Genomic DNA, 72,089 nt, shown 5'->3' with positions numbered 1-72,089 from the left:
TGGCCGATACTTTGTTCTTATTTTTTTGCTGCACTATCAAATATTTCTAGGCTAATATGTTGAGTAGAAATGAGGTGTGTTATTGCATTTGAATTTACTACTAATTATAGAATTAACAATGAGGTAATAAATTCACCTTAATGGTCATTGAGGGTGACTTGAATGGGTTTGCTCCATATTTGAATTTGTTTAAAAAAAATTGGCCGATTCCTTCTTAATTTTGCATGGTATGATATGGTTTAAATCTTGCATTTTAATTGTTTAAGATTTTAAACCTCCATTATATATATATTTTAATGAATTAACAAACCAATTTAGTTTAGAATCTTGCTTAGAAACTTGCATGGCATTCATGACCTCAAATTTAAATATTCAAATTCTATGATTAATTTCTTGAATATATTATACTTAGATTAATTCATCCTCCCTTGTTTACACATTTTACTTTAAGCTTTAATTAAATATTAACCTAAATAACTTATTTACCAACTTAGCTCTAATTAACTAAATAAATTCTAAAACATTCTATTTCTTTAAATTAAATTATTCCTTGCCTTAAATTAAATTTTGGAATATTTTCTTATTAGTAATCTTATCTCAAATCTCCAAACTCTGGTCCGACCTCGTGTATTTATCCTGAAAAGATAAAACTAAACATCTACTTTTAAAATAAATAAAACACTTCATATATTCATAAAAATTCATTTTTAATTTAAATAATAGAAATTATGCATGACTTATACGTAATCTAATTTTTTGGGTTCTACAACTCTATCCCCCTTAAAGGAATTTTGTCCCCGAAATTAAAACTTACCGAATAACTCGGGATATCGACTCTTCATCTCTGGCTCAGATTCCCACGTAGCTTCCTTCTCTGAATGATTAAGCCATTTGACTTTCACTAGCTTGACCATTTTGTTCCGAAGCTTTTTCTCCTGTCTGTCAAAGATTTGCACCGGTCTTTCCTCGCAAGACAAGTTCGGAGTGAGCTGCAACGGTTCAAAGTTCAAGACATGCGATGGATTCGCCATATACTTCCTCAACATAGAGACGTGGAACACGTTGTGTACTCCGGCCAGATTCGGCGGAAGAGCAACGTGATAAGCTAATGTCCCAACTCTGTCGAGGATCTCAAATGGTCCGATGAATCTCGGACTGAGCTTTCCTTTCTTTCCGAACCGCATGACACCTTTCATCAGTGTTATCTTCACAAAAACATGGTCACCAACAGCAAACTCCAGATCTCTCCTCCTCTGATCTGCACAACTCTTCTGTCTACTCTGAGCAGCCCTCATCCTATCACGGATCTTGACTACTATATCAGCAGCCTGCTGCACAATCTCCGGGCCCAATTCTGATCTCTCCCCTACTTCATCCCAATGAATAGGCGATCTACACTTACGACCGTACAGTGCTTCATATGGAGCCATACCTATAGACGACTGAAAATTGTTGTTATAGGTAAACTCCACCAATGGCAACTTTGATTCCCAACTCTCGGAGAAATCTAGGACACATGCACGAAGAAGATCCTCCAAAATCTGGATAATTCTCTCGGACTGACCATCTGTCTCTGGGTGGAAAGCTGTGCTAAACAACAACTTTGTACCCATAGCTAAATGTAGACTCTTCCAAAATGAGGAAGTGAATCTAGGATCTCGGTCAGACACTATAGAAACGAGAATGGCCTGAAGTCTAACGATCTCCCGGATATATAACTCTGCATACTGGATCATAGAGAAAGTCGTCTTAATAGGCAAGAAATTAGCTGATTTCGTAAGACGATCAACTATCACCCATATAGCGTTTGACCCTTTGACTGACTTCGGCAATCCGACAACGAAGTCCATGGTAACATTCTCCCACTTCCACTCGGGAATAGGAAGAGGCTTGAGCATACCTGCTGGTCTCTGATGTTCCGATTTCACTAGCTGACATGTCAGAAACTCGGATACAAATCGTCTGATATCCCTTTTCATTTCTGGACACCAATATAATAACTGCAGGTCTTTGTACATTTTCGTAATCCCAGGATGAATAGAGTACGACGACATATGGGCCTCAGATAAGATATCCTCTCGAATAGAATCGCCGCTAGGAACCCACATTCTGTCTCGATATCTCACAGTACCGTCTCTAACTGTATACAAGATACTGCCCTTGGCCTCATCTCTCTGCCTCCACTTTGCCAACTGCTCGTCTGCCAACTGTCCAATGCGAATACGGTCTAGAAGAGAAGACTGAATCGTCAAAGTAGATAGACGAGGAACTCTACTTCGAGGATATGTCTCTAGATCAAACCTCTGCATCTCAAACTAAAGAGGTCTCGAAACCACCAAATGAGCCATCACTGCGACTTTCCTGCTCAACGCATCCGCAACTACACTAGCTTTGCCAGGATGATAGCTAATGTCACAGTCACAATCCTTCACTAGCTCCAACCAACGCCTCTGCCGCATATTCAACTCTTTCTGTGTAAAGAAGTATTTGAGACTTTTGTGGTCGGTAAAGATCTGGCACTTCTCTCCGTACAAATAATGCCTCCAAATTTTCAATGCAAATACTACGGCTGTCAACTCTAGATCATGGGTAGGATAATTCTTCTCATGAATCTTCAACTGACGAGAAGCATATGCTATCACCTTCCCATGCTGCATCAATACTGCGCCTAACCCGAGTTTCGGAGCATCGGTATACAGGACAAAATCTCCGAGCCCTGAAGGCATGGCCAACACGGGTGCTGAAATAAGAGCTTGCTTCAATGTATCGAAGCGCTTCTGACATTCCTCGCTCCACACATACTTAACATTCTTCTTCGTCAATGATGTGAGTGGAACTGCGATGGAGGAGAATCCCTGAATAAACTTCCGATAGTATCCTGCTAGCCCAAGGAAACTATGGATCTCTGATGCATTTTGCGGCACAACCCAATCTCTGACTATTGCAACTTTCGCCGGGTCTACCTCAATACCGCTGCTAGAAATGACGTGGCCTAAGAATGCCACCTTCTCTAACTAGAACTCGCACTTACTGAACTTCGCGAATAACTTGTGCTTTTGCAAGGTCTACAGTACTGCGATTAGATGTCTGCTGTGATCCTCTTGATTCTTTGAGTAGATGAGAATATCGTCTATGGATACTATCACGAACTGATCAAGATACGGCTGAAATACGCGATTCATGAGATCCATGAAAATCGCTGGCGCATTCGTCAAACCGAACGGCATCACAAGAAACTCGAAGTGGCCATACCGAGTCTTAAAAGCAGTCTTGAGAACATCGGGGTCTTTCACCCGTAACTGATGATACCCAGAACGCAGATAAATCTTAGAGAATACGGAAGCTCCCTGAAACTGATCAAATAAATCTTCAATCCTCGGAATTGGGTATTTTTTCTTCACTGTAACTCTGTTTAACTCCCGGTAATCAATGCAGAGCCTCATCGAACCATCTTTCTTCTTCACAAATAAGACTGGCGCGTCCCATGGCGAAAAACTCGGGCGAATAAATTCCTTGTCAAGAAGTTCCTGAATCTGTTTCTTGAGTTCTGCCATCTCCGTCGGTGCCAATCGGTACGATGTTTTGGAGATCGGCGTAGTATCGGGCATAAGCTCAATAGAAAATTCCACTTCTCGCACCGGTGGTAAACCAGTGACTTCATCAGGAAAAACGTCTAGAAAGTCCCGGACAATAGTAACATCGGATGCTGACTGTTTGGGTGTCTCGGGGACATATACAAGAATAGCTAAAAATGCTCGGCACCCTCGATGCATGAGTTTCCTAGCCTGGACATAAGGTATTATACGCGGTAAATTAAAATAACTGTCTGGTTCAAATAAGAATTTTTCCATCCCACGCGGTCAAACTAGAACATATCTCCGCTGGAAATCAATCAAAACTCTGTTCCTCAATAGCCAGTCCATCCCCAGAATGATATCAAATTCTAGCATCGGCAGAACGATAAGATCTGCATACACAAGATTACCATGAAGTTCAAGGTCTATATCTCGGATCACATTAGTAGCTGTCATCTCCTCTCCAGAAGGCAATGTTACTGAATACGCTATGTCTAGCCCAATTGTCTTGATCTTGAGAGAATTTGCAAAGGTTTCTGAAATGAATGAATGAGTAGCCCCTAAATCTATCAAAGCTTTCGTAGCTGAACCGGCTATAAAGATTCTCCCTGAAAGATTGGAATATCATGCTAAACCCAATAGTTTTACCAGATCTAAGCTTTTAGACATGCAAAGGTCAAAGTTTTTCTAACCTAAATTCCCGAAAATAACCCTTATTAGAACATGAAATCCTTCAACCAATTCTAAGTTAAAAAAAATCTTAACTCAAACTCTTAAAACATTAAATTTCAATTACAAACTTAAAGCTTTAGGATACCTGTCATGAGCATCGTCTCTCGGTTAGTCTCCGCTGCATGGAGAGCAAAAACTCTGCCTTGGGTAGGCAGATTCTTTTGAGGGCAAGTCTTCAATATGTGGTCAGTACTACCACATTTGTAACACTTTCTCGAACCATACATACAAGTCCCAGCATGACGACGTGAGCACTTGGCACAGACTGGATACTCCACTGTCCTCGGGACAGTCCGTCCCTGCTGCTGCTGCTGTCCTTTGTTCCTAGGTGGACCGTGGAAATGTCTCTTATTCTGGTGCTGTTGCGGAGGAGGACGGTGTGGTGCCTGAAATGGTCGTTTATGGCGATCGCGCTCAATATCATTTTGGTCTTGCTCTGCCGCTAAAGCTCTGGAAATAGCAACATCATAGGTAGTAGGGCCAGCCACCCTAACATCACAGCGTAAGATAGGCCGCAGATCATTCAGAAAATTCCTCAATTTGGCTCCAGCATCATTAGCAATTAGGGGTACAAAATGACATCCCCTCTCGAACTTACGGATGAACTCTGTAACAGTCAAGTCTTCATATCTCAGGATCATGAACTCCGTGGTCAACCTGGAACGCACCTCTTCAGTAAAATATTTAGAATAGAATACCTCTGTGAAACGCGTCCAGATCAAAGAAGCCAAATCCAAACCTATATATGCTTCTTCCCACCACAGGCGAGCATCTCCTCCAAACAGATAAGTCGCACAACAAACCCTATCTCCATCTTCGAGCCCCATGAACTCGAAAATAACCTCAAGGGACTTAATACAGCCCTCGGCAGCCATAGGATCTGACGTCCCTAAGAACTCCATCGGTTGCATCTTCATGAACCGCTCATAGATAGCCTCCGGCCCCGTCTGTATCTCCAACTGCATTGTTCCCCGCAAACTGTTCGAAGAACTGAGTCATCCCAGCTAGCATCTGGGCATTCATGTCCGGTGGAGGGGGTGGTGGTAAATCTCTCTCCTCGTTCTCATGACGATGCTCATCACCTCCCGTGCGATCAATAATGCGTCTAGGAGGCATGCTATTCCATAACCCATACGTAACCAACATGCACAATTCCACTATTTTCTTTAAATTTAAATACCGCATAATCGTAATCTTGACATAAAATATTTCATGCAATCATGATGTAAAAATATTTCATACTTTAAACGAAATGCGTAATCGTAAAACTTACAGACCGAAGACGTTACTTCATGAGCTTCTCAAAAGCAGTAGTAGTACAACCCTTTACAAGATCATAGGCTCTGATTCTACTTTTAAAGCCCCGTATTTCGTCATATTTTAGCGGAATTATTAAAATTTTTCTAAATAAATAATTATCTTGCTTCATTTATAAAATAAACATGTAAATAATTTTAACTTTAAAATAACAGTGGAAGTCAACATTGTATTTCCAACAACATCTTAAAATAATCCAACATAATAAAATTTAGTTTGAACGCTAAAAGGTGCATAAACTAAAACATGAGGTCCTCGGGTTTATTTCTGCTGCCCCAAAATAGCTCACTGGTCTCCGCCCGCAGTCTCAACCTCATCAATGCCTACAACAATCAAGTCTAGTGAGTCTAAAGACTCAACATGTATATATAGTGAATAACAAGTAAATATATCATAAAATCGCATGCAACGTAAAAATATGATATCGTAAAGCGTACAGTGAAAGACGTATCATGATTAATTATAACTACGTGCATATATGAAAATCATACATAAAATCTTTGCTCAATAGAGCTCAGTCATATCATATCATAATTTTCTGGTAGAGAAAATGTCTCTAAGCAAGTGGCCCATAACATAACGTGAGCGCCTGATCAGACTAAACCACAGTATACTGGGCGGTAGAGATCACTACAGCCCTTGGACTGGATATCCGTATCCATACAAAATCGTAAACCGGTCGTAAGTCACCGGGTGGAGAGGTCCTCGGTTGCGCCTACCGACTTCAAAACCCATAAACGTAAGGTGGCCACAAGACATATCGCATATATCTCAAAAATAAACATTTCATATTTTTGTGCACGTAATATAACTATAACCTTGTTTTTATCGGATGAGTTGGATCGCTCCCAGGCTTGCTGGAACCTAATTCTAATATGTGACACATGCAATTAATCTTAACTTGACAAAATTTTAACAATCGAACCAAAAAAAGAGACGGTTAGGACCAACAACTTAATTTTTCAATCATGGCTTCGTACCAAACCGAACCAACATTAAACCGACGTTTAACCATGACTAAAAATACTCCTAACATACTGAAAAATAACCATGAGGATAGCTGTACACGAAAATAGGTGAATGGAATCCAAAAACATAAAACACTCTTTCGAGAGTCATTTTGGCACATTGCACCATAAATTCTCGTACGACCTCTAAACTCAACCAAATCACGGACGGCCAAAAACAAGAATTTCCTAACTTATTGAGGTACTGTCCAGTCCAAGGCCATGGGCTAAAAGCCCACCAAGAACTCAAACCACCTCCTGAACCGCAACTCAAATCTGCTGTCAAGAACAGAAATGGCAGCAGCAACTATTGTGCTTGTTTTGATCAATTTATGAAACTAATGGCCATTGGGGCTTGAACCCCCAACCAGAGACTCTAACCAACATCCTAAGGCATGGCTTGGACCATGGCTAAGGGCTAAAAGCCAACCACAACCCACGCAAACACCTAGGACAATCACAGCTCCAAACCGAGAACACCACTTTCTGTGTAGTGTGATGTATTGACTTGTTTTACTGTCTTGGGTTGTTCCACTGGCCATTTGATCGACCATGACTCATTCTATACATGATGCAGTGTTGTATGAACCATGATTATGGGCTAGGAGTCAACCAAATTCCACACAAACACTAAAAACCCAAAACTCACTCACCCAGAAAAATGAAAAACCGAAATGCACTTGTTTTGTTGTTGTGAAATTCTGATGGATCCGTGATCCAAGCTTGGAAAGGACACCTTGGTCACGTCCTAGACATGTTAAGGTAGGGTTCTAACCATGGCTACAGTCCCTAGGACAGCCAGGATTCGAACACACCCTTAAACAACTCAATGACAGAACCTTGACACAAAAACTGTACTCATGGAAATGTTGCTGTCAATTATTTATCCTGAGTGTATTGACCTAAATAAACAAACCAAAAACACCCTAACACACTCTAAAACATTCCTAGAAGCAGCCATGAGTGCCTGGAACCGAACAACATCCTGAAATCAACAAAAACTCAGCAACCGTGAAGCTCAAGCCAAGGCCGAGAAAAATCTGTGCAACCTTTTAGATTTTTGAAATAAAATTTCTTTTTTTACCACATGAACCATGAACATATTGAAAGGGGATCAAATAAGGTGTTCAAATGCGCAACGGAATTTTCAAAATTTGTTTTTCAACAAGAAATTCGAACACCTCATGCCTAGAATGTGTACCAAATACAAAAACACAAAATATGACATTCAGAGTGTGTTTAAAAAATTACCTATCAATCACAAGGATTGATGTTTTGGCTCCAACTAAGATGTAAATAACTTAGCTCTTGATGGTAGACAATCTACAAGCTTCACCTTGCTTTTGGACTCCTTTCTTCAAAATTAGGTCCACCACTAACAAGGTAGATCCACTCTAATTTTGCACTAGAAAAATTAGAGCATTTTTCTTTGAGAAGTGTGTGCTTTCATCAACATTTTAAGAAGCAAAAATGGTGGAGAATTCTAGTACATAGAGTCTCAATGTTGTCCCGGGTCATAAGAACTAATGATGTACAACCATAAACTAGGACGTTTCCACTCGATAAGTGAGAACCACTTGGAAAGTTCTTTATGGAGGGTTGTTCAGTACACTCTACAAAGAGCACCTATCTGCATGCTTGGACATCACAATGTCCCCTACCAATGAAACATGGTACTCACATCGCAGATGCTAGTCTCGAACTCGAGCGGCCTATATCCTTCTTAGCGGCGGCTGAATCGACTAGGAACTGCTTAGAATATAGAGTATTCCAAATATGAGTTTCATGATACTCATCATATGAGCCATCTTATATTCTTTCTACTATTTGTATATTCAAGGACTTTATCTATGCAACTAGCATGGGTATACAGATAAAGATGTGCCAAAAAAATAATTTCAAATATTATTAAAATAAAGATTGTTTATACATAGAGTTTCATTGTGAACCCTCGACCAACACTTGGCTCGATGGGCACCTACTCTAACACATATAATGTTTAAAATATTTATAGGAACTGATTGAAGAGCAAAAGAACAATATATGCATGCCTGGAATTTGTTTTGACACAAACAAATCAATACTACGAATACGAGCGGCGGAGTCGGAGTGGAATTTATCTCTTTGTTTTCTGATGCTATTTTTGATTTTTAGCTGCTGTTCTCTTCTGTAAATTTCGAAATTTTGGATGAAGGGCTGCTAGGTAATGAGGATAAAGGTTACAAGGGGTGATAAAGGAGTCTTGAAGTGCATTTAGTTGGAGGTTACAAGTCAAGAAGTTGAATGGATTTGAAATGCTTTTGATTTCCTTGCTGGCCAATACTTTGTTCTTATTTTTTTTGCTGCACTATCAACTATTTCTAGGCTAATATGTTGAGTAGAAATGAGGTGTGTTATTGCATTTGAATTTACTACAAATTAGAGAATTAACAATGAGGGAATAAATTCACCTTAATGGTCATTGAGGGTGACTTGAATGGGTTTACTCCATATTTGAATTTGTTTAAAAAAAATTGGCCGATTCCTTCTTAATTTTTCATGGTATGATATGGTTTAAATCTTGCATTTTAATTGTTTAAGATTTTAAACCTCCATTATATATATTTTAATGCATTAACAAATCAATTTAGTTTAGAATCTTGCTTAGAATCTTGCATGGTATTCATGACCTCAAATTTAAATATTAAAATGCTATGTTTAATTTCTTGAATATATTATACTTAGATTAATCCATCCTCCCTTGTTTACACATTTTACTTTAAGCTTTAATTAAATATTAACCTAAAGAACTTATTTACCAACTTAGCTCTAATTAACTAAATAAATTCTAAAACATTATATTTCTTTAATTTAAATTATTCCTTGCCTTAAATTAAATTTAGGAATATTTTCTTATTATTAATTTTATCTCAAATCTCCAAACTCCGTTCCGACCTCGCGTATTTATCCTGAAAAGATAAAATTAAACATCTACTTTTAAAATAAATAAAACACTTCATGTATTCATAAAAATTCATTTTTAATTTAAATAATAGAAATTATGCATGACTTATACGTAATCTGATTTTTCTGATTCTACAATATGTTTTAGGATGATATCAGCTGAGATCTCATTCCCTGCTTCTTTTAAATGTTTGTATAGATTTTTGAAAATCACCAGCTGCTTTCTTATCGCCTTAATCCGTCTTTTGGAAACTTTAAAATATGTAGAAGACATTTTCTTTGGTTTCAAACTTCGTTTTAATTCTTGTGTGGTTTTCTTGTTCCCATTTACTCTGTATTTATAGGTGTATTTGAATCCAATTCTTTTTGTTAGTGGGAAAATTACATGCCTACTTGCTTTTGTAGGGGAATCTTTATCTTTTGTTATATCCAAGGAAAAGTGATTGTGGTCACATGTCCACTTATTTTTGTCAGGGAATCTTAAACTTTTGATGTACCGGAGGAAAACGTGATTGTGGTCCCTCACCACTTGGTCTTGTTTCTGCAAGATGCTTCTTGCCTGACCGAGGTCCTAAGCCCTTGCAATATTCAAGCTCTTTTTGATTTGGGAATTTTAGACAGATATGTTTTAACCATCTTCCCACATGAGCCATGTTACAGAATTTCCGACGAGTTTATTTGCTCCTCGGAAGCTTGCTATTCCACAAAAGATTTATTTTCTTTTCAAATAAATCTTCTATAAAACTTTTTGTTTTTCATGTCATGATATTTAACATGAATGATCCATTTACCGAATTATGATAAAATTTAAATGGAAACTTGACTTTGTTCATCTCGGTTAGACATAACCATAGACCTCATGCTCTTCTAGTGGAATGTCATCTTCAGTTATTAAAGCTAAGGGGTGTTTCTTCTGTCGGAGGATCCTTGATAAATTTTTGGAAATATGTATTTGGCTTCCTGAACTTGATAAAATGAAAGGCTTCGTGAGAGTCTTTTCCTGCTAGTTCTGGTGCTGCACTGAAAAATTATAGCTCCAGAATGTCTCATATGGACAAAGAGTCGTTATTTGCCCATGTTTCACGAACCGGTTCTTGAATCCATTTAGGTAGTTCTGAAATTTCTGGGAGGCTGGGTGATGTAGTGTAAACCTAGGAAACAGACCCGAATTCAAACCACGCTTTTAATTCCTTTGGATATGAATTTGGTTTCATCCATACCCTAGGATATTTTCTTGAAACATGAGCCCTCATTGTGGCAAGGTTAATACCTACTCTAGTTTTTAATTTCTCCCAAATTTGTTGATAAACCTTAAATGGAGAAATTGTAGCTTCATTAGTATCAACCTTAGATTTACCATTGTCTGTATTAGGATTAAGGTTGATCTTTCCCTCTTCAATCCCCGATATGAAGGGTTGACTTGAAAACTCGAGTTATGAATCTAGAGTTTCAATTTTTGTTTCAGCCGATTCATCTAGAGATGATCCTGGGGTATTTGAATCCCCTGCTCCAGGTATAGAGTCATGTACTCGAAAACTCTCCATTTGGGAACCCAGTGGCTTCTCAATGCCTTGGAGGATAGGCATTTGCATTACAGACCATAGATGAGTATAAACCTGTAAACATCATGTAATTCGATCAGAGACAATTCTCTTATCGGCTTGTTGTAACCTACCCGCAATTTCTCCATTTAGGGCAAGCTTGTTGAACTCGTTTTGAAGCATTTCAAGGTGTTCCCTTAAATGACTCTGCATTTTTTATGATGACATCAATATCACCCCGGTCCATCTCTTGTTAAATAATTTGCAAGAATATTTTCATGAGATTTTATGATCACAATATCAAAAATATAATTTTGACATAGAGTTTTCCATCTTACTAATATAGCATTCTCAGGTTTAGATTCTATCTATTTCTTAAGAAAGATCTTACTTGTGTATTATCAACTTTCAAAGTAAATTTCTTTTCTATTAAAAATAATGATCATTTTTCAAAATCTCTTTTTACTGCATAAAATTCCATTTCGTTGATATATCATCTTATGACTTCTGCATCTGAGAAAAGTCCACTACAATATCTGCATGGCTGTTCTCCTTCTGGTGTGAGCTTAGTTAATACTTCAGCCCACCAATGATCACTTACATCTGTATATAATAACAGATCATCTTCATCCTAAGGATTGACCATTTTTGGAAGATTTTTACAAATCTTTTTGAGTTGACTAAGCCCTTGTGTGCGTTCTTCCGTCCATATAAATTTCGTATCTTTTTTCAGTAATGTACCAAATACTTTGCTGCGTTTTGCTAGGTTTTTAATGAACATCCCACAAAAATTAACAACTTCTAGGAAAAAACTTTGAAGTTGTTTATTTTATTTTAGCCCGTTTGGAAAATTTTGCACTTTTTCTATTATATGATTCTACAAAATTATTCCAGATTCATCGATTTTTATTTCAAGGAACTCAATCTTTGTTGTGGCAATAACTGCTTTCTTTTCAGATAAAACCAGTCTTTATTCCTTACAAACTTTAGAGAATATCTCTAAATACTTGATATGTTCCTCCATATTTTAGACGCTATTAAAACATCATCAATATAGACAATCATTAATTTGAAATAATCCTTAAATGGATTATCCATTTTTCTTTGAAATATTTGAGGTGAATTAGTCAATACAATTGGTAACATTTCCCAAATATAGTGTCCTTGTGGTGTGGAGAAAGCTATGAATTTCTTGTTTTTTTCTTGCATCCGAATCTGATAAAATCCAAACTTACAATCAAATTTAGAGAATATCTTTGCATTTCTTATGCAGCCAATTATATGTTCTCTACTTGGTATAAAATACCCGTCAAACTCCAGAATCTTATTAATTTCTTGGTAATCAATAACTAATCTGAGTTTGTTTCTTTTTATCTCACTATAATTTCTTAAAAGAAATCCTGGACTACTGTATGGTGAAATTTTCACTTTGATCAAACAAAGGTCTAGATGTTACTTGACTATAATCTGCATATCCCTTTGATCAATTATGTTCACTGGGTTAGACTTGCATCGGACAAATTCATACTCTTTTCCTTCCTTGATTTTAAGGCAGGCTTTGAGTTTTTATTCCACCATGCCAAGGGATATTCATTGTAATTTTCTTTGATCCTCTTTTTGACAATTTCTAATGAAACTTCTAATTCAAACTCTACCTCATTCTATTGTAGAGCTATCTTGAGGAATTCTATTTAGGTTGGAGTTCCCTATCTGCTCTTAATTTGAGTATTGTTTCTCCCAATCGTCTAGAATCCTTTATTTTTGGGTTTAGAAGTTTTCTTTCATCACCACGCTTGCTGCAAAACTGAATTGACAATTTTCTGTATAATGCCTCTCTTAGTCTCTGGAATATAACTTTGTGATCATATTGAGTTGTGAACACTAATCTTCTAGTCTCGTTTATTTTGTGTAGGACTTAAACATTTGTGGGAAATTATTTCCTAACAGAATGTGAGCTCCTGTATTATGAAAATAAATCGGTGCTTTTTTTACCTTTTACCAGGGTGTTTGTCCCGCACTTCTGATTAATATTTCTGTTATCTTAATCTCTTTACATAAGATTAAGATTCTTTTAGAGAAATCCCTTCCAGCAATTTTAGTTAATTCTTCTTCTAAATTATTTGAAATAACTCCTCTTTTTGTTGTACAGATTCCAGAGCCTGAATCAATATAAGCAGCAAAGTATTCTGCTTTATATTGTTCGTATAACATCCCTATTGAAATTTATATCAAGAATGAGCTTCTGGTCATTGGATTTTCCACATCCTTTCCTCAGCCATAAACTACATTCCATGTTCTTGACGTTTCCAAGGTTTATGTTCTTCGAGAAACTCTACCACAAGAACCAATCGATCTGGTTCTTTTTCTGGAATTCCTTTAATATGAACTTCCAATTCTCCGATGTTAATCATTCCTTGGTAAGTTTCTATATAGATTGTTCTAAATAGTATATGGTATTACATGAAATTTGATTCCTTTGTTTTGTAATATCAAATACTATTTCTACTTCCTTCCACCCTTCTGGATATCTAAGCTTTTCTATTGTTGAAAAGCTTTTTAGTGTCTATTGGGTATTTTGAACAGGTGTTTTTACCCCATGTATCTCGTAATTCTATCTCCTGGAAATATAGTCTTCTTGATTCCAATATAACACTTTGATTCCTCTGTAGAATCGGTTTCTCTTGTATTTGAATATATGTTTCCTGTATTAAAGGAAACTCAACTCTTTATGGAAAAATTGCCTGAGCAAATTTTCCAAATATCTTAGATATTTCAATGAATTCATTTCTAATAAAAAATTCCGAATGATGTGTATTAGATTGAGCATATGAAATATGTTAGGTAATAGAATATGGTCTATTACATTCTTTCATCGGTATTTTTTCTTTGAAGTTTTGATGCAACGTCAAAGCTTAACTGAAATCTCGATCTGCTAGGTTGTAGGCAATTTTTGGATATATTACTTGTAATGCCCGAGATTTTTATTTGTTAATCTGCAAAATGATTTGTTGTGAATTGATATGATTAGGAAAGGATTAATCGGGACACGATTTGGTTCGGCATGAGAAGATGTAAGTGCGAGGATAGTACCTATCGCGCACATGCGCGACATGATGCGCGCACATGCACGAAATGGACAGAAGACCTCGCGCATATGGGCAAAGTAAGGGCGCGCATATGCACGAGCTGTGTGAGAAGACAAATGCAATTCTAGAAGACCTCGCGCATATGCGCGAGCTACCGAGAAACTAAATGCGGAGAATATATATTGGATTCATATTCGAGACTTAGCAGCAAAAATCGAAATTCATAGGAAAGATTTGATTCTTGATACTAGAATTGAACTTGTGAGAAATCCGCCCGTTAGATTTTGAATCCGACTTCAGTACTGAGTTCTTATCGACGCAGGCCACAACTGGACGTAAGTTTTATTACATTTTGATATGATTTGAAAATATGGTATTGAGGTAATTATGATTTGATTGATATATAGTGTTCTTGAGATACTAGACATTGTAGAACTGAAGTCAGATCGAAAAACAGATTGATTATGAAATTGTTATGGTTTTTCAGATTATATAGATTGAAATTGGACAGATTTGGATTATTAATTTATTACAGATTGTATCGGATATTAGTTATGGATTGTAATTGATATCTGTTGATATTGTATTGATGAGGATACCGGGATTGTTCCGTTATGCCATTGATTTTGAGTTAGATTCAGATTGATCAGATTTGGTGTTGATTTGAGCAGTATATTGATATTGTACTTCTTGATATTGTCATTGCCCGATTGAATATTGACAGACTTCGAATTCCAGACTTGAACGTTGTCAGAACTGTAACTAAAGAAAGGTATAAGTCAATATGGTACCGGGAGAACGACTCGAGTATGATATACTTGAGTTTCCCTAAATGACATACTTATTGTTATTGTGTGCATTGATTTGAGTTGATATTCTTGTTCTATTTATTTATAGAAAGCATGTATTAGATGAGTATTAGACGAGAGATCTTGTGACATAGGTGCTAGATAGTGATGGAATCGTCACTGGCACATTGCACATTGTCACAGGATAGTGAATTGGCGAAAGTGCCAAAGTCTGTGACAGATAGGTCAAGACCCCGGATGTTTGGTTATATCGATGTTGAATAGAATTGGAGTTTCTTCTATTACTGATATTCGATATGGAATACCAAAGTCTGGAAACTGGGATCCCTAGACAAGGATTGAGTCTTGTCTGAGACGTGGAGTAACGAATCTGATCGACGATTTTATATTGGTTATGTTTCAGATTTTGATACATGTTACTGATATCTGTTACATGCTTTTACATTGTTTACATGCTATTACATGTATTCTCACCGGAGTTATCCGGCTGTTGTCGTGTTTGTATGTGTGTATGGCAACAGGTGGGATAGGATCGGGGTCGAGGAGATGAAGAGAGAGATCGTGATTAGAGTGGAGACTACGGACCTTGATTAGAGATAGGGTTTGGACACTTGATATTTAGTTGTTAAACCTTAGTTTGAATGATGATATATAGTACAAGACTTGTACTTTAATACTGACATGTATATTAGAATATATTCCATTACGTTCCGCATTTAATACTGTATTTAAAAAAAATTAGACCATGTTTATTATAATTGATTAAATTGTCCCAATGATGATTAAGAACATGATTATGGGTCCCCACATTACTTCTATAATCTTCCCCGCACAAAGATTTCCTGAGATTGTTCCTAGTACTGAATCTCGAAGGTTACCCATTCATTTATTACATATAGCGATATCAATAAGTGAATCTATCCCTTCTTTAAAATTAGCCTTTATCATAATCTGGATTTATTCGATATGAATTCATGACTGTAACGTCGAAAAGTCAACCCACGTAGACAACATGTATTCAAATGTTCTAAATTAATTAATTGTTTTATTAATTGATTTTAAATGCTTACTTGATGTATATGATATGATTGAATATCTAATTGAATGATTAAGAAATTAAATTGCATGATTTCATGATAATTGAAGATTTTTTCCGAATATTCGATATAGTCTGGGGAAAGAGACTGGGGATGACCAAGATAAAATATTTATTTCATTTAATATTTTCAAAACTTATTAATATGATTAAATTTTTCTAAAAATAGTAGAAAAAATTATTTTACAAGACGAACATGATTTTATTCGGGAAGCCTGTTTTGGGCAAACGAAGGGATTTTAAATTACAAAAATTATAATTTTTTAAAATTAATTTTTATAAACTTTTATTTTCAATTAAATACGTGTTATTGAGCCTAATTTACCTAAGATTAGTAGGCCCAGTTGCTCCTAAACCTAAAGGCCCAAAACCTAAGCTCATTAACATGCAAATTTTAGATATATAAAATAAAAACCTAGGGTCTTTCTTGAGGAATATCGGCCGAAAATTTCACACACAATACACACCATATTTTCGAAAATTTTAGGAGGAAAAACAAGGAGTCTTCGTCGCTCGTTCGTCGCCCTTCGCAACCCACGCCGACGATCGTATATTCGAGCTATCTAAAACACAAAGGCACACTTCTAAACCTCTTTGACACACCATTCAAATCATATTATGCTTGTTTTAATTTTTTTTGCATGAAAAATATTGAATCATGAACCGTTTAACGATAGAACAAATATTTTCAATGTTTTGATGATTTTACTCTTGTTTGGAAAACGTTATGATTCCTAAGGACACCTTGCCAATAAGAGGTGTATAAGGGATGTAAAAAGATTCGTCAAGGGACGATATGTGTACTGGAACCAATCTTGGCAAGGGAGGCAACCAACCTAGGGTTTTCTAGGGCTTCTCGTTGGGGGGGGGGGGGGGGGGGAAGGCTACGGCTTGAAGGAACTCGCGTGCGGCTCGGCCAGGGCTTGGTCAGGGGCCTCAAGTGCAAGGACACGCGTAGGTGCGGTTGCTGAAGGATAGATGGCCAGGGGTCAGGACAGGGCCTGGTGCAGCCAGGGTTCATGGTGGCTCGATAGATAGGGGCCGCGACTTTAGGGAATAAGGAGATAGGGCTCCGGGTCGTGCGCAGGGACTTCTCGCACGGGCTGGTGCGTGGTCCAGGTGGAGTCCAGGAGGTTTAGGGTCAGCTCTGGTCAAGGGTGGCTCCGTCATGGCTCGAGGGAATTGGGTCGTGCCTTGGTGAAGGGCTTAGGGTTCCAAATTTTGGGTTTATATTGGTAGGGGCTTGAACCGTGGGTCCACGGGGGTGGCTCATGGCTCACGGAGGTATTTTATTTCTTATCATGATTAAGGTTTGCTGAGTCAATAGATTCACTAGAAGTGATCGATGCAGGTGAGCATGATTTTGATAAAGAACTTGATGGTTGAACTAGCTGGACTTATGGTGAATATAACCCGAGGACTTTTGCTAGTTTTCCACATTATGTTTATGATATAACATTACTTTAAAGGTTTTATGACTTATGATGCTTTTGAGACATTTTGAGAGAATAGCATATTAATGCTTTATTTTGAAAAACGCTCAATTTAGGTTTGGTGGACGTTTACGATTTTATTTTTTGAATGGTGTTTTTTTTATCTTCAAATATTTAGCTGGTTGGTTTATTTTTAAATGGTGAAAAATAATTATATATGTGTTCTCGGCCGAATGCAAAGACGAAACCTTAGGAAAGAAGGAAAAAGAATTTTAGTACATTTTAAAGAAAAACGAGTAGTAGACGTTTCAAGACTCTATAAGTGAATCTTTGTGTCCCATTCTTTGGGCAATACTTTCATTTCCTTCAAAGAAAGTTCACGGTTTGAATATTTTTTTTCAAGTGAAGCAAGTTCAATTACAATACAGATAAATCGTTCATCAAACTCATTTAAAGTCTCTTCGGACTTAATTTTTTTAAATGTCATGGACAGCTTGTTTTCTTCGTTTAATCGTTTCCCTAGTAAATTTGGGTTAAAATTTCCCAGTTGTTTTGGTGGTAGAGCAAATCCTAATCTTGCTTAACATGTTTTTGTAAAGCGTCTTGTAAAGGATATCTTTGGCCACATTTTCCATATCGGTTTTTTTATCGTCAGTATTCCACTTTGACACATGTTTTTCAACTATTTGAAGTGAACCCTCTGATTTGGGTATATATGTCTTGGCTTTAAGAATCTTCATTGGGTTGTCGATAAGGAGATACCACATGTCATCATCTTGCATGGTTAGATGTGCATGCATGTGTATTTTTAAATCATCGCAATCTTCATTTGAGAACATAAAGATCTCGTTAAAAGATTCCATTTAGATATATGAATATCAGACACTAAAACAAAAACGCTAAAAGACAACGGATTTTATCCGTTATCGTAGGTCATTTAAAAATGTTGTTATTGACAGTGTTATTGAAAGTGCGTTAAACCGTTGTCGTGGCTATCATATTGCGACGGTTTTTAAAAAATCGTCTAGCAACGGTTTAAGATAAATCTTCACAAAAATTGCGACGATTTTTGACTAAGCCATTGCTAATTAGAGATGGTAGCGTCGCTAATTTTTTCAGTAAAATAAAAAAAAATTACTTTTATAATTTAATAAATCTACAAAAAAAAACTTACAATCTGACTAAGCTAACAATATTAATGATCTTAACTAACATTTAGAAATTTACCAATAATTGAAGCGAAAAAAACATACCTTAAATCGAAGCTAAAATCGTCTAAGAGAGAAAAATTTATTGTAGATGTGAAGCTTGTGGAGGAAATTGGATCGAAAACGCGAATTTTTATAGAAAATTTGCGACAGTTTTTTGGTAAAACTGTCGCTAATTTTTGTTTAAATCTTCGCTATTTTAAAATTGCGATGGTTTTATTAATATTCTCTAAAATCGTTGCTAATGTTTAAACCATCGCTATTTTAAAAATTGCGACGATTTTAATAAAATTGTCGCTTATTATTCTCTAAAATCGTCGCTAATTAACAATGGTTCGCTAAAACCATTGTCGTTTCTCCAAAAAAATAAGCTAATCAACAACGGTTAGCTAAAACAGTTGTGGTTTGTCCAAAAAACACGCTATTCCATAACGGTTTTCTAAAACCGTTGTCGTTTTTCTAAAAAACACGCTAATCCACAATGGTTTTAATAAAAACCGTTGTCGTTTGTTCAAAAAACACGCTAATCCACCATGGTTTTTGTTAAAACCGTTGTTAAAACTAAAAACACAACGGTTTTCCAATAAAACTGTTGTCTTTTGAGTGTTGATGAAAAAATATTTTCTTGTAGTAAGAGTTAAAATAAAAATTATCTGATTTCACTTTATAGGAATCAGAACATAATATTATAAGGGGTTGAACAAACTCTTTTAAATTTTTCTTCTGAAATTGAGATGACATTAATAGTTGTTAGGTGTTATTGTTATATATATATATATATATATATATATATATATATATAGACACACACACACACAATGCATTAGCGTTTAACAAAATGTTTAAAAGTAAATCAAAGAAGATAATTTTACCGTCCCTAAAATTTGAACGTCCATGCAAACCACTTGGACGCAATTATTAAATTCCTTGTGTATTTCAATTAACTGTTTTAATTTCATTAATTAATTATGATGTTCATATAATAATGTTTAAAATATATTTTTCTACATGGTTGCATTAAAATGTATTTTTAAAGGTTATTCGAGTTACGATCGAGAAACGGAGACCGATGGCTGAAAAATAGAAAATGTTTTTATTAAATAATTATTTTTGATTATTTAAATTAAGGGTGAAGCTTTTTCTATTTTTTGAAAATAAGGAGTTTTGAGGTGATTTTATACGCCGGTCGTAATTTTTATCGGTGTTGGATTTTCAACAAAAATACGAACGTGTTGGCAACCCAGCTAATAAATTCACAAACTCTTCTACGCCAAATAAATTTTAAAATTTCAATTAGGCTTAATGGGCCTATTATACCCTACTAATGGGCCCTAAACTTGAACAAACAATTTAATAAGTATAATTGAGCTAAACCTCACCCCATAATCCCAAAAACACACGCCCACCTCCATTATTCAAATAAAACTCTCCCCTTCACATAAAATACACGGCACACACACAAGCTTAAAGGAAGGAATATTCGAAAGTTGCAAAGTTATTCAAGCCAAGGTCGTTCGTCGCCGTTTTTCGCAATCGTCAACGTTTAATCGTGCGTTAGTAACGCAAAAGCACGCCATATTATTTCCTTCAAACATCTATCACATCATAGTAATTTTAAGCATATTTTGAATGAAAACATGACACACAAGTTGTTATTTTCGTAGCTATGCACATGCATGTGATTAACTTGTGATTTTTGCTTCCAAATTCATGTTTTTATGTTGTTTAAGGGGCTGCCATGGATAGAGTATTAATATGGAATGGTTTATAGTCAAAACATGATAAATTAATATAGGAAATAAGCTGGAAACCGTCGGCCAAAAGAAAAGAGAGAAACATGAGTTTGGGGATTGGTTTGTGCATGATGCTATGGGGCTCGTTGGTTTTGCATGGGGTCATGGGGCTGGCCAGGGCTGGTTGTGGGATCGTCCAGGGTCAGGTTCGAAGCCTAGTTAGGTCCTAGGGTGGCTAGGGTTCAAGCTTGGGGCTGGGGAAGAGTCCACGTGAAGTGGGACTCTCCCCCATGTGTTGTACGCTGTTGGGCTTCGGGAGAGGGGTGCAACGGGGCTAAAGGCGAGTCAGGGTAGGTCCATCAGGGTCCAAGGGTCATGGGTAGGGGTCGGCCTAGGGGTTGGTGCGGCTGACTAGCTGCTGGCTCGAGCAAAACAAAGGGACCGCATGGCAGCAAGGTGGAACACGCACAACTTCTGTTTGTTTCAGGGGTTCGCAGCCTGGGTTCCAGGGGTCTGGGCGTGGTCCAGGAATGACTAGGGTCAGGTGGGCTCGGTGGTTAAGGGCTGGAAGAGTCCTAGGCTAGATAGGAGTCTTAAAACTAAAAGGAGACTCATGCGCACACGCACACACACACTTGCAATCGGGTCTACTGTCCATCAAGGTTGGAGCGAGCTAGGGCTAGGTTCTATGGCTCAGGGTTGGCCAGGAGGGTGCCTAGGTGGGTTGGATAAGGTTTGGATCGAGGTGGCTCGGGCGCGGCTCGAGTAAATTTGGAGATGGCTCGGCGTGTTCGAGTGAGGGTCATTATTTCGAAAGTTAAAAGGAAAATTGGAACATGGGTCCACGTGAAACGTCTCGTGTTCTTTTGTTTAAAATGTACTAGAATTTTTTTTTTTTAATTCGGTCCACCCATGAAAATATTTTAATAAAATATTTTGCCCATGATCTAGAACATTCGCTAGCTAGCATTTTAAAATCCAGTGGATAGACATAAAAATAAAATCATCGCATGAGTCACCAAACCTAAAACGCAATAATCGTGGAACATATCCCCCTCTCCAAAACCACTCTAAAGCATAAGTAAATGGTCTTAAAAATCTTTTAACGTAAAAACGTAATCAAAATCATGAGTGCGGAAATAGTAGAAGCGCTGGTCCTCGAGTTGTGTGCACCTTCAGTCCAGTCATCTCATATGTAAAGTCCTCCCTCAACCTCACCTGCATCCATCACACCTAGTGAGTCTAAAGACTCAACACACCAAATCTTTATAACCAGTAATACGTAATACAGTCAACATATAACGGTGAAAAATACTAGTACTTAAATTATCGTTTTCATGAAGATGCATAAACATACACCTTTTCGTAAACATTTTCATGATGCATAAAACTTTAAACATAAACATTTTCGTGACATGCATAAATAAACTTTAATCCTTTTCCTTTGTCCTCAACATGACATAAAACCTTTAACATGATCATAAACATTTTTCCTTTTTCCTTTGTTGAATTCAGATCGTTAATTGTGACTTTACTCAACATGACATGACATGACATGCCATGAACCTCAAAAGTCGATGGTACCATCTACATGAAACCACAGTACTGGGCGGCGGGGACATCAACGACACAGGATCGTCAACTGAGCCTTGGCCTATCCTCAATCTTAACCTCATATCCTCAAATCCTCATAGTCACAATTACTTCACTTTTATCAATGTTTTCATGTTATCATCACCTTATAAAATCATACGTAAATATATTTTCTTTTGAAACCAAGCATGCACCATGTATTTTAAATGTCAACTTAAATCATAAAATTTCATGGACATTTAAAATAAATCATAAATAAATCATGCACATTTCATAAACATGTAAAAATGATCATAATATCATAAAACAGCATTTAGGGCACTGCCATGACATTTACTAATTTTTAGGTGTAAAAAGACCGTTTTACCCCTGGACGTGACATTTTACGTTTTCGACTTTTTTCTTGATTTCATGACTCTAACATATCCCAAATAATTATTTAAGCTTACATGAATTTTCTCATATTTTATTTGGCTTAAAACTTAGACTTTTTCAATTATCTTTTCTTGATTATTTTAACGGTGCTTTAATCCCGAAAAAATACCAAACTTTAATATAAAATTCCTAAATTCTAAATTTAGTCTTTTTATATTATTTTAGCCCTTATGGACCACGACTCGACCCCTGTGAGTCGTTTCCCAAATATTCTTTATTTTAAAACTCGTTTTGACACCTAAACTTCGACCCCGAGCCATCTCTTAATTTTACCGAGTTACCCTCGGACCATAACGAACCAGAACTTGACCAACATCCTAAACTTACCTACTGGACCCTCAAACCATTAAAAACCCTCACCCAAAGCCGAAAAACGAGGCCCTCAAGTCACTGCATATGCTGGCCGAGAACACACTTTGCATGAACTCCATGTTCATGATCGTGTGAGCCCAGCCAGTGCTTTACCGCTCGAACCCAACCCATGAACCCTTACTTGGGACCCTAGTGAACCCTCCTAGCCCAGCCCGTGCCCCATGCATCGAGCCTCCATCGCCTGGAAGTGGCACAAACCCTGCACAAATCTGTGCAGGGTTCTCGGGTGGAGTTCTACCTGTGCTAAGACTCTTCCCGAGCCCTCGGTTCGAGTCCTAGCATGGCTAGGACTCTCACCCTGACTCATGACACCCCTGGCTGTGTCCTAGCCCAAGCCAAGTCCAAGCCTCACCCTAAAACCGTGCAACCCAAACATGAAAGCCATGACAGCAGCCTTCAGCTTTTGTTTCCTTATTCCCTTTTGATTTCTGTCGATGGTGGGTGGTTGTGTGTGGCTTTGTTTTCCTTGAAACCTTTACCTAAACATCATATGGCATCATGGCAGTCCCTAAACACAATCAAGACATGGTTTTGTACGCAAAAATCATTAGTTCATAGCATGTTCATGAGAGAAACGAATTTCTGAAAATAAAATTCAAGATCTTTGTACACACAGAGTTTGAATCGATATTATGATGTAATGGATGAGCAAAGGAAGATATAGGCGTGCCTTTGCGTCGTAAACGCACGAAATACCGATGGCGACGAAGAACGGAGAGAACCGAGTCTTGCTTCCCTTAAAACTTTGAAGGAAAAATCAGTTTCCCACGGCCGAGACCTGCTGCTGCGCCGAGGGAGAGTTTTTGTTTTGCACAAAAAGGGTGGCGTGAGTTTTTGAGAGTCTAGCTTAGGGTTTAATTGTCTTTATATGCTAATCCATTTTATTTAATAGGCTTAAGACCTATTAACTGCTAATTAAGCCCACTAGTGCAAGTTAGGCTTTAAAAAAACTTAAAAAAATGTTTTCATAAAAATAATTAGTGAATTAAATAGCCGGACTGCTTAAAAGATCGAATTTTAGTTAAAATCCAACTCCGATAAAAATAAATCCCGGCGTGTAAATTCGCCTCAAAATTCCTTGATTTCAAAAATAAGAAAAATCATCACCCTTATTTTAAATAATTAAAAACAATTATTTAATAACCTTAAAAATTACATTTTAATGCAACAATGTAGAAAATATATTTTAAACATGCAATTATGCACAACATAATTAATTAATGCAATTTAAACATTTAATTAAATACAAGAGAATTTAAAATTTGCATGCATGTGGTTCGCGTGGACCTTTAAATTTTCGGGACGTTACAATCTTCCCCCCTTAAATTGAATTTCGTCCTCGAAATTCGCTTATCCTTAATAACCCAAAGTTTAGACTTAGTTCTAGAATCCCAAAAATCCACGCTTCCGCTGCGCTATTCTGATAAAACTTAAATTCTAGAAGGTCCTTACGTCTGCTTGATCCCAAATATTTTTTACCTTCTAAATCCTTATTTACAAATGGCAACTAAAAAGACCCATAATTACTTAATGATATACTATTATAACCTCGAATTTCTATTTTTCTTAAAATTCCCTGTTAGGATCGAGAAAGAGTTAAGAGGGGGGGGGGGGGGGGTGAATGAACTCTTTCACATTTTCTTGTTTAAAATGTATTTTCAACCGTTTTTAGGCGATTCGAAATACTTCCTTCTCAAACGGTCGAAAGAGGTGAACCACTAAAGTGTGCGGAAGACGGTTCACTTCCTTTCGACAGATATTTCTTAAAGATTTGACAATCTAAACAACAAGGATACAAATAACAGATAACAGTTTGCACAAGATAAGAGACACAGTATTTTTATGGATGTTCGGAGATTGAATACTCCTATGTCACCCCTTCTTCCTTTGGTAGGAAGGATTCCACTAAAAGACTTTGACTTTACAAATCGTTTGTAACAGCCCAATCCAATCAGGACTTATTCCATTGCCTGTATTGGAACTCCTAGTGATCACTTTACACTTCTGGATTTAAGAACTCTCAGTTCACCAGACTTCCAAACTTTAATCAAATAACCGCAGGTTATTGATAGAACAGTAGTTTGTTTTGGTAGCACGAAAAGATCCTTAAATGATCAAATATGTGACTGTGGAGCTGCGTGCAGAAGAGCGATAATGAAAATGTGAACTGTGGAAGCGCTCAAAGATCTCTATGAAGGCAAGCTGAGAAACTTTTTCAATCAGTGTTAGAGTTGTGTAGCTTGCTTGCTAATAGCTTGCATTCCTCCCAGATGATATAGCCGAACGATGTAACGGTCAAAAAGTACAGTTATCGTAAACCTGAGCTTCTGAATCAGATGAGTCACTTTCTCATTTATGAGCAATAAATGGTCGCATTTAAACTTCCTTTTGCTTATCATAAATTTGAAGCTCTTTACTTGAGGTTTACTCCTTTGGGCGACTGTGCATACAGCAATAGGTTATGAAGACTGTCTCTGAACGTCCTTTCTAGGAAAGAGATATAAATGCACATCTTCCTTGGAATTGATGTGAGATCGTTGACTTCGAGAATTTGAATGCATTCAACCGGTCAGAGAATGTTGGAAAGCAATAAGTAAATCTCTTAAATGAAACGGCTGAAATCTAAAGAATAAGCGGTTGAGAATCAGCGGTGGTTGAGAATCAGCGGTTGAGAATTTCCAACCGCGGTTGATTTCTAATTTGTCATACACCAAAATTCCTGAAATTTCATTTCTTAACATTCCCATTAATAAAAGATGGATAACCAAACTTATCGTATATTATTTTCCTTATTTTATACCCAAAATGTTCATCGATTTATCATATTTCAATCTTAAAATCCCAAACGCATCCGTTGACGTTTAGATTTTCAAGCCTGATATTGATTTATTCTTAAAAACCCTTGATTAATATTCCTTATAACATTATAACCCAAGATGTCCTACGGTTCTAAATATTCTTAAAAGTCTAAATCCTCAAAATTCTTATCATTTAGACCATTTAATTATTGCTTAATGCTAAACTAGTTCCCAAATTCCTTAATATTTACGAAATTAATTCTTAATTTCCTCAAAAATTATCTTAATTGGTCCTTAATTTCAAAAATCCTACAATTAACCCATCAATTCTCGGTATTCTTAATTTTCTTCCACCGTTTTCCCATGACATAATTTCAATAAAGTTAAACTTATTTACCCAAAAATAAATTTCTATAACCAATCTTACTTTTCATCAACTTAAAGTCCCAATTTATCTATTTCCTTATTCCCAAAGTCGTCGTAATCCTCGAATAATTATTCCTTACGACAAATTCCCAAAAATTAATTCGACTAGTAACCATGAATCATAAATATTTTCTTAGAAAATCTACGTATCCCAAAAGCGTTCATAATATTCACGATTAACTTATAGCCCAAAAAGGTAGAACGTCAATGCTAAAACCCAAATATCAACATAGTCCAATTCCACCACAAAGCCAACATGCGTTAAAATCAAATATTTTTCATTTCATATCGTAACTCGTATAAAAATCATGAAGCATATAATCTTTTAGCATAACAAAGTCATGCAACCATGCAGGGTAAAAATCATTTGCCATGCAACCTTAAACATAACGTCAATCAACTTCAAAATGTGTATGCACATGTAGCTTAAACATTTAGATCATGTAAACATGTAGGTAACATCACATAAATCATATAAAGTATTTAGACTTACAAGTTTGAGCCTTGACGACTGATCTTCCCGGCGCTGATGGTGGCACAACCCTTTACAGAACCATTGGCTCTGATACCAACTGAAACGTCTCGTGTTCTTTTGTTTAAAATGTATTAGAATTTTTTTTTTATTTTAATTTGGTCCACCCATGAAAATATTTTAATAAAATATTTTTCCCATGATCTAGAACATTCGCTAGCTAGAATTTTAAAATCCAGTGGATAGACATAAAAATAAAATCATCGCATGAGTCACCAAACCTAAAACGCAATAATCGTGGAACATATCCCCCTCTCCAAAACCACTCTAAAGCATAAGTAAATGGTCTTAAAAATCTTTTAACGTAAAAACGTAATCAAAATCATGAGTGCGGAAATAGTAGAAGCGCTGGTCCTCGAGTTGTGTGCACCTTCAGTCCAGTCATCTCATACGTCAAGTCCTCCCTCAACCTCACCTGCATCCATCACACCTAGTGAGTCTAAAGACTCAACACACCAAATCTTTATAACGAGTAATACGTAATACAGTCAACATATAACGGTGAAAAATACTAGTACTTAAATTATCGTTTTCATGAAGATGCATAAACATACACCTTTTCGTAAACATTTTCATGATGCATAAAACTTTAAACATAAACATTTTCGTGACATGCATAAATAAACTTTAATCATTTTCCTTTTTCCTCAACATGACATAAAACCTTTAACATGATCATAAACATTTTTCCTTTTTCCTTTGTTGAATTCAGATCGTTAATTGTGACTTTCCTCAACATGACATGACATGACATGCCATGAACCTCAAAAGTCGATGGTACCATCTACATGAAACCACAGTACTGGGCGGCGGGGACATCAGCGACACAGGATCGTCAACTGAGCCTTGGCCTATCCTCAATCTTAACCTCATATCCTCAAATCCTCATAGTCACAATTACTTCACTTTCATCAATGTTTTCATGTTTTCATCACCTTATAAAATCATACATAAATATATTTTCTTTTGAAACCAAGCATGCACCATGTATTTTAAATGTCAACTTAAATCATAAAATTTCATGGACATTTAAAATAAATCATAAATAAATCATGCACATATCATAAACATGTAAAAATGATCATATTATCATAAAACATCATTTAGGGCACTGCCATGACATTTACTAATTTTTAGGTGTAAAAAGACCGTTTTACCCCTGGACGTGACATTTTACGTTTTCGACTTTTTTCTTGATTTCATGACTCTAACATATCCCAAATAATTATTTAAGCTTACATGAATTTTCTCATATTTTATTTGGCTTAAAACTTAGACTTTTTCAATTATCTTTTCTTTATTATTTTAACGGTGCTTTAATCCCGAAAAAATACCAAACTTTAATATAAAATTCCTAAATTCTAAATTTAGTCTTTTTATATTATTTTAGCCCTTATGGACCACGACTCGACCCCCGTGAGTCGTTTCCCAAATATTCTTTATTTTAAAACTCGTTTTGACACCTAAACTTCGACCCCGAGCCATCTCTTAATTTTACCGAGTTACCCTCGGACCATAACGAACCAGAACTTGCCCAACATCCTAAACTTACCTACTGGACCCTCAAACCATTAAAAACCCTCACCCAAAGCCGAAAAACGAGGCCCTCAAGTCACTGCATATGCTGGCCGAGAACACACTTTGCATGAACTCCATGTTTATGATCGTTTGAGCCCAGCCAGTGCTTTACCGCTCGAACCCAACCCATGAACCCTTACTTGGGACCCTAGTGAACCCTCCTAGCCCAGCCCGTGCCCCATGCATCGAGCCTCCATCGCCTTGAAGTGGCGCAAACCCTGCACAAATCTGTGCAGGGTTCTCGGGTGGAGTTCTAGCTGCGCTAGGACTCTTCCCGAGCCCTCGGTTCGAGTCCTAGCATGGCTAGGACTCTCAACCTGACTCATGACACCCCTGGCTGTGTCCTGGCCCAAGCCAAGTCCAAGCCTCACCCTAAAACCGTGCAACCCAAACATGAAAGCCATGACAGCAGCCTTCAGCTTTTGTTTCCTTATTCCCTTTTGATTTCTGTCGATGGTGGGTGGTTGTGTGTGGCTTTGTTTTCCTTGAAACCTTTACCTAAACATCATATGGCATCATGGCAGTCCCTAAACTCAATCAAGACATGGTTTTGTACGCAAAAATCATTAGTTCATAGCATGTTCATGAGAGAAACGAATTTCTGAAAATAAAACTTCAAGATCTTTGTACACACAGAGTTTGAATCGATATTATGATGTAATGGATGAACAAAGGAAGATATAGGCGTGCCTTTGCGTCGTAAACGCACGAAATAACGATGGCGACGAAGAACGGAGAGAACCGAGTCTTGCTTCCCTTAAAACTTTGAAGGAAAAATCAGTTTCCCACAGCCGAGACCTGCTGCTGCGCCGAGGGAGAGTTTTTGTTTTGCACAAAAAGGGTGGCGTGAGTTTTTGAGAGTCTAGCTTAGGGTTTAATTGTCTTTATATGCTAATCCATTTTATTTAATAGGCTTAAGACCTATTAACTCCTAATTAAGCCCACTAGTGCAAGTTAGGCTTTAAATAAACTTAAAAAAATGTTTTCATAAAAATAATTAGTGAATTAAATAGCCGGACTGCTTAAAAGATCGAATTTTAGTTAAAATCCAACACCGATAAAAATAAATCCCGGCGTGTAAATTCGCCTCAAAATTCCTTGATTTCAAAAATAAGAAAAATCATCACCCTTATTTTAAATAATTAAAAACAATTATTTAATAAAAACCTTTTACATTTTTCAGCCCTCGGTCCCCGTTCCTCGATCGCAACTCGAATAACCTTAAAAATTACATTTTAATGCAACAATGTAGAAAATATATTTTAAACATGCAATTATGCACAACATAATTAATAAATGCAATTTAAACATTTAATTAAATACAAGAGAATTTAAAATTTGCATGCATGTGGTTCGCGTGGACCTTTAAATTTTCGGGGCGTTACACCACGTGTGTGGTTCATGGCTCAGAAGGGTAGAATAAATAATAAAAATGTGATGTTTAAAATTTGGGATCAAAATAATGAGTTTTGTATTTATCCAGGATTTTATCGTCGCATGAAACTATAATTAAAGAAGTAATTGAAAAGACTAGTTTAAGCTTTATAAAATCATGGAAAATTATATTTAAGCTCAAATAATTATTAAAAGTATAAGTTTTTATTTGGAAATTTTATATTAAGGTTTGGTTGAATTCCTAATTAAAACACATTAATATGTTATGTTTAAAGATTAATTTAAAAGTTACTGAGTTAAGCCAAACAAAAATATGGGAAAATTAATGTAAGCTTAAATAATTATTTGGGATGGTCTAGAGTTGACAAAATTAAGGAATTGTCAAAAACGTGAAATTTTACGTCTAGGGACAAAACGATAATTTTACACCCGAAAATTATTTAACGTCATGGCAGTGTCCTGAATACTGTTTTATATACTAATATGATTATTTTAAATGGTTATGGATGTTTATGAATTTTTATAATATTAATATGTTTATTTTTAATTTTTATGGATTTTTAATATGTTAAAATGTTATTTTAAATGTTTATAGTCTAATATTTCAAAATGTTATTTTAAATGTCATGATTTAATATGTTAAAATGTTGGTTCTAAATGTTTATGGATGTTTTTATGATTTAATATGCTAAAACTTTTATTTTAAATATTTATGATTTAATATGTCAAAACGTTTATTTTAAAATTTTGTGATGTTAAAATGTTTATTCTAAATGTTTAATGATTTTTTATATGTTAAAATGCTTATTTTAAATGTTTATGGATTTTCATGACGAAACGATAACGTTAAAAGATATGTTGCATGCTTGGTTTAAAAGAAAAACGTTATATGCATGTTTAATTTTATAAAGTGACGAAAATATGAAACATTGAAGGAAGTGAAGTAATTGTGACTAATATGATGATATGTTGGAGATATCATGAGGGTGAAGGTCTCAGTGGGAGCCCGACGATCGTATTTTCATTGATACGAATATGATGATATGATGATATGAATGGGTATATGGTGAGGGAAAAGGCCCTAGAGGAAGTCTATTTACGGGAGAAGGCCCCAGAGAGAGCCCATTCACGGGAGAAGGCCCTAGAGGGAGCCCGTCTATGGGAGAAGGCCCCAGAGACAGCCCGAAGATCGTATTTCAATATGAGGATATGATGGGCCAAGGCTCAGTTGACGGGCGAGAGTATTGTTGATGTCCCCGCCGCCTATTATTGTGGTTACATGTAGATGGAACCATCGCCCAATACGTAACGAACACAAAAGTCACAATTAACTCTTTGAATTCAACGAAAGGAAAAAGGAATACGTATATGCTGATGATAATATGTATGTGAATATGTTGAGGATGATATGAAAATGTTTATAAAAAGTTTATGAAAATGGTTATGTTTAAAGTTGATGCATCATTATAAAAATGTTTATGTTTAAAGTTAATGCATCATGAAAATGTTTACGAAAATGTTCATGTCTAAAGTTTATGCATCTTCATGAAAACGGTATTTATGTACAAGTATTTTTCATTGTTGTATGTGATCTGTATACGTATTATTTTTTATCAAGATTATGGTGTGTTGAGTCTTTAGACTCACTAGGTGTGATGGATACAGGTGATTATGTTGTTAATGTTACTGGAGGTCTTGATTGTAATGCCCGAGATTTTTATCCTGATAATATGTAATTATTGATTTATGATTTGATATGATTATGAAGGAAAGTTCCGACACACGAAATGAGATTGCATGTGAGATTTAATGTGCGAGGACAGTACCATTCGCGCACATGCGCGAAATGGGTAGAAGACCTCGGGCATATGCGCGGAGTGAGGGCGCGCATATGCACGAGCTGTGCGAGGAACAAGTGTTAAGTCCAGAGAACCTCGAGCATATGCGCGAGCTACCGAGAAGAGATGTGCGGAGACCCGTAGGTCTCGCGCATATGCGCCGGTTGAGGTCGCGCATATGCGCGAGACGTGAAACAAGAAGAACGAGCCACCTGGTCTTACATGCATGTGATATATATATATATAAATATATATATATATATATATAATATATATATATATATATATATATATATATATATTTATATATATATATATATCACATGCATGTAAGACCAGGTGGCTCGTTCTTTATATATATATATCACATGCATGTAAGACCAGGTGGCTCGTTCTTCTTGCATATATATCACATGCATGTAAAACCAGGTGGCTCGTTCTTCTTGCATATATATATATATATATATATATATATATATATATATATATATATATACATGTAAAACCAGGTGGCTCGTTCTTCTTGCATATATATATATATATATATATATATATATATATATATATATATATATATATTGCATCTCTCTCAGCGATTCAGAAGGAAGAAACGAGAATTCCCTTAGAAAACCTTCAAAGCTTCATGTGGTGCTAGAGTGGTGATTTTATACCAACCGGTTATCAGAATTTGAATCCGAGCACAGTTTTGTGATCCTCTCGTCGACAGATACAACAGGACGTAATTTTTATTACGTTTTGACATGTTTTGAAATTATGGTATTGCCAAAATCGGATATGATTCATATATGGTGTTCTTGACATGTTAGACATCGTATAATCGAAACCGGATTGAAGAACGATTATCGTATGAAATTGTTATGATTTTCAGAGTTGATTAGATCGAGATGTGATATCAGATTTGTATCGTTATTGACCATGAGTTGCAGGAATTGATATGTATTGATTTGTACTGCTGGGTATATTGAGATTGTACAGTTATGCTGTTGAAACAGAATTTGATTCAGTTCTGATTATATCCAGTATTGATTGAAGGAGGTATTGATATTGTATTCCTCGTTATTGTCATTGCCAGATTGAGTGTTGACAGACTTCGACAGAGTCCGATTGATATAAAGAAAGGTATAAATCAATGTTGATTCGGGATTGCACAACTCGAGTTTGATTTGACTTGAGTTTCCATAAATCACATACTTTATTTTATTGCATTGATATCTGCAATTATTAAATTGATATGTGAGGTCTATTGATTTATAGACAGAGTATGTATTGAGTCATAGGCTGATTTGCCTAGTCATTGGCTGATGCGCCAAGTCTCTGGCTTATTCGCCCAGACACTGGATGTTTGGTTTATATCGATGACGCTTAGGCGTTGATTCCTTCCTATCGCTGAGATTCGATATATGTGACAATTTCCAGAAACCGGGATCCCTAGATTAGTGAGGAGTCGAGTCTGAGATGATGAGTCACGAGTGATTTACAATGTTATATCATTTCATGTTTTCAGATTTTGATACATGTTATTGATATGTATTTCATGTTTTATATATGCTTTTATATGATTGCATGTTTACATTGTTTATACTGGGATTATGTTCTCACCGGAGTTATCCGGCTGTTGTCTTGTTTGTATGTGTGCATGACAACAGGTGGGGCAGGATCGGATCAGGAAGAGGATGAGAGATTCAGAATTAGCGTGGAGATCCGGACTTAGAGTAGATTGGTTGTCAGTACTTGATATAGTGACTGAACTTTAGTTGAGATGAACATATGTTTGCATGGTTATGTATATCGGATCGAGTACATTACGTTTTCGCAGTTATTTCAAAAAAAATTTATGTCCCACATTTACTTAATTGTTATATTGTTCCTTAATAATGATTAAGAAAACGAATTAGGTTCGGGTCCCCACAGCAGGTGGTATCAGAGCGATAGGTTCTGTAGACTGAGATAGAAGCTAGCGAGCGGGGTAGATTGAATTTTCTTTCCTTGCCTTGATTGCTAGCATGTGTTTACTGCTTTAATACATGTTTACCTGAATTATCTAATTTGATTGGTAATATGTATTATTAAGAATGAATTAGAACCAATTCTAGATCAGCAGTAAGATGATCAGAGGAGGACTGGAACAGGTTGTTTTATTGCAAGTGCTAACCCTTTTGATAATCAGATATGCCTCCTCGAAGAGTACCAAAACAGGGTAGCACATCGAATCCTCCTATGGATGTGATAGCAACATCGATGGAAACACTACTGAAGATGTTTCAGTCCTTCCAACCGCCAACCCTGAAAGGAACAGAGAGTTCGGTTGATCGTGAGTGTTGGTTAGATGACATTGAGATGTTTGATTCTTTGGATTACCCAGATGAGCGGAGAGTCAGATTGATTGGACACCAGTTGCATGACGTTGCAAAGAACTGGTGGATCACGACGAAGAAAGCATTGGAGCATCGAGGTACGACTATTACCTGGAATATATTTAAAACTGAATTTTATCAACTATTCTTTCCAGTGTCGTACAGAAAGGACAAGGGTACAGAGTTTGCCAATTTGAGACAGGGCCAGTTGAACATTGAAGAGTATGTGGCCAAGTTCTCTACCTTGTTGAGGTTTGCTCCACATGTTGCCGAGAATGATGAGGCCGTTGCGAATCAGTTTATCAATGGACTGAACCCCGAGATCTTTACATTGGTAAACACCGGGCAATCGAATAACTTTTCGGATGCTCTGAACCGAGCCAAAGAAGCCGAAGCAGGTTTGATGAGACAGAAGGGAGCTTTTTATGTTGCCCCAGCACCGGGACCACATCAACCACCTCCCAGATTCGAGAGTGGCAACAACAGTGGTGGAAAGAAAGATTTTCTAAATGCCAGGGGGAAACAGTTTAAGAAGGCTGGCAACATTTCTTCTAGCTCCAGTGGTTCCAAACAGAGTTATACCGGAGCTTACTGCAGAACTTGTGGAGGGAGACATCCCACAGAGCAATGCCAAGAAGTGCTTGGTAGTTGCCACATCTACAGACAGCGGGGACATTTTTCCAGAGTATGTCCACAGAGAGGTTCCCAAAGATCTCAGGGAGCCGAATCATCAGGATCAGCAGCACAGACTGATAGATGATCAGCTGCTGTTCATTCATTTCAGCCAGCACCATCTCAGGTATAGCAGAGGCCAGGAGGAAGCCAGACACTTATCCAGCCTCCTAGACAACATGCCAGAGTATTTGCTTTGACGGAGGAGCAGGCTCAAGAAGCACCAGATGACGTTGTTGCAGGTAACTATTCCTTATGTGGTTACCCTGCATATGTATTGATTGATACCAGTGCTTCACATACTTTTATTTCTAAATGATTTGCATTGCCTGTTGAGTCATTATCTGCTGTAGTGTCTGTCTCTTCTCCTTTGGGGACAGGTTTGATATCAGTGAAGTCTGTTAAATGTTCAATAACTGGAAATAATAATTGTTAAATACAGTCTTCAGTGGAACGATACTCGTACTCACGTACACTATATTATAACTTGACATCGTGCACTTGCGATTATTTAGAGCATATAAAACATATTTTTATTAAGGATTCCACAGTGCAAGTTTGCTCGATCAAGATTTTGGCGCCGCTGCCGGGGACTGTTAATCTACAATTTTATTTTTCGTCGTTTTCTTTAGCGTTATTTTATTTATCTTGAGCTAACACTCCATATTTTATTCCAGATATCTTGTCTAGTGCATGCCAAAGTCACTTGACGTGGAGCTTGAGTTTGATCCTAAAATCGAAAGAACTTTCCGCAGGAGAACACAGCAGCAGAGGCTAAAAGAACTGATGGAGAGGCAGTTGAATGATCAAGAGGAGGAACGTAGTGAAGATAGACATGTGGAGATACCGCGCCGCATACCAATGCTGGAGTATGCCCAACCTTCTTTGGAGGGTGCACGCCCTAGCATTGTGAGGCCTATCGTGCGGGCAAATCACTTTGAAATCAAGCCAACCATAATCCAGATGATTCAGAACACAGTCCAATTTGGAGGAACTGCAATGGATGAACCAAACACGCACATCGCGGATTTTCTTGAAATTTGCGATACTTTTAAATTCAATGGAGTTTCTGATGATGCTGTTAGGTTGCGTTTATTTCCTTTCTCCTTACGTGATAAAGCTAAAACGTGGTTAAATTGTTTGCCTGTAGGTTCGATCGCTACATGGGAGGACATGGCGAAAGCATTTCTCATCAAATACTTCCCTCCCTCCAAGACCATGAAGCTGCGGGCAGACATTACAACATTTGCTCAATTCGATCAGGAATCTTTATATGAGGCATGGGAACGCTTCAAAGATCTACTACGAAGATGCCCACATCACGAGTTACCACTTGGGTTAGTCGTTCAAACATTTTATTATGGTTTGCTTACTCCTAACCGTACTATGATAGATGCTGCTGCTTGTGGAAACCTGTTGAGGAAGACTGCGGAAGAAGGATATGAGTTGTTGGAGGAGATGGCTGCTAGCAGTTATCATCCTCAATCTGACAGGAACAACCAGCTAAGAAGTGCAGGAGTTCACCAGGTAACTGATTTTTCTGCTATTACTGCACAAGTTGATGCATTGAACAGGAAGCTAGATGGCTTGAACATGGGTGGCACAACTATGCGTCTTCAGGAGATATTCTGTGAGATATGTGGAGGGGAACACTATGTGAAAGACTGTCAAGATGAAAATCCCTTCTATGTGCAAAATGAGGCACCGGTGAATCAAGTGGGAGTCCAAAACCGCCCAAGGAATGACCCTTATTCGAACACATACAATCCTGGGTGGAGGCAACATTCCAACTTCTCATGGGGCGGTCAAAACAGTCAGAATAGACCGCAAGGAGGACAACAATATGGGAAACAACCGATGTACAGATCCGATCCTCCTAGAGAAGAAAAGTCCAACTTGGAGCAAATGATGTCTAAGTTTATTTCTTCCACTGAAACTAGACTTCAAAACCAAGATGCATCGATAAAAGGGCTCAAGAATCAAATTGGACAGTTGGCCCAGATGATAGCAAGTAGAGAGCCAGGCACCTTGCCAAGTAACACAGAGACTAATCCAAAAGAGCAAGTGAAGGCCATCGAGTTGAAGAGTGGGAAAGTTTTGGAGTCAAGGGAGAAAGAGAAAACTCAAACAGTGGATGAGCAAACTGCGACATCTAAAGGTAAGTCTTCTAACTCTACACTAGCACCCACTGCACCAGCTAAAATTGTTATTCCTCCACCTTTCCCTGCAGCATTGAAAAAAGCAAAACTAGATGCACAATTCGGTAAGTTTCTTGAGGTATTTAAAAAATTGCATATCAATATTCCCTTCGCCGATGCTTTAATGCAAATGCCTAGTTATGCTAAATTTTTGAAGGACAATTTAGCTAATAAGAGGAAGTTGGAGGATCACATGACAGTGAATTTAACTGAAAATTTCTCCGCTTTGGTGCAAAACAAAATCCCATCGAAACTAAAAGACCCAGGGAGTTTCTCTATTCCTTGCATGATTGGTGATGTTGTTTTTCATAAAGCGTTATGTGATCTTAGTGCAAGTATTAATCTTATGCCATTGTCTGTGTTTAGGAAACTTGGGTTCGGAGAGCCTAAGCCGACGAGGATGTCCTTGCAACTGGCTGACAGATTTGTCAAGTACCCCCGCGGAGTGATTGAGGATGTGCTAGTGAAAGTGGACAAATTCATTTTTCCTGCGGATTTCGTGGTTCTCGTAATGGAGGAGGATACAGAGATGCCTCTAATTTTGGGGAGACCGTTCCTTGCAACTGGCAAGGCACTGATTGATGTGCAGGAAGGGAAGTTGAGACTGAGAGTGGGCGAGGAAGAGATCACTTTTGATGTTTTTAATGCACTTAAGCATACACTGCACTCTGATAGTTGTTTTAGAATTGATGCTTTTCACTCTCTTGTGTCTCACTATGTGCAGGATGCTATTAGGGACCCTTTGGAGGCCACTATCACTACTGAATTGGGAGAAGAGGAATTGGATGAAGAAAAAGCTGAAATAGTGACACACTTTAATGCCAACCATCCATGGAGAAAGCCAATGAGGATGCGACTGGAGGATCTTGGAGAACGAAGAGATTTGACCCCTCAAAGGTCAAGCATCGAGGAGCCACCAACACTTGAGCTAAAGCCGTTGCCTCCACACCTCAAGTACGTTTACTTAGGTGAGAATAACACTTTACATGTCATTATTTCTGCTGCTTTGACAGATGTGATGGAAGACAAACTGTTGGAGGTTCTGAAAGCGCACAAGGGTGCATTTGCGGGGAAGGTGGCGGATATCAAAGGGATCAACCCATCAGTCTGCATGCACAAGATCTTGATGGAAGACAAGTACTCACCTCTTGTGCAACCTCAGAGAATATTGAATCCAAATATGCAAGAGGTAGTAAAGGCAGAAATGATTAAGCTTCTCGATGCAGGTATTATCTATCCTATATCTGATAGTGCATGGGTAAGTCCGGTTCAGTGTGTGCCAAAAAAAGGTGGGATTACTGTGATTACAAATGATAATAATGAACTAATACCACCAGGACTGTTACGGGATGGCGTGTGTGCATTGATTATAGGAAATGGAATGATGCCACCCGAAAAGACCACTTTCCCCTTCCCTTTATTGATCAAATGCTTGATAGGTTAGCGGGTCATTAGTTTTATTGTTTTTTAGATGGGTATTCGGGGTATAATCAAATCACCATTGCACCTGAGGACCAAGAGAAAACCACTTTCACTTGTCCTTACGGAACTTTCGCTTTTCGCCGCATGCCGTTTGGTCTTTGTAATGCCCTTGCCACATTTCAACGTTGCATGACCGCTATATTCCATGATATGATAGAAACTTTTCTTGAAATTTTTATGGATGACTTCTCTATTTTCGGCCCTTCTTTTGATGAATGTTTGTAGAACTTGAAGATGGTGTTGTTGAGATGTGAGGAGACGAATTTGGTGCTAAATTGGGAAAATTGTCATTTCATGGTACAAGAGGGAATTGTCCTAGGGCACAAGATTTCGGAGCACGGAATAGAGGTAGATAAAGCGAAAGTTGAAGTTATCAAGAACTTACCACCTCCGGCATCCATAAAGGGAGTTAGAAGTTTTCTAGGCCACGCTGGTTTTTATCGGCATTTTATAAAAGATTTTTCAAAAATTGCCAAACCTCTATCTTCCTTACTTATGAAAGATGTGCCATTTGATTTCAATTCTGACTGTTTACAGGCATACGAGGATTTGAAGGAGCGCTTGGTGACGGCTCCTGTCTTGGTAGCACCGGATTGGGATCAACCTTTCGAGATCATGTACGATGCCAGTGACACTGCAGTGGGGGCCGTACTTGGCCAGCGACAAAACAAGGTATTTCATACAATTTACTATGCAAGTAAGACCTTAGATGAGGCCCAATTGAATTATGCAACAACTGAAAAGGAATTACTTGCAGTAGTATTTGCACTTGACAAATTTCATTCACACCTTGTTTTGTCCAAAGTAATTGTAGTCACTGATCATTCTGCCCTTAAATACTTACTTGCTAAAAAAGATGCAAAGCCACGCTTACTTCGGTGGATTTTATTACTGCAAGAGTTTGACTTAGAAATCAAAGATAAGAAAGGTGTTGAGAATGTGGTAGCAGATCACTTGTCTAGATTAGAATTTATTTGTGATGATTCTTTCGATCATGCTATCAATGATTGGTTCCCTGATGAGCAACTATTTGAGGTGAGAAATTGTCCTTGGTATGCAAATTTCGCTAACTTTCTTGTCACAGGCACACCTCCACCAAACCTATCGTTTCACCAACGAAAGAAATTCTTTTCTGACATGAAATACTATTTTTGGGAGGAACCGTTTTTGTTCAAAATTTGTGCAGATGCCATGATAAGAAGGTGTGTTGCAGAGGAAGAGTTCGATCAAATTCTCAACCATTGCCATGACCGTGAGGTGAACGACGTCTGCTACAACTGGATCAGTTGGAGGAGTTCCGGAATTTGGCATATGATCTTGCACTGTCATACAAAGAAAAGTCAAAGAGGGCTCAGGACAGGCGAATCATTGAAAGGGAATTCAAGGAAGGTGAAAACGTCCTGCTCTACAACTCCCGGTTGCGACTATTTCCCGGAAAGTTGAAGTCGTGATGGTCTGGTCCATTCGTGATTTCCAAAGTTTACCCATCGGGGGCTGTAGAATTGAAAGATAGAAAGGATGAGACCTTTACGGTCAATGCACAACGATTGAAGCACTACATGGGTGGCACAATTGAGCCACAACTTGGAATCACCCGGTTTCAAGACAATCTAAACTGAAATGGACCGACAGTCCAGCTCTCGACTATAAATTGAGAACTACCTCTTGTCCCTTATCTTGCATTTATTTTGATTTTTAGTTGTGCTCTTATTATTTTTTTTTTAAAAAAAAATTTGGTGAAAAGCCGTGAAGCTTCCGCTCGGGCGGAAACTTATGTCCGCCCGGGCGCGTCCCTTTTTAAATAAAAATGCCGTGAAGCTTCCGCCCGGGCGGAAACTTATGTCCGCCCGGGCGCGTCCCTTTTTAAATAAAAATGCTGTGAAGCTTCCGCCCGGGCGGAAAATTACACCTGGCCGGGCGCGCCCCTTTTCAAAATTTAAAAAAAAAATTCGAAGTCTATCCGCCCGGGCGGAAACTTAGGTCTGCCCGGGCGGATCGTGCAGATTAATAATCTGCACTATCTTTCCTTTCTCCCCCATTCAACAACCCACGCCTCCCTCTTCCGATTTTCGCCCCTCCACCATCAATCTCACTCAAATCTCTTGTCTTGTGTCAATTTCAGGTACAATTAGGTGTCACCACCCTTACTCAACATCAAGACCTCAACTTTCCGGTCACCACGGTGTTTCCCCACCACCTCTACAAATTCTCCGGCCACCGCTGCTATCTCCGGCCGCCGCCACTGAATTCCGGCAAAGTCTTCTCCGACGACACGGTTGCTACTCCGGGCTACCATTGCTCTTCTCAAATAATCAACAACAATGGCACCTAAAAAGGCTCGGGTAAGTCACGGTGCTTCTTCTTCGTCATCTCATAATTCCCAATTATTTGTGAATCCTGCGGCTAGGGAACGATATGAGCATGCAAAAATACATAGAGCTCCGCTTCGCAAACGAGGTTTCCAGTTTGAGCAATATATAGAGATTATCAATCAAATTGCGAATAGAAGTTGGGGTAAATTTTGCCGTCAACCGCAAGCCGCGGTGGTACCTGTGGTGAGGGAATTTTATGCCAATGCAGCTGAGAGGAGTGATGGTAAGGCATTTATGAGAGCGAAGTTGGTCGATTTTAGTTCAGCGGAGATTAATAGGGTGCTTAAGACACCGGCGGTGGATGACTCGGTTTATGTGGCATGGGTAGCAGAACCAGATTTAGACTTGATGATGCAAAGAATTTGTTATCCGGGGTCTCCGTGGAAGACACCTGGCTCGCGTACTTGTTTTGCTGAGAAATATTTGCTCATCCCGGCTGCGTTGTGGTATGCATTTCTGGCCACACGGTTGATGCCAGTCGGGCACACGAGTGAAGTCCAGAGAGAGAGGGGGCTGCTACTTTATGCATTGATCACTCGGATGCAACTCAATGTGGGAAAGATAATCCATTCGCAGATCCAGCTGAGCATTCATAATCCGAATGTGGCATTGTTCTTCCCCCACATTATCATAGAGCTATGTGCGAGCGCTGGGGTCATTTTTCAGGATGACGATGAGTGGTTGCCACCGACCAAGGCTCTCGATGACGCTAGCTGGTTGCAGAAATTAGCAGTAGGGCGGAAGGCTTTACCGCAGTTTGGACCCACCTGGGACGGTGACCGCGACGTCGCCTCCTTCAGGACCAGATGGACGAATTTACTGCCTTTGCAGACCATCAGTTACAGTGGTAGGCTGTGAGTCAGACGTATCAGACGGCTACTGATGCCATGCTTCGCCTATCTCTGAGCCACAGTGGTGTCGACCCAGCCCTTCTCCCACCACCCATGCCAGCTTTCCCGCCGCCGTTCCATTTTCATTACGCCGATGCACCAGAGCCGGACGCTGGCGTGGTTTCCCCGGAGGAGCACGATGAGGAGGATCTGTGAGAGGGGAGTCACTTTTATCCCTTCTTTTCTTTATCGCATTTCATTCCATTCAGTTTATTTATTTTCGTTTATTGCTATTTCTGTTGCATGTTTAGGTCATATTCCATTCATTTTGTTTTGTCTATCTGTCCCTGTTCTATCGTCTGTTGCATTGGGGACAATGCTCGACATTAGTATTGGGGAGTGGATGGGTGTTGTATCGTTTTTGTCGTGTTGGTGCTTTGTTCGTATTGTTCGTTGGCATGTAGTTTTAGTTGTTTGCATATGTTTTTGTGTCAGCCGACAGTGTTTGGAGTAGTACATTGTTAGCCAAGGATGATTAGGAAGTGATGAGACATGCCCTGTCTGTCGTGTATTCGCACACCTTTAGCACATACTATGGTAAAGACATACAGTTTTATTTAAAACATTGAACTCTCTTTGCACAAATGTTAGAACTAGAAGCATGCATGACAAGATGGTGAAAATTTTAAAACTAAAGTGGGGAACGAAGATGTTTGAAGGTGTAAATTGAACTTGACGACATTCTCTTGTATCAAAGTATCTATCAGCATCGAAAAAGAAAAAAAAGAAAAAAAAAGAAATAGAGAAAAAGATGGAGATGTAAGGTGTGGGGGAGCCGAATAAAGGAATGAAATCCTATTCCTGGCTAAAGATGGAGATGTAAGGTGTTGAGGAGCCGAATAAGGGAATGAAATCCTATTCCCGGCTAAAAACGCAAAACACATGAATTTGAATCTGAAATGAAAAGTTCTAATATAGTCCTTTCATTATTGTATTCTTATTCAGAAAAAAAAAACAAAAAAAGTTTGCTGATGGATTCTGAGTGCAAAGGAATAAAGGAGAGTGATATTTACACTAACAGGATGATTTAAATCTCTGACAATGGTTGAGAATGGATCCCTCTATCATTAGTGATGCTAGGACTAACAACACACACACGTTCAGGCTTTATTTGAAACGATGTCTAAACCAAAGGAAGTGTGAAGAAGTATGCTTTTACATCGATCGACAAGGGAATATGTGGAGTTTCACTGAGGCTATTTGATGGCTATGAATTCACTGTCGAGCCACTTTGTGTCACGTTCCATTTATGTCTTGTTACCTATTTTGCTCGAGGGCGAGCAAAAGGTTAGTATTGGGCGGTTGATAGAGGTGGATTTTACGTGTTTTTGTGTGTCATATTATGTCGCATTGTGTTACATTTATCACTTAGATTTCTTGCATTTTGTGTTATTTAAGCATAATTTATATCTTCGTGTTGCTCATGTGTTTAGTTGGCGAAAATGCAGGAGATCCGTGAAAGAAACTGAAGATTTAAGGAGGCAAATTCGAGAGACCTCCGCCTGGGCGCACATTTATGTCCGCCCGGGCGCATCCAAGGCATGAATAAAAAAGAAAATTTGCGAGAGTTGTCCGCCCGGGCGGAAACTTACATCCGCCCGGGCGCGTCAGAGAAAAGTTAGAAATTCAAGATCTCCGAGAGTCATCCGCCCGGGCGGAAACTTATGTCCGCCCGGGCGCACTCGTAATTTTGGAAAAAATAATGGACGATCCCTTACCTCAATTCTGAAAGGGAGAGGATATGGTAGGATGTGGAGGCACGAAATCAGGGATTGAGACTCTATTATTCAGCCGCCACAAGCTTTGGAGAGACGTTCGCGCTTGGATTGAAGATTTGAAGTTTTCCGGGCATCGTTCTTCGCGTTTTCGGAACTTCTAGTATTTCTTATTTAGTTTTAGCATTTGAACTTTGTTTTGTTTATTTTCAATCATGAATTCTAGTAGCTAAACGTTTAATATTTGTTGGGATTTAAGGGGAGCCTACCCCAAAACTTTGATTTGAATTAATCTATGTTCGATTGTTGCGTTATTCTCGATTATACTATTGTTTAATTGTGTTGTTAAAGCGTAGCTAACTTTAACAACGTTTTTATCTTGCGAGTGAGTTCGAGAGAATAACTTGTGATAGGAACGAGTAGTATAATCCGTTGATCTACAATTTACATAGACATATGAAATGAATACGCGCCGATAGTCATAGTCCTTAGGGTCGAAAACTAGGGGATTTCATAAATCGAAATGCGATTCACTCTTGATAAATAATTAAAGACATTTAATTGCTTCATTGTGTTGAATTAGTTTGGCACAGCTCGAGAGAGTGTGTTCAATTGAATAGGAAATCTTGTCGGAAGCATATAATCACTATTGAACGAATTAATAAATTAACGAGGGGTAGGTGAACCGATATTCCCAACAAATTCATTTCTCATTGAATTTTACTCAACATTTTAGATATTAATTCTCATTCGTTAGCATTGAATTATTTTATTTGCACGTTTATTTGAGCATAGTAGTGTTAAAACAATCAAATCCATTTGCGTCGCTAAATGTTCAATAACTGGAAATAATAATTGTTAAATACAGTCTTCAGTGGAACGATACTCGTACTCACGTACACTATATTATAACTTGACATCGTGCACTTGCGATTATTTAGAGCATATAAAACATATTTTTATTAAGGATTCCACAGTGCAAGTTTTGCTCGGTCAATGGCTGATGAGTGGAAATTTTACGGTAAGGTTTCTCGAGCCAGAATTCCTTTGATATCCGTATTACTATGACTCGATTGTTACAGAAAGGAGCAGAGGGATTCCTTGTTTATTCAGTTGATGTACTGAAATCGAGTCCATCATTGGCTGATTTTCCAGTGGTATGTGAGTTCGCTGATGTCTTCCCAGATGAGATTCCTGGTTTGCCTCCGATTCGAGAGATAGACTTCAGCATTGAGTTGATGCCAGGTACAGTTCCAATTTTGAGGGCTCCGTACAGAATGGCACCGATTGAGTGAAAGAGTTGAAAGAACAGTTGGAGGATTTACTGGCCAAGGGGTATATCATATCGACTGTATCTCCTTGGGGTGCTCCAGTAATGTTTGTGAGAAAGAAAGACGGTTCGATGAGACTCTGTATTGATTACCGGCAACTAAACAAGGCAACGGTAAAGAACAAATACCCTTTGCCTCATATTGATGCTTTATTTGATCAGTTGCAGGGTTCTTCTGTATATTCCAAGATCGATCTAAGATCTGTGATATCATCAACTGAGATTCAAGGACTCTGACATCTCGAAGACAACGTTCAGAACCAGGTATGGAAGACTTGTGCACTGTGAAAAGAAAATTGAATGTGAAAAAGAAAGCATTTCATTATGAGTTTATTGCCATGCCGTTTGGTTTAACGAATGCTCCAGCTGTATTTATGGGTCTAATGAACCGTGTCTTTCAGAAATATCTCGATTATTTTGTGATTATATTCATTGATGATATTTTGATTTATTTGAAGAATATGATTGAGCATGCCGAACACTTGAGAACTGTGTTGCGAATCTTGAGGCCTGAGAATTTGTATGCTAAACTATCAAAATGTGAGTTTTGGTTGAGACAGGTGGTATTTCTGGGTCATATTATATCCGGAGATGGTATTTCAGTTGATCCCAGTAAGGTTGAAGCCGTGATCAGTTGGCCGAGACCGACATCAGTGCCAGTGATTCGCAGTTTTATGGGTTTGGCAAGATATTACCGATGATTTATTAAAGATTTCTCGGTATTGCTAAACCGATTACGCAGTTGGCTCAGAAGAATGTTTCATTTGTTTGGTCAGAAGACTGTGAGTCCAGTTTTCTGGAGTTGAAGAAGAGACTGACCAGTGCTCCCATATGGACTATCCCCTCAGGTACTGGTGACTTTGTTGTTTATTGTGACGCTTCTCACCGAGGATTGGGATGCATATTGATGCAGCGAGGCCATGTTATCGCTTATGCTTCACGACAGTTGAAGCCACACGAGACTTGCTACCCAATTCATAATCTTGAATTGGCTGCCATCGTTTTTTCATTAAAGATATGGCGACACTACCTGTACGGTGAGAAGTTTGAGATTTATTCTGATCATAAAAGCCTGAAATATCTATTTTCACAATCAGAATTGAATATGAGACAGCGAAGATGGCTTGATTTGCTTCAAGATTTCGATTGTGAGATTAAGTATCATCCAGGAAAGTCGAATGCAGCAGCTGATGCACTGAGTCGAAAGTTAAGTTCTTTATCCTTATCGACGATTGGTGTTTCAAATTTAATCGAAGACTGCTGTTTGTCTGGATTAATATTTGAGACAGATTGTAGGCCATTATGATTGTATGTCGTTCAAGTTGAACCAGAGCTGATTTTGAGAATTAAAGCAGCTCAGAAAGTTGATCAGAATGTACAAAATTCGATATCGATGGTCAGAGCAGGGCATCGATCAAAGTATCAGGTACGTGACAATGTACTGTATGTGAATAATCATCTTGTTGTGCCGAATGTTTCCGATTTGAAACGACAGATTTTATCAGAAGCGCACTGCAGTCGATTCAATATTCATCCTGGTGGCAGGAAAATGTATAATGATTTGAAAAGACAATTTTGGTGGAAACAGATGAAAGCTGATATTGCTGAATTTGTAGCCAAATGACTGAATTGCCAACAGATGAAAGTCGAGAGAAAGAAACCAGGAGGATTGTTACAGAGCTTATGGATTCCTAAATGGAAATGGGATCACATTTCACTCGACTTCGTGACGAAGTTACCGAGATCCTCTCGAGGTTGCGATGCGATTTAGGTTGTGATTGACAGACTGACAAAATCTGTATGTTTTATTCCGTACAAGATGACGTACCGACATGACCAATTGACAAAGATTTATGTCAGAGAGGTGGCCAGATTGCACGGAGTGCCGAAGTCGATGGTTTCAGACCGTGATCCTCGGTTTACTTCGCACTTTTGGCAGAGTTTACAACAGGCTCTAGGTACGAAGTTACATCTGAGTACCGCATATCATTCACAGACTGACGGACAGTCAGAACGGATGATTCAGACATTGGAAGATATGCTTAGAGCTGTAGTGCTTGATATAGCACTAATTGGCAGGATGCATTGCCACTTTGTGAGTCCTCGTACAACAATAGCTATCATACGAGTATTGAGATGGCTCCTTTCGAGGCGTTGTACGGTAAGAAATGCAGATCCCCTCTGTATTGGGATGATATCTGTCACACCCTTACTCTATACTTGACATGATTAATGATACTTATACTTGTAATCAAAATAAGGTTTTAATGATATAACTATAGTATGAAGTAAATCAAACAAGAGGCATCATTTTGATGGTTTATAAAAAATTTGGCATGATGTCCCTATATTTTGTATACACCAAAACTCAAGCAATACTATTCATACACATTTATAAACATATTCTCATATACCAACATACTTTGTATCATCATACATAACATGGAACTTGTTTCAAACCCTCATATAAAATTTACTACAATACATATGCGGAAGCTATACAATAAGAAGTCTCGGTTCTTGTCGAGGTAGGGCACGTCACAAGCATCCATTGGCGAACCGGCATCCTATGTCTCTTCACTACCTGATCCTGTAACACATGAGCTACGTGAGTTTATAAAACTCAATAAGTTGGCACTTATACGTATCAATATGCATCGAAGGAACATACATATCAAGTCGTGACAACAATGAATCTTAAAAACATGTCATACCGTAGCATATATTCAATGTTCATTTTTGTACTTGAGTCTCATTAGTTGACCTGTACTACCGTGCTTGCTTTATTATATAGCTACTACTGTGTTGGACGTCAGGGAGCAACCTTTGGCAACCCCACGCCCCATGAACATATATTGGCCAATAGCTTTGGTGGACTTAAAACCACCCATGATGTCAACAAGCTCTATATCATGTAAAAATCAGTCCTTTTCCTTTCATGTTCATGTTCATGTTCATAACATAGCACCCATCATCAATATTCATGAGATTCTTACATATTTAATACATAACAATGGAATATGGTGCTATGTTTTCATCAATAAGATATTAACAATGTACATATAGAATTAATCAATGGGAAGTATTTGAAATCATAATATTACTCATGTATTACTTCAAGAACATGCCAACTTACTGTCCAATCGTACGAATACTTTTTTGAGACAATGTTTCTCGCTCTTATACTGTCAAATATACCAATAATTCAGTCACTATTACATAAACTAGATGAAAATCATTCCTTTATTGTCACCTACATGTACCATAACTAAAAGAGAAGAAAATTTACACCCTTATGAAGTTCTTGTGATGGAGAACTAAGTTCTCACTTCAAAACAATGAAGGAAATGAAGAAAGAGAGCTTTGGAGGATGATTCTAAGTTTTTCTTTCGTGCCTTGCTGTGAAGGAAAGGGGAAAGAACTGATACAATGGCTCTGAAATTCGAAACTTATCTTCTTGTATGAAAGGCGGCGCTCGGGCGGTAGTTTTCTACCGCTCGAGCGCGGAATGTTCTGTCCAAAACGTAAAATTTTGGTGCACCGGTGCTCGGGCGCCATATGTTCTGTAAAATTGGTGAGCTTGTAAAGTACCGGCGCTCGGGCGGTAAAATCTTACCGCTCGGGCGCCACCTATTCTGCTTCTGCGCACTGGATCCTTAAAGATCGCTCTAGAAACGTCTCTTCCGTTCATAATCTGGAAAAGTGGTAAACTAGGAAGTTGTAGCACTATGTCTTGGCTTGAATCTCCCACTGGTTACATGTCATTTGGAGGTCTGAGTAAAAATTTATGCCCATTCTCCCAACATGTGTCATTGTAGGAGTGACGATACACACAACTCACTTCGGGGCGCTTTTGGCTTGTCTTCCACAATGATTTGGACAAAACTCAAAATACGAAAGTTGTAGCATTATATCTTAGCTTTCTAATGGTTAAGGCCTCACACAATTTGGATCAATATTCAAATCATTATGCTAAAACCCGTACGAACTACCATATTTACATCTCATTCCCCACAACTTCCATTACACTATCATCAGCTACACATCTTACTCTACTATTTAGACATATATTCATTCTCAATATACCATGGGCAATATAAAGGTCATGTTCAATCTCAATATCGATACCTGAATCATCACGTGGAATCTAACGAGCTAAATAACTACATAATAAACGACATAAACGCATTATTATCATTTGTACGAGTAACCGAGCATTACAATTCTCCCCTCCTTCAAAGAATTTTGTCCTCGAAATTTGACGTACCATATAGTTCAGGATATCTCTGTTGGATCTCGTCTTCTCGCTCCCAAGTTGCTTGTTCAATCGCATGATTGCGCCATAATAATTTCACCAAGGGTATTTCCTTGCCTCGTAACACTTTTGATTTCCTATCGAGGATTTGGACCGGTCGTTCTTCATATGAGAGATTCGATGCAAGCTCCAATGGTTCATAATGAAGAACGTGAGAAGGATTGGCCAAATACTTTCGTAGCAAGGAAACGTGAAAAACATTGTGAACATTTGACAAGTTCGGAGGTAAAGCAACACGGTAGGCTCTGTCTCCTATTATTTCCAAGATTTCAAATGGACCGATATATCTTGGACTCAATTTTCCCTTCTTACCAAAACGCAAAATTCCCTTCAATGGTTATATCTTTACAAATACATGGTCACCAACCTGAAATTCCAATCGACGACGTCGTACATCAACATAGCTTTTCTGTCGACCCTGGGCAGTGTGCATTCTTTCTCTGATCTTGGTTACCAATTCAGCTGTCTGTTGTACCAATTCAGCGCCTAATAATTTCCTTTCTCCTATTTCATCCCAATGTACTGGAGATCGATATTTTCTACCATATAATGCAGTATATGGTGCCATTCCAATGCTTGACTGATAGCTATTATTATATGTAAACTCAGCCAACGGTAGTTTACTGTCCCAACTACCAGGGAAGTCAATAGTACATGCCCTCAACATATCTTCTAAGATCTGATTCACTCGTTCTGATTGTCCATCAATTTGAGGGTGGAATGCTGTGCTGAATGACAATCGAGTTCCCATAGCATGATGTAAGCTTTTCCAAAATGCAGATGTAAATTTGGGATCTCTATATGATACAATGGACGCTGGGATGCCATGAAGCCTCACTATCTCTTTGATGTATTCTTCAGCATATTGATTCATCGTGTATGTGGTCTTCACGGGAAGAAAGTGAGCTGATTTTGTAAGTCGATCCATAATAACCCATATAGCATTGAACCCTCTTTGAGTTCTTGGCAAACCAAGAATGAAATCCATCGTGATATGTTCCCATTTCCATTCAGGAATGGGTAGTGGTTTCAGGAGTCCTGCTGGTCTTTGATGTTCAGTTTTGACCTGTTTACAAGTTATACATTGTGCAACAAATTGAGCAATGTCCCTTTTCATACCTGGCCACCAAAATAATGGTTTCAAATCCTTGTACATTTTTGTGACTCCTGGATGGATCGAATAGGGAGTAGCATGAGCATCAATAAGAATGTCGGTTCTGATCGTTCCTTGCTTTGGCACACACAATCTCCCTTGATATTTCCATATTCCTTCCCCATCCAATTCAAAGTTCAAATTTCCTTTTTATTCATCTCGCTGCCTCAATTGTTGTAATTCATTATCTGTGTTTTGTTCGACCTTAATCCTGTCTGCAAGCGTTGGTCGAACCATAAGAGATGATAGCTGAATTGCAGCTCCCTTTGGAATAACATCAAGCTTCAAGTTCTGCAAATCCCATAGGATTTGTTCTTGTACTTGCATAGCAACAATAGAACTGGACTTTCGACTTAACGCATCTGCAACAACATTGGCTTTGCCTGGATGATAATGAATAACACAATCGTAATCCTTCACCAATTCCAACCAACGTCGTTGTCTCATATTCAGTTCTTTTTCCGTGACTAAATATTTCAAACTCTTGTGGTCCGTATAAATTTCACATCGTTCGCCATATTTTTAACGCAAATACCACTGCTGCCAGTTCTAAATCATGTGTGGGATATTTCTTTTCATATTCTTTCAATTTCCTAGAGGCATAAGCAATCACCTTCCCGTGTTACATCAAGACTGCTCCTAAACCTTGTTTCGAAGCATCACTGTACACTACAAAATCTCCTGATCCTTCTGGAATATCAAGGACCGGTGCTGAAGTCAATTTTACCTTTAACTCTTGGAAACTGCGATCACATGCTTCGTCCCATACAAATTTCACATTCTTTCGAGTTAAAGCAGTCAAAGGCAATGCTATCTTAGAAAATCCCGCTATAAACCGACGGTAATAACCAGCTAGCCCAAGAAAACTACGTACCTCGGTAACAGTGGTAGGTCGTAGCCAATTATTAACAGCTTCAATTTTACTTGGATCCACTGATATGCCTTCTTTTGAAATGATATGACCCAAGAATGCTACTTGTTCAAGCCAAAATTCACATTTCTTCCATTTGGCATATAATTGTTTATCCTTCAAAGTCTGCAAAACTAATTGCAAATGTTCTCGATGCTCCTCTACAGTTCGTGAGTAGATCAGAATATCATCTATGAACACAATCACAAACTTGTCTAGAAATGGCTTGAAAATTCTTTTCATTAAATCCATAAAAGCTGCTGGTGCATTTGTTAGTCCAAATGGCATTACAAGAAATTCATAATGCCCGTACCTGGTTCGGAAGGCAGTCTTTGAGATATCATCTGATTTAACTTTTAATTGATGATAGCCTGATCGTAAATCAATCTTCGAAAAGACAGCACCTCCTTGTAGTTGATCAAACAAATCATCAATTCTAGGGAGTGGATACTTATTTTTTATTGTCACTTTGTTCAACTCCCGATAATCAATACACAAACGAAGAGTACCGTCTTTCTTTTTCACAAACAAAACAGGTGCACCCCACGGTGAAAAGCTCGGTCAAATAAACCCTTTATCAAGCAACTCCTGTAACTGTTCTTTCATTTCTGTAGGAGCTAATCGATAAGGAGCTTTTGAGATCGGATGAGTTCCTGCCACAACATCAATTACAAATTCGATCTCTCTATCTGGGGGTAAGCCTGTTACATCATCAGGAAATACTTCTGGAAATTCACAAACAACATCTGTATCTTTTAATTCACGAACAGGTGGATCACTAGTTAACACAGATGCTAAATATCCTTGATACCCCTTCTGTAGTAATTTACAAGCCTTTATACAAGAGATTATCCGAAGAGGTAAGGATATACATGCACTTGCTACTGTGAATGGTTCAGCTCCTACTGGTGCAAACTTGATCATCTTCAGGCCACAGTCAATATTAACTCTGTACTTCGAGAGCCAATCCATTCCCAATATAACATCAAAATCGGTCATTTTCAAAACAATCAATTCAGCATACATCTGATGACCTTGGACATATATTGGACATCCTCGCACAATCTGATCTGTCTTTAATTCTTGCCCGGAAGGTAAGGCTATAGCGAGTTGTGTCTCTGTTGTACTTGCTGTAATGCCCAGTCTCCTTACAAACGATTCCGAAATAAAAGAATGCGTGGCTCCTGAATCTAGTAAAACAATAGCAGTAATACCAGAAATCAAGAACATACCAGTGATCATCGATGTATCCGCATCCACTTCTTCTTTGGTCATGGAGAAAAGGCGTCCCTGTACTTTCTTAGAACTTCCTGGACAATTCTTGGCCAGATGTCCTGGCTTCTTGCAACGATAACAGACATTAGAACCCTGCATACACTCCCCACCATGAAGTTTGCCACATGTAGGACAAGGTGTCCTGTCCTGTTCTTTACGTGGAGGGGGACCCTTGCTACGGGGTTCCTGAAAGGGGATCGGTTACGGTGATCGGAAGCGCAACGGAAGTTCAAAAAATCAAATTTTTCATGTAAATTTTCGGCCACCACATATTCTTGTGTAGCAAATACAAAACAAACACATATATGACATTCATAGTGTGTTTAGAAATGTACCTATCAATCTTAAAAGATTGATGATGGCTCCAACTTAGTTGATATACAACTAAGCTCTTCAATGGCAAGACAATCTTCAAGCTTCCTTTGAGCCCACCTTGCTCAAATATTAAGCCCACCACCAACTAGCTAGAACCACTCTAATTTTGCACTAGAAAAATTAGAGCATTTTTCAAAGAGAAGTATTTTTCATTCCTCAACACTTGAAGAAGAAAAATGGAGAAAAATTTTGGAGAGAAAAGAGTGTTTCTTCAACCATTGAAGAAAGAAAAATGTGAGACAGAAAATGAATAGTATTTTCGGCACTATTCATCCTAGGAGAGAAGGAGAGACATTTTTTTGGTTGTCGGAAAAGTTAAAGTAAAAAGGTTGCATGCCAAGCCTTGGTTATACAAAAAGTTGTCTCCCAACCTTTCACCTCACATGCATGCATATTATATGGTTTTTAACAAATTAAAAACCATGGACTAAATTTAATTATCTCAAACATATTTGAGACTAATTAAACATTACTTGAATTTACCCAAGTCCCACTAGTGAAATAATTAATTTAAATTGAGCTATACAAGACTCAATATAATTTAATTAATTCAACACTTGAATTAATTTAATTATTTGGACTCTACTAGGTCCACTAGTGTTTAATTAATTCAACACTTGAATTAATTTAATTTAGTCCATAATAATGTTTATGAAAATCACAATTTTCAAATACATTATTCAATTGGCCAACTTTAATTTAGGAACACTTCCATAAATTAAAATTTATATTTCTCTCATAGAAGTCATACTCCTATTTTTCTTTACACTTATAAACTCATTTATAAGTCGTTCAACACATTGAACTAGTTTCTCCTTTATAGAAGTCATACTTCTAATTTTTACTTACGCTTATAAACTCCTTTATAAGCCGTTCAACACATTGAACTATTTTTACTTCTCAACGGGATCTAGAAAACCAGCACTTGTGTGGCCCTCAATGGTTCATTGATACAACTAGCCGTGGGTTCACATCTCCATGTGATTCGGACTAAACATGTCCTTATATGAGCATACCCCAATTGCTCCATTCTTACTTATCAACACCTTGACAACAAGAACGTCAGAACTCAAGTCTGATAGTACCCAACCAATCATGTTAAACGCCTAGCAGCATCGCTTACATGATTCCCTAGGTATCAAATGATAGTGCCTGCAAGAACCATTCAATTATGGTTAGCGTACAGTACGGTCCCTTCAACTCATATATCCTGACCGATTCGACAACCATTGGTTTATCGAGAGTTGTCAATGAATCGATACTATGTGTCATGTCGTAGTTGCATCGATGGTGTAATCTATGAAACCCCTTTCATAATTACCACCATACTCTGGCCAGAGATTTCAACCTACATACACATGATAACACATAGGATATCCATACCCGAAGGTAAGCGGTGAATCCCCGACTACAATGCATCGACTCCTATATGTTTCGACATGACACCCAACCTTGCCACCTGATGACCCCATAAGAGTCGGTAAACAAGTCAAAGTGAAATGCTAGCACATAGAGTCTCAATGTTGTCCCGGGTCATAAGGACTAATGGTGTACAACCATAAACTAGGACGTTTCCACTCCAATAGTGAGAACCACTTGGAAAGTCCTTTAATGGAGGGTTGTTCAGTGCACTCTACCAGGAGCACCTATCCGCATGCTCGGACATCACAATGTCCCCTACCAATGAAACATGGTACTCACATCGCAGATACTAGTCTCTAACTCGAGCGTCCTATATCCTTCTTAGTGGCGGCTGAATCGACTAGGAACCGTTTAGAATATACAGTATTACAAATATGAGTTTCATGATACTCATCATATGAGCATCTCATATTCTTTCTACTATTTGTATATTCAAGGGCTTTATCTATGCAACTAGCATGGGTATACAGATAAAGATGTGCCAAAATAATAATTTCAAATATTACTAAAATAAAGATTGCTTATACATAGAGTTTCATTGTGAACACTCGGCCAACACTTGGCTCGACGGGCACCTACTCTAACAATCTCCCACTTGCACTAGAGCCAACTACCCATATGCTTCAAACCCATTGATTCGCGATACATCTCGAATAATGGTCTAGGTAAAGGCTTGGCTAGTGGATCAACAAAATTATCTGCGGAGCCGACTGTGTCAATCGACACTTCTCTTTTTCCCACAATCTCTCCGAGGATGTGGTACTTTCTCAATACATGTTTGGACTTCTGATGAGACCTTGGCTCCTTTGCTTGAGCTAAAGCTCCCGTGTTGTCACACAACACCAGGACAGGAGCAACTCAATTAGGAATGACGTCCAACTCTTGGACAAAATTCCTTATCCAAACAGCCTCCCTTGCTGCATCTGATGCAGCAATGTATTCGGCCTCTGTGCTGGAATCCGCAGTATTGTCTTGCTTGGAACTCTTCCAAGAGAGAGCAGCACCATTGAGCATGAATACAAAACCAGAGGTTGAATACGAGTCATCGATATCGCTTTGGAAGCTAGAGTCGGTATAGCCTTCCAATTTTAGTTCTCTACCCCATAGACCAAGAACAATTTATTGGTCCTTCTCAACTACTTGAGGATGTCTTTCACAGCTTTCCAGTGTGGAAGACCAGGGTTCGATTGATATCTACTCACTACACTTAATGCGAAAGCCACGTCAAGACGTGTAGATATCATCCCATACATGATGCTACCAATTGTCGAAGCATACGGAATGCGTGTCATCGCCACTATCTCTGCATCAGTCTTGGGAGACAGACTTGGATAGGGAAACGCCATGACACATTGGTAGATGTCCTCTTATGGACTTATCCATCGAGAACCGCTTCACGATGGTATCAATGTACGTGGACTGGGTGAGACCAAGCAATCTTTTCGATCTATCTCTATAGATCTGTATCCCAATACAAAAGATGCTTCACCCAAGTCCTGCATCGAGAACTTACTCGCTAACCATATCTTAGTTGATTGCAACATTCCTACATCATTCCCAATGAGTAGAATGTCATCAACGTAAAGCACCAGGAATGTAACAACACTCCCACTGACCTTCTTATACACACAGGGTTCCTCAGGATTCTTAGTAAATCAAACTCTTTGATTGTACTAGCGAATCTAAGGTTCCAACTCCTAAATGCCTGCTTTAGACCATAAATAGATCTATGAAGTTTGCATACCATATGCTCACTTCCAATAGATGTAAACCCTTCAGGTTTCAGACATGTAAATCTCTTCCTTAATGTCCCCATTAAGAAAGGCTGTCTTGACATCAATCTGCCATATCTCATAGTCATACCATGCAGCTATGGCTAGCAGAATCCTTATGAACTTGAACATTGCAACTGGAGAAAAGGTTTCCTCAAAGTCAACTCCTTGTCTTTGAGTTATATCCTTTTGCCACCAATCACGCCTTGAAGGTCAATACCTTCCCATCCGCCCCAAGTCCCTATGGGAACCGTTCCCTCCGGTGGATCTATAAGATCCCACACTTGGTTCGAATGCATGGAATTCATCTCAGATTCCACAGCTTCAAGCCATTTGGATGAATCGGCATCAGATAACGCTTCCTTGAAGGTCCTTGGGTCACATCCATGGTTAGGCTCATCATGGCCCTCTTCAAGAAGCAGACCATACCTCATAGGTGGTCTCGAGACTCTCTCGGATTTTCTAGGAGCTTGTATCTCCTCACTTGGCTCTTCGGGTGTGGGTTCTATAATTGTGGGTGTTTCTCGAACTTCTTCGAGCTCTATCATCTCCCATTTTCTATCCAATAGAAATTCCTTTTCCAAAAAGGTTGCATTCCTAGAAACAAACACCTTTGTTTCTTGGGGATGATAGAAATGATATCCAACTGAATTCCGTGGATATCCCACAAAGTACCATAAAATGGATCGACTATCCAATTTATCTCCCACTACCTGCTTCATAAGCAGGGCACCCCCATATTCTAAGATAAGAATACTTAGGAGGCTTACCCTTCCATATCTCATATGGTGTATGCCTTTGAATGGACATTTAGTGGAATATCTTTTAATTTAAAGTTATAGAGATCGTTTTCATGTTCTCAAGTACCAATTAAACATTCATTCTTGTAAATGTTGCAAACACCTTTGCTAAATAGACAAGAATATCCATTTTTATCAGCATAGAAATGGAAAAAATGTTTTTCACAAAATTAGGTACAAACAAAACATCTCATAAAATTAACTTAAAACTATTGTTCAACAATAAGTAAACATCTTCAACAGCCTTGGCAGCAACTCTTGCTCCATTGCCCATCCTCTAAAAGGTCACACCTTCCTTAAGCTTTCTACTTCTTCCCATCACCTGTAACACATTTCAGAGATGTGATCCACATCCGGTATCCAATACCCAAGAAGTAGAGTTAATTGAAATGTTTACTTCAATGTAGAACATAACATTTCCAGAACTTTTCTGGGCAAGATATTCTTTGCAATTACGCCTCAAATGTCCAGACTTCTTGCAGTGATGACAAACATCAGCAGTCTTGTCAGCCTTAACTGATGTTGCTGCCATAACGGGATTCGGAGATTGCCTCATCAAGGGCACGTTCTTCTTGGGACGTTGGAAAGAACTCTTCTTTCCCTTCCCATGTGGATCAATCTCGTACCAGATGAAGAACCCACATAAAGAACCAACTTCTCTTTCTTGATGGTTGATTCAAACGTAACAAGCATATTCACCAACTCCTCAAGGGTCGGCTCCATCTTGTTCATGTTGAAGTTCACCACAAAAGGATCAAATGAGCTAGGCAATGATAACAACAACACGTCGGTGGTCAATTCCGAAGGCAAGATCAGATCCATGCCAACGAGCTTTTCCACGAGCCCGATCATCTTTAGGCCATGCTCATGGACCGAGGCCCCATCTCGCATGCGCAAAGTGATCAGTTCCTTGACGGTAGCATGCCTAAGAGGCCGAGTTTGCTCACCAAAGAGCTCTTTTAGGTGCATATGAATGTCAGCAGCATTCTTTGCATCCTCAAAACGCCTCTGCAGCTCATCATTCATAGAAGTCAGCATATAACACTTGGCTATCAAGTCATGGTCACACCATTCCTTGTAAGCCTGCAATTCCTCAGGATTGCAGTCAGTCGGAGCCTCAACAGGGGGCGACTCAGTCAGTGTATATGCAACTCTTTCCGAATTCAAGACGATTTTTAGGTTTCTTAGCCAAGTGAGGTAATTAGGTCCAGTTAATATGTGTTTGTCGAGTATTACGGATATCGGATTGCGAATCGATGACATTGTCAATTTGTACTGAAAAGTAAAAACAGATAAATGTTGATGACTATTTTAAAATATTTAGTAAGATATGAAGTTTGGACTTTTACTTCATAAATATTTGCTCCCACTGTTTTGACATCTTTCACTACTCTCTATTGAAAACGGGAAACTCCTTTCCTCAGTAGGTACGCAAGGTCCAATTAGCGAATTATGATCCCGAATAATATCAGCCAACCACAATTCGTAAAAGGTAGTTTCCAATTGCATCACAATGCAACCCTCTACGTAAACTTTTGTCTCACGTTTGATTAGGACCCAATAATATGACGTCGTTCATCTTCACGTGTCAAGCCTTACCCATCGATGTTGAACCTTAATGGACGGTCGCCAAGAGTTCCCTCAATAATATGAGCCGAAGTCATGGGAGTTCCACGTAGTTCACATCACCATGTCAAATGGATGTCACAGCTTTCCGGTACTAAGGGCCCCCTCAATAATATGAGTCGAGCCCCGAGTACGGGTAGCGATTCGTCATGCACCCATTTGTCGATGGAAGACATGGAAATTATAAACACATGGAAATTATAAACAAATTTATAATTATCCTTTTCGGGCTTGATATTAATTTTGAATCTAATTCAAAACGAGGGTTTTTAATTTTGAAAGGCCTCATCATTAATTTTTTTTTAAAAGCTCGCCATGTTTGATCGTATGTTTGCCGGATTCATGCAACTTTGTTATTATCATAATAATAACGCACATACTCATTATTTATAACATATCATGCATATATTATAAACAGTAAATAAACAAGGATGATCAATCGCCCCAATACTAATGGACCGTGTGAGCTAAACACGGGCCTAGGTCCAATCCTAGGGTAAATGCACGGGATGCAATGCAACTATTACATTAGCTTCCAATAATTACATGTCTTCGATCTTCATAATCATCATGGCCACCATCTTCCAATCTTGATCATCCACTATACTAATATTTACAAATAAATATCCATGGCAAATAGGGATACATCTAATGGGGTGGGAACGGGTCATAAACCAAGCCCACTTAATAAATTGATAATTATTACAATCATTCAACACAAAATATCCTAGCATACACCTAGCAAATTAGGCTTGGGCTTTTGATCATCCTTCATGCATAATATCACATATCATACATTATCAATTAATTATCACAATAATTAATTGATCCAATATTATATATCTTGATCCAATCACTAACCGCCACGATTATAAACTAAATTAACAAAGTATACAAACACCTTTTTCTACTTTCCAGTTAATTTATTTATAACCGAATTTCTTGTAAATCACCATTTACTATAAATAATTAAAGTCCAACTTAAATTATTTATTTCATGAGAAAATGTTTGCAACTTTTGTAATTTTAAACTTAAGGGCCCAAAAAACTCATTTTTCACCAAAAATATTTTGGCCCATTTAAAATTCACAAACATGTTAGCCATCTAATGGCCCAACAACTCAAGGCCCATGACACTTTGATATTCCAAAACACTTTTGGAAAACCCTAGTCGTCATCGTCGTCGCTGGAGCTCCGTCGCCGGATTCCGGTAACAAAATTTTTTTTTTAATTTTTAAAAGAGGGGCGTTCGGGCAGCCCCTCGGGCATGTTGCTGCCCGACGAAATACCCCTTTCATGCCTTGATTTTTTGGTTGCAAAAATTACACTCATGCGGTTAGAAATCGATCTCAATATAATATCTTGTAGTTGCTACACAAAAACGTAACCATAGCTCGGATACCACTTGAAAGGGGATCGGTTACGGTGACCGGAAGCGCAACGGAAGTTCAAAAAATCAATTTTTTCATGTAAATTTTCGGCCACCACATATTCTTGTAGCAAATACAAAACAAACACATATATGACATTCATAGTGTGTTTAAAATGTATCTATCAATCTTAAAAGATTGATGATGGCTCCAACTTAGTTGATATACAACTAAGCTCTTCAATGGCAAGACAATCTTCAAGCTTCCTTTGAGCCCACCTTGCTCAAATATTAAGCCCACCACCAACTAGCTAGAACCACTCTAATTTTGCACTAGAAAAATTAGAGCATTTTTCAAAGAGAAGTATTTTTCATTCCTCAACACTTGAAGAAGAAAAATGGAGAAAATTTTTGGAGAGAAAATAGTGTTTCTTCAACCATTGAAGAAAGAAAAATGTGAGACAGAAAATGAATAGTATTTTCGGCACTATTCATCCTAGGAGAGAAGGAGAGACATTTTTTTGGTTGTCGGAAAAGTTAAAGTAAAAAGGTTGCATGCCAAGCCTTGGTTATACAAAAAGTTGTCTCCCAACCTTTCACCTCCCATGCATGCATATTATATGGTTTTTAACAAATTAAAAACCATGGACTAAATTTAATTATCTCAAACATATTTGAGACTAATTAAACATTACTTGAATTTACCCAAGTCCCACTAGTGAAATAATTAATTTAAATTGAGCTATACAAGACTCAATATAATTTAATTAATTCAACACTTGAATTAATTTAATTATTTGGACTCTACTAGGTCCACTAGTGTTTAATTAATTCAACACTTGAATTAATTTAATTTAGTCTATAATAATGTTTATGAAAATCACAATTTTCAAATACATTATTCAATTGGCCAACTTTAATTTAGGAACACTTCCATAAATTAAAATTTATATTTCTCTCATAGAAGTCATACTCCTATTTTTCTTTACACTTATAAACTCATTTATAAGTCGTTCAACACATTGAACTAGTTTCTCCTTTATAGAAGTCATACTTCTAATTTTTACTTACGCTTATAAACTCCTTTATAAGCCGTTCAACACATTGAACTATTTTTACTTCTCAACGGGATCTAGAAAGCCAGCACTTGTGTGGCCCTCAATGGTTCATTGATACAACTAGCCGTGGGTTCACATCTCCATGTGATTCGGACTAAACATGTCCTTATATGAGCATACCCCAATTGCTCCATTCTTACTTATCAACACCTTGACAACAAGAACGTCAGAACTCAAGTCTGATAGTACCCAACCAATCATGTTAAACGCCTAGCAGCATCGCTTACATGATTCCCTAGGTATCAAATGATAGTGCCTGCAAGAACCATTCAATTATGGTTAGCGTACAGTACGGTCCCTTCAACTCATATATCCTGACCGATTCGACAACCATTGGTTTATCGAGAGTTGTCAATGAATCGATACTATGTGTCATGTCGTAGTTGCATCGATGGTGTAATCTATGAAACCCCTTTCATAATTACCACCATACTCTGGCCAGAGATTTCAACCTACATACACATGATAACACATAGGATATCCATACCCGAAGGTAAGCGGTGAATCCCCGACTACAATGCATCGACTTCTATATGTTTCGACATGACACCCAACCTTGCCACCTGATGACCCCATAAGAGTCGGTAAACAAGTCAAAGTGAAATGCTAGCACATAGAGTCTCAATGTTGTCCCGGGTCATAAGGACTAATGGTGTACAACCATAAACTAGGACGTTTCCACTCGATAAGTGAGAACCACTTGGAAAGTCCTTTAATGGAGGGTTGTTCATTGCACTCTACCAGGAGCACCTATTCGCATGCTCGGACATCACAATGTCCCCTACCAATGAAACATGGTACTCACATCGCAGATTCTAGTCTCTAACTCGAGCGGCCTATATCCTTCTTAGTGGCGGCTGAATCGACTAGGAACCGTTTAGAATATACAGTATTACAAATATGAGTTTCATGATACTCATCATATGAGCATCTCATATTCTTTCTACTATTTGTATATTCAAGGGCTTTATCTATGCAACTAGCATGGGTATACAGATAAAGATGTGCCAAAATAATATTTTCAAATATTACTAAAATAAAGATTGCTTATACATAGAGTTTCATTGTGAACACTCGGCCAACACTTGGCTCGACGGGCACCTACTCTAACAGTTCCTCTGGTCGAGCACCTTTGCTATCGGTCTTTTTGCCTTGTCCTGTTCCTTGGCTCTTTTGAAAGTACTGTTGCCTTCCCTGTTGCCTGTCTCTGTCAATGTCTTGCTCATCCTATTCAGCCATAAGTGCTCTTTCCACTATCTCCCTATACGTAGCAACTTTCGACATTCGTACATCTCTTTTAATTTCAGAGCGAAGTCCCCGCATGAAATGTTCGCCCTTACTAGTGTCATCTTGTGCAATATATGGTACATATTGGACTCCGGCCTCAAATTGTTGTATGTATTCCGTCATTGACATGGTCCCTTGCTTCAAATTCAGGAAGTCACTGGCTTTCTTGGCTCATACGTCTTTACTGAAATATTTGTTGTAAAACACAGTTTTGAAAGTTCCCCATGTCAATGGTCCAACCGGTAATGCAACTCTTGCACTTTCCCACCATATTCTTGCATGTTTTGTTAAGAGAAAGATGACACAAGTTACTTGGTCAACATCATCCATATGAAGGTAGGAGAAGATGGACTCCAATTACTTAATCCACTCTTCTGCTACCGCCGGATCAGTACTTCCCATGAATTCAGGGGGATTCAAACGTCGAAAACAATCATATACGTCAGTCTGAACAGGCACATGTCTGTGTACTATGGCTTGTGCTTGTGCCTGTTCATGAGTAGTCCGTTGCATCTCCAGTAGCTGCTGTATTTGTTCACCATGGACTTTTGCTTGTTGGAGTAATTGAGCGAAGTCATCTATCGGTCGTGGCGCACTGCCCTCACCTTCGACTGCTGGGGCCTTGCCTTTAGATGACTCTCCTTCATGTACTTTACGTTTCGGTGGCATCGTCGCTTATCTTAACCTACATGTAGGATACATAGACACATAACTTAGCATAAACTATGAGATACAAAGATACTTACTTGCCGAGTTCTCCATGTGGATGAAGTGCAGTGTCTTCCCTGTCAAAAAACCGTGGGCTCTGATACCATAAAAATGTCACACCCTTACTCTATACTTGACATGATTAATGATACTTATACTTGTAATCAAAATAAGGTTTTAATGATATAACTATAGTATGAAGCAAATCAAACAAGAGGCATCACTTTGATTGTTTATAAAAATTTTGGCATGATGTCCATATATTTTGTATACACCAAAACTCAAGCAATACTATTCATACACATTTATAAAAATATTCTCATATACCAACATACTTTGTATCATCATACATAACATGGAACTTGTTTCAAACCCTCATATAAGATTTACTACAATACATATGCGGAAGCTATACAATAAGAAGTCCCGGTTCTTGTCGAGGTAGGGCACGTCACAAGCATCCATTGGCGAACCGGCATCCTATGTCTCTTCACTACCTGATCCTGTAACACATGAGCTACGTTAGTTTATAAAACTCAATAAGTTGGCACTTATACGTATCAATATGCATCGAAGGAACATACATATCAAGTCGTGACAACAATGAATCTTAAAAACATGTCATACCTTAGCATATATTCAATGTTCATTTTTGTACTTGAGCCTCATTAGTTGACCTGTACTACCGTGCTAGCTTTATTATATAGCTACTACTGTGTTGGACGTCAGGGAGCAACCTTTGGCAACCCCACGCCCCATGAACATATATTGGCCAATAGCTTTGGTGGACTTAAAACCACCCATGATGTCAACAAGCTCTATATCATGTAAAAATCAGTCATTTTCCTTTCATGTTCATGTTCATGTTCATAACATAGCACCCATCATCAATATTCATGAGATTCTTACATATTTAATACATAACAATGGAATATGGTGCTATGTTTTCATCAATAAGATATTAACAATGTACATATAGCAATAATCAATGGGAAGTATTTGAAATCATAATATTACTCATGTATTACTTCAAGAACATGCCAACTTACTGTCCAATCGTACGAATACTTGTTTGAGACGATGTTTCTCGCTCCTATACTGTCAAATATACCAATAATTCAGTCACTATTACATAAAGTAGATGAAAATCATTCCTTTATTGTCACCTACATGTACCATAACTAAAAGAGAAGAAAACTTACACCCTTATGAAGTTCTTGTGATGGAGAACTAAGTTCTCACTTCAAAACAATGAAGGAAATGAAGAAAGAGAGCTTTGGAGGAAGATTCTAAGTTTTTCTTTCGTGCCTTGCTGTGAAGGAAAGGGGAAAGAACTGATACAATGGTTCAGAAATTCGAAACTTATCTTCTTGTATGAAAGGCGGCGCTCGGGCGGTAGTTTTCTACCGCTCGAGCGCGGAATGTTCTGTCCAAAACGTAAAATTTTGGTGCACCGGCGCTCGGGCGGTCATATTCTACTGCTCGGGCGCCATATGTTCTGTAAAATTGGTGAGCTTGTAAAGTACCGGCGCTCGGGCGGTAAAATCTTACCGCTCGGGCGCCACCTATTCTGCTTCTGCGCACTGGATCCTTAAAGATTGCTCTAGAAACGTCTCTTCCGTTCATAATCTGGAAAAGTGGTAAACTAGGAAGTTGTAGCTCTATGTCTTGGCTTGAATCTCCCACTAGTTACATGTCATTTGGAGGTCTGAGTAAAAAGGAATACCCATTCTCCCAACATGTGTCATTGTAGGAGTGATGATACACACAACTCACTTCGGGGCGCTTTTGGCTTGTCTTCCACAATGATTTGGACAAAACTCAAAATAAGAAAGTTGTAGCATTATATCTTAGCTTTCTAATGGTTAAGGCCTCACACAATTTGGATCAATATTCAAATCATTATGCTAAAACCCGTACGAACTACCATATTTACATCTCATTTCCCACATCTTCCATTACACTATCATCACCTACACATCTTACTCTACTAATTAGACATATATTCATTCTTAATATACCATGGGCAATATAAAGGTCATGTTCAATCTCAATATCGATACCTGAATCATCACGTGGAATCGAACGAGCTAAATAACTACATAATAAACGACATAAACGCATTATTATCATTTGTACGAGTAACCGGGCATTACAATATCTCTGAGGCTCCTGAGATTGGACCTGGCATGATCAGAGATATGACTGAAAAAGTGAAGCTGATTCAGAAGAGAATGAAGGCAGCTCAAGACAGACAGTCCAAATATGCCAATGTCCGACGTAGACCATTGGTATTTGAGACAGGAGACCGAGTATTCTTAAAGATTTCACCTTTCCGAGGAGTTGTCAGATTTGGCAAGAAAGGGAAACTGTCTCCACGTTACATTGGGCCATATGAGATTCTCGAGAAGATAGGAGATCGTGCCTATCGACTAGCTCTACCGCCTTCATTATCTGGGATACATGATGTGAAATTGTTGGAAACAAAATTCTGGAGTTTGACAAAATAATCAACCAACTGAAAATACGAACCAACTGATCGAGCAAACTGAACAAGCAAACTGAGCTCAACAACTGGACTTAATAACTAAAATCAACTGACTGATCAGTTGGAAACTGACCAGTTGATATATTCAGTCAGATGCTAAGAACTCTTCAACTGAACGTGTCTCGGGAAAGAACAATCAACCATCAAGAGACATAGAAGATTGAAACGACGCACTAAAATCAATACAGCTTGGAACAATGCATTTTGGCGAAAGTAATTAAGACGCCGCATCACAATAAATGAAGTAAACAATGCCCAAGGAATAATCAAGAAGAATTCAACGGATACAAGATTCAAATTTACCTCAAATTACCGTTGGAAGGGAAGATTATAAATATGACAGAAGAGAAGCTGAAAAAGAACAACGAAGTGAATACTATTCAAAAGCTTGCTGTTACTCTGTTGAAATATCAGCTCACCTCTTACTTGATTTATTCGTAGCAATTAAGGCTACAATTTGAGCTTACAAGCAAGTTGTAACAATCGTTGAGATTCGTTAGTGCAAAGATAAGTTAAGCATTGAGAACATTCTGTATACTAAGAGTTTCAGTTTTTGGCAGTGTTAAGTCCAAGCTGAAGTGGGTCAGTACAATCCTTGTATTTGATCAAAGTCTTTTAGTGGATATCCTATCCTTGTGATAGAAGGGGTGACGTAGGAGTAATTGAATCTCCGAACATCCAGAAACAACTCTTGAGCATTTTATTTTTGTATTCTATCTTTCAGTCAGTTACATTCCGCAACTGATTCAGTTTAACTGATTGATATTGACCAACAAGATTCTGAGAATCAGTTTGTCACCAGACTGAACTCAGAATTTGAAAAGATCAATTTTAATTGAGAGTGTTTATTCAACCCCCCCTTCTTAACACTCTTGATACGTTAACCGATCCTAACAAGTGGTATCAGAGCGGGTGAATCTTGTTCTTGAATACTTTTGATCTACAAACCTGATAGCATGACTTCATTCAACAAAATTCCTATGTTCTCCAGAGAAGAATTCGATGATTTGAAAATCAGAATGCAAGCTCATTTAGCGGCACAAGATGATGATATGTGGTATGTCATAACTGATGGACCCATGAAGATTCTAAAAGCAAATACAGCAGTTGCCATCACAGAAGGGGCACCACAAAGAATAGAAAAGCCCAGATATTAATGGACAACTGAAGATAAAAGAAAATCAAATCTTGATAATGTGGCCAAAGACATTCTGTACAAAACACTGGACAAAGATACTTTCAGCAAAATAAAGACGTGTAAAACTGCCAAAGAAATTTGGGAAAAGCTGATCCAGTTGTGTGAAGGAAATGATCAAACCAAAGAAAATAAACTTTCTGTTGCTGTGTAGAAGTTTGATAACATCAAAATGAAAGCAGGAGAATCGATGCACGAGTATGATGAAAGAGTAAGTAGTATCATCAATGAGTTAAATGCACTTGGAAAAGTTTATACCAACAAAGAAATTGCACTGAAGGTAATGAGAGGTCTTCCCAAAGAATGGGATGTCAAGACCATGGCAATGAGAAAGTCAAAAGATCTGAACCAAATCGAACTCCATGATCTGTTTGCTGATTTAAAGGCCTACGAAGTTGAGCTGCAAACCGGAGAAGGAGAACCATCTACTTCTACAGCCACAACTGCTCTAGATGCTGTCAGAACTGAACAAATCAGTTCAGTTGAAAAATATGCTGATCAGTTGAGTAACGATGCTATGTCATTGTTTATCAAAATATTTGGAAGGTTTATGAGAAAGAATCAAGGAAACTTCCAGAAACCATATCAAAGAAACAACTCCAAGGATGAATCAATGCATGCTACAATTGTGGCAAATCAGGCCACTTTATTGTTGATTGTCCTAAACCTAAGAAGGATATCCAAGGCTCAACTGACAGAAGAAAGAAATCATATGAACACAAAAGAAGACCCAAGGAAGATAAAAAGTTCTTCAGAAAGAAACATGAAGTACTCTTAGATGAAGAAAACAAATCTAAATAGGCAGAAACTGACAGTGAAGAGTCGGAACCAGAAAGCTCATGCAGTTCTAGTGATGATGAGGAAGTAAAGTGCTTAATGACTAATGATGCAGCAGAAGAGTCATCTAGCCAATAGGTATTTGATTTCAGTTCAACTGATTTTACACGAGAAGAACTCATTCTCACACTACATGACATGGTAGATGAGTATCAGAAACTTGCATCATCATTTGAAAAACTCAAAGCAAAGCAAACTGATCCCACAGATGATAAAACCAAAACTGATGAATCAGTTGAAAGGTTGAGTCTAAAAAGGGAAATTGCTGAGCTAAAAGCAGAAAAAAAAAACAAAAATCAGTCATTAATACAGAAGTTGATGCTTGAAAACACAAAACAGATTGAGCTTATTCAGTCGTGGAACAAATCAACTATTGCATTGACTGATATACAGAACTCCAAAAAATCAGTAACTGATAAAACTGGTTCGGGGTTCTGTAACCAAGATGAAATGTCAACCAATGATACTCAACGAAAACTGAATATGAGCAAAGAGAAATACATTCACTTTGTCAAATCAGTTATGGTACAAGAACAATCAGAGCCAAGTAAACTGGTTGAAAAGCCAACTGAAAGTATGAACAAGGGAAAAAGATATGGTATTGGTTATAGCCCAAAAGTGGTAACTGATTCATGCAGTCAGTCACCAAAAAGCTTTTATAAAAACTATTCTAAAGGCTATTCCAATTACTATAACTGCAAGCCAGTTCAGAAGAGATATACACTGAACAATCAGTTGAATAAAGCTAAAATTAATATTGTATCATCCGTACATCACACAAGCACACAAAAGCCGAGAAAAACTATTTGGAATACAGCTACTGGAAAGTCTGTTAGACTAATCCAAGTATGGGTTCCTAAGGGACTAATCAGTTCAGGACCCAAATAAATACGGGTAGCAAATTATATTATGTGAGTGACTGCAGGTAACAGTTACAAACAAGAACTCAATATGGTATTTGGACAGTGGATGTTCGCGACATATGACAGGAGATGCAAGTGTGATATCTCAACTGATCAAATACAATGGTCAAAATATCAGTTTCGGGGACAATTCCAAAGGTAGAACTGTGGGTAAGGTTAAGCTTATCCATGGTAATTTTACTTTTAAAGATGTTCTATTAGTAGAAAACCTGAAGTATAACTTGATCAGCATAAGTCAATTATGCGACAGTGGATTTTCAGTACATTTTGACAAAAACTCATGCTCAGTTAAAACTTCAACTGATGTAATCATACTAACTGGCAAACGATGTGGAAACACATATAAATTCAGTTGGAATGATCAAACTAATGCACCAGTTTGTTTTATAGCTTCCAAATCATCTAAAAACTGGTTGTGGCACAAGAGACTAAGTCACTTAAATTTTAAATCCATTGCCTATCTGAGTAAACATGAACTTGTAACTGGTTTGCCCAAAATATAATTTTCAAAAGAAAAACTTTGCTCAGCATGTCAGTTTGGAAAACAAGTAAAATCGTCTTTTAAAAACAAGGGCTGTAAATCTTCATCCCGATGCTTAGAACTATTGCACATGGATCTCTTTGGTCCCATACCAGTCATGAGTTTAGGGGGAATGAAATACACCTTGGTGATTGTTGATGATTTTTCAAGATTTACTTGGGTTATCTTTCTCAAATCAAAAGATCAAACTGCTGCACAACTGATCAAGCTTTTGAGAAGACTTTTAAATGAAAAATCAGCTGGAATTGATCGAATCAGATCAGATCGAGGAACTGAATTTATCAATCAACTCTTTCTAATTTTCTAGAAAATGCTGGAATCAAGCATGAGCTCTCAGCAGCTAGAACTCCTCAGCAAAATGGTGTAGCTGAGAGAAGAAATCGGACCCTTAAAGAAGCTGCTAGAACAATGCTTGCTGATTCTGGTATTTCTCAATGGTTTTGGGCAGAGGCAATAAACACTACGTGTTATACTCAAAACAGATCAATGATTAATAAGAATCATATGAAAAACACCATATGAGATCTGGCATGGAAGAAAAAGTATAATTACTTACTTCAAAATATTCGGTTGCAGATGTTTTATCCTTGATAATGGTAAAAATTATTTAAGAGTGTTTGATGCTAAATCTACAGAGGGAATATTTTTTGGATACTCATCAGTTAGTATAGCTCATAGAGTCTTCAACAAGAAAACCCTAAATGTTGAAGAATCTGCTCATGTTGATTTCGATGAAACTGAACTAACTGATAAGCCAACTGATCAAGTTGAGCTAGTTGATCGACTGACAGATATAAGTTTGGAGTATGATAATGAAGAAGACAATAATCAAAACACTCTTCAAACACCCGAACCAGAAGTGTCAGATCAATCAGTTGAACCAGAAGCCATTTCTGATGATCAGTTGATAGAGCAAACTGATGATATTCAGTTACCAACTGAAGAAATTGCTGATACAACAAATACTGAGTACAGATGGAGAAAATCACATCCACCTGAATTGGTAATAGGAAATCCATCTGATCCAGTAAAAACTCGCAACCAAATGCTAAATCTATTTATCTGTTCAGCTTTTGTTTCACAACTGGAACCAAAGAAAACTGATGAAGCTCTTGCTGACCCTAACTGGGTAAATGCAATGAAAGAAGAGCGAATTATAAATCAGTTCACTCATAACAATGTCTGGAACTTAGTTCCAAGACCAGTTTCAAAAACTGTTATAGGTACAAAATGGGTGTACAGGAACAAACTAAACGAGGATGGTTCAGTTGTGCGCAATAAAGCGAGACTAGTAGCACAAGGATACAGGCAAGAGGAAGGAATTGATTACGATGAAACATATGCACCAGTTGTAAGATTGGAAGCAATCAGAATATTCCTTGCATATGCTTCGTTCAAAAACTTCAAAGTCTATCAAATGGATGTCAAAAGCGCATTCCTAAATGGTCAACTACAAGAGGAAGTATATGTTGAACAACCCCCAGGTTTTGAAAACCACAACTTTCCTAATCATGTATATCATTTGAACGAAGCCTTATATGGTCTTAAACAAGCTCCCAGAGCTTGGTATGAAACACTTTCAAAATTCCTAACTGATCATGATTTTTCTGTTGGTTCAGTTGATAAGACATTGTTCAAATTCACTAAAAATGATCACATTTTATTAGTTCAAATTTATGTTGATGATATCATATTTGGGTCAACTAACCCCAAATTACGCGAAAAGTTTGCTAAGCTGATGCAGGATAAGTTTGAAATGAGCATGATGGGTGAACTGACAATATTTCAAGGACTGCAAGTGAAGCAACTGGAGACTGGTACATTCATCAGTCAGACTAAATATACAAAGGAGCTGCTGAAGAAATTTGGCATGGAATCATGTTCAGCTGCAAATACTCCCATGAGCTCATCAGTAAAATTGGACACTGATCAAGGGAGAATATCAGTTGAGGCGACACAATATCGAGGTTTAATAGAGTCATTATTATACCTAACTGCCAGTCGCCCTGATATTGTATTTGTTGTGTGTATGTGTGCTAGATTTCAAGCAAATCATAAGCAATCACACTTCTCAGCTGCTAAAAGAATTTTGAGATATCTTAAGGTCACACAAAATGTTGGGTTATGGTATTCTAAAGACTCTACTTTCAATTTAGTTGGATATTCAGATGCAGATTATGCAGGATGTAAGCTTGATCGCAAAAGCACAAGTGGATCTTGTCAGTTTCTAGGAGACAAGCTGATCTCTTGGTTCAACAAAAAGCAAACATCCATAGCTACCTCAACAACTGAAGCAGAATATCTTGCTACTGGTAGTTGTTGTGCAAAACTGATCTGGATCCAGCAACAACTGAAAGATTATGGAGTAATTACAAATAATTCACCCATATTTTGTGACAATACGAGTACAATTGCCATCACTTATAATCCAGTTCTTCACTCAAGGACAAAGCATATAGATGTCAGACACCACTTCATCAGAGATCATGCTTTGAAGAAGAACATTAAACTGGAGTATATATCAACTGAACAAAAAGCAGCTGACATCTTCACCAAACCATTACCCGAGACTAATTTTTCTTACTTTCGCAATATTCTTGTTTTAATTGATTTGTCTTAAAATTATCACTAATGTTACTTTACTAACAGAATTATCAGCAGAAAATAAGAACACAACAAATTGAAAATAATATTCCATTAAGAATACCACCGATCCCACTTTACAGAAGAAATCATAGAACCAACTGTATCTAACCATTCTCTAACCCAATCATTCATCTCATAAATTCGAATTCTAGAAAAAACCCTAGTTTTAGAAATCTTATCAACCACGTGCCACTCCTTCCATAACATTGATTCCAACAGACACTTGTCCTCGATCAAATCTGTAACATGCCTAACTTCAAAACGTTCAAGATATTTTCTTGCTGTTGCTGCTTGAGCACGAGTAGGAATTGCACCACTTCTACTCCCCTCTGCAACTCATGAATCTTAGACCATTTTGACATCACTTTTTTTAAAACATAGTCTTCCATCCTTCTTTTCATCTCCTCTAAATGAGGATTCGATTGTTCAGTGACATGAATGTGTGTACTGCTGCATGCATCAGAGTCCGACATACTGAATTGTTATTGTTTCATATTCTATCATCTTATTTATAGACAGATAAAATTTAAATGCTGAAGGAACCGAAGAGACTTAAGTCAACCGAAACGTTTTTCTCATTTACCGAGACTTCTTAGTTATCAGTTGATCATTATCAACTGATATCAGTTTGACATTGACTATTTAATGCTTAACCAATCATCAGTTCATCTGTTTATAATCGTAATTCATATAATGAAATTTATTATTTACAGGAAAAGGCAAAACAAAGATAAGCCAAAATAAATACTTCATTCAACGATAAATGTTTGCTTGAACTACATTTTCAT

At 37.9% G+C, this 72,089-nt stretch overlaps 1 non-coding gene across 1 annotated transcript; it reads right to left on the bottom strand.

Moving 5' to 3' along the window:
* Window positions 1-35,716: 35,716 nt before the first annotated feature.
* LOC140833176 (small nucleolar RNA R71) lies at window positions 35,717-35,822 on the bottom strand. Its single transcript, XR_012118310.1, has one exon. It is a non-coding gene; the product is annotated as a small nucleolar RNA R71 (small nucleolar RNA).
* Between the last annotated feature and the right edge of the window lie 36,267 nt (window positions 35,823-72,089).

The sequence above is a fragment of the Primulina eburnea genome, chromosome 5, assembly GCF_022965805.1.
Source record: "Primulina eburnea isolate SZY01 chromosome 5, ASM2296580v1, whole genome shotgun sequence".
NCBI lineage: Eukaryota > Viridiplantae > Streptophyta > Magnoliopsida > Lamiales > Gesneriaceae > Primulina > Primulina eburnea.
Note: the sequence above shows the minus strand (reverse complement) of the source record. Positions and strands in the feature narration are given on the sequence as shown.